Source organism: Panicum virgatum, chromosome 5K, assembly GCF_016808335.1.
Source record: "Panicum virgatum strain AP13 chromosome 5K, P.virgatum_v5, whole genome shotgun sequence".
Lineage (NCBI taxonomy): Eukaryota > Viridiplantae > Streptophyta > Magnoliopsida > Poales > Poaceae > Panicum > Panicum virgatum.
The window spans coordinates 39,785,513-39,854,469 of NC_053140.1; the positions used below are offsets into that span (position 1 = coordinate 39,785,513).

Here is a 68,957-nt window from a genome sequence, read left to right on the forward strand (position 1 = left end):
CATAGTTCTGCACTACTGCTCTAGTTAAAGCATGACAGGTTAAAATATTGGTACCAGTCCAGAACTCCAGATCAGGATCCCTGGGTTACTTGCCTAAAATATTTTTTAGAGGAAAAATATGATGCCCATTTACGTTAAAAAAAATATGATGCCCATTGACAAGGAAATTACAGAAATCGCAGGATCTACACTGACTGATTCTACTGGAGTATAATAATTGATAAGAGTCGCTGGAGGCTTTGAAAGAGGAACGGACAACTCCCTGCTTTCCTTCTACAACCCGGTTGCACCTGCACCATTGTTTATTGGCCAGATGACTAACTGAAACTGGCAGGCATATATCTGGTGAAAACTACAACTTTCGTGAAAATTTGTGCAAATCACGGTAAAAAAGTCATCTAAATTCACAAAAAAAATCACACATGTAAACAATATGATGATACACAATCTTGTAAAATATTCTGTCTAAAATCAACTTGAAATTTGTTATTTTTATATATCACAAATGAAATCGAGTTTAGACAAGATATTTTACAAGATTGTGTATCATCATATTGTCTACATGTGTGATTTTTTTCGTGAATTTAGATGACTTTTTAGTCATGGTTTGCACGGGTTTTCACAAAAGTTTAGTTTCCACCAGATATGTATAAATTGCGTCGATTTGCTGTCAAATGACAATATCCCAAAACGCATGGCTCCTGCAATTACAAGGCCGAAGGTACTGAACTAGACAACACTAGGAATCTAGGATAATACACAATAGATCTGTTGTCGACGCATTTGTTGGCAAGCACTACCACCGGCGCAACAAGCGGCAACAGGCGCAACAGCAAGGTGGCTAGCGCAGGCTTCGGGTGCTGTTTTCACAGGAGAAGCTAGGAGTTTGTTTCCGCATTAGTAGGAGGTTGTTAGCAGGTTGTTGGTAGCTAGCTTGATCGGGACCTAATCTATAAAGGTCACCGCCTAGCTTGTAATCAGGATCATCGAAGAATAAAGCTCTCCCGCATTGGGTGCGAGCTGGCTTCGGTCACGGCCGAGGAACCTGTCCTCGCCGGTGACGAAGACAGCCCGGCGCCCGTCCACTCCTCGCGTTACGTCCTGCGCTCTCTTCCCCAATCCCAGCTACTCCTATGTTCCCCTCTGCGCACTCCACGCCGGCCACGTTATACCAAATTGGTATCAGAGACCAGTCGTGGGGCATCGCCTACCATGGTCGGCCCCGTCGATCCTGACGGCGATCGCTTGGCTTCCGTGGATGACAAACTAGATCGCCTCCTCGCCCAGATGGCAACGGTGAACACCCGCCTTGACGCCCACGACCGTCGCATCGCCCGCACCGAGAAGTTCAAGCAAGGCGATCCAGACGACGAGAAGGATGACGGCCTCCGCTCGCCCAAACGTTACCACGATCGGCGCCGCGGCAGCGGCGGTGGCGGCGGTGGCGACGGTGGCAGCAGCGGCAACGACTCGGACGCCGGCGGCGGCTTCCGTCGGGGTCGTCGCGGTCGCCGTGATGACGATTGGCGGCGCCCGCGCCAACCCAAGCTCACCTTTCCCCATTTCGACGGCGAGACGGATCCGTTGCCGTGGATCAACAAGTGCGAGCACTTCTTCCAGGGGTACCGCACCATGGAGGAGGAGAAGGTCTGGACTGCGTCCCTGCACCTCGACGGCGCGGCGGCAGAGTGGTACTTCCAGCTCGAGCGCGACGTCGGCGTGCCATCCTGGGCACGGTTCGTGGAGTACATCAACCTCTGGTTCGGGCCGCCCATCCGCTCCAACTCCCTCGGCGAACTGACCAATCTCCGTCGCTCCGGCTCGGTTGAGGAGTACCAGCGCCGCTTCCTTGCCCTCCTGTGCCGCTGTACTGATCTGACCATGCAACACCAGATTGATCTGTTCACTGCAGGCCTAGGGCAACCGCTCTCCTCCGACGTCGAGTTACAGCGCCCCAGCAATCTCCAGATGGCCATGAGCCTGGCGCGCGCATACGAGCGTCGGGGCCTCGAGGCGGCCGCGGTCGGAGTCGCTCGCACGCCGGCCCGGACGCGGACGCCATCTGGGCCGGGCCACCACGTTCTGGCGCTTCCCGCGCCCGGGGGCGCGACCAAGCCCGACGATCCGCCGCGTCCGCGGTTCCGACGCCTCTCGCCGGAGGAGATCGCCGAGAAGCGGGCGAGCGGGCAGTGCTACTTCTGCCCCGAGAAGTTCACCAAGGACCACAAATGCGCCGCAAAAGGCGTGTTCCTCTTGGAGATCTCTGACGAGGAGTCGCCTACTGACGCTGATGCCGACCTGGGCGTCTCGCTCGCGGCGCTCACGGGCATCGCGACGCCACCCGACGCCCAGTTCACCATGAAGCTCCGGGTTCGCGTCCGCGACGTCGATCTGGTCGCTCTCGTCGACACCGGCTCTACACACACATTCATCAACGATGAGGTGGCCCAACGCCTGGGGCTCGCCGTCACCCGGCGACCGGGGTTGACGGTCAAGGTCGCTAACGGCGACCGTGTGCCAAGCCAGGGTGTCTGTCGCGCGACACCGGTGGTCATCGACGGAGTCCCCTTCGACGTCGACTGCTACACACTCGCGCTGGATAGCTTCGACGTTATCTTGGGCGTCCAGTGGCTCCGCACCCTCGGCCCGATCACGTGGGACCTTAACAAGCTCACCATGGCCATCTGGCGGGACGGCCGCAGCATCGTGTGGCGTGGCGTGGGCAGCCCCGGCCCCTGCGTCAACGCCCTGGAGAACCCGCGCGACGTCCTCGACAGCCTGCTTGGCCAGTACGCCGACGTGTTCGCCGTGCCGCGGGGCCTTCCGCCGCAACGCCGCCACGACCACCGGATACATCTTCTTCCGGGCACGGCGCCGATCGCCGTCCGGCCGTACCGCTACCCCCAGCTCCTCAAGGATGAGCTGGAACGCCAGTGCGAGGACATGCTCGCCCAAGGGATCATCCGGGAGTCCACGTCGCCATTCTCCTCCCCGGTGCTCCTCGTCAAGAAGCCGGACGAGACGTGGCGTTTCTGTGTCGATTACCGCGCTCTCAACGAGCACACGGTAAAAGACAAGTTTCCCATCCCGGTCAGTGACGAGCTCTTCGACGAGCTCAAAGGGGCGTGCTTCTTCAGCAAGATCGACTTGCGCAGTGGCTACTTCCAGGTGCGCATGCACCCCGCCGACGTCGAGAAGACGGCCTTCCGCACCCACCATGGCCACTTCGAGTTCTTGGTCATGGCGTTCGGCCTGACGAACGCACCGTCCACCTTCCAAGCAATGATGAATGATGTCCTCAAGCCCTTTCTCCGCCGCTTTGTACTCGTGTTTTTTGATGACATATTGATTTATAGTGCATCATGGGCAGAACATTTGCAGCATGTCAAGGCGGTGCTCCAACAGCTCCGAGCGCACAGCTGTTCGCGAAGCAATCCAAGTGCTCCTTCGGTGCAGAGTCGGTGGCATACCTAGGCCATATTGTCACGGCTCAAGGTGTGGCCATGGACCCCAGCAAGATTGAAGCAGTCGAGGCCTGGCCGCGTCCCCGCACCGTGCGGGCACTCCGGGGCTTCCTCGGGCTGACCGGCTACTACCGCAAGTTCATCGCGAACTACGGCGCCGTGGCGGAGCCGCTCACGGCACTCCTCAAGCGGGAGGCGTTCCGGTGGTCCGACGATGCCGAACGCGCCTTCCTCGACCTCAAGCGGGCGCTCTCGTCGGCGCCGCTGCTCCAGCTGCCCGATTTCTCCAAGCGCTTCACCGTCGACTGCGACGCGTCCGGGGCGGGATTTGGTGCGGTGCTGCACCAGGGCGACGGTGCGCTGGCGTTCTTCAGCCGGGCGGTGGCACCACAGCACGCCAAGCTGCCGGCGTATGAGCGCGAGCTCATCGGCTTGGTGAAGGCCGTCCGACACTGGCGGCCATACTTGTGGGGTCGCCCGTTCACGGTCCGCACCGACCACTGGAGTCTCAAGTACATCCTCGACCAGCGCCTCACCACCATACCACAACACACCTGGGTCTCCAAGCTATTCGGCCATGACATCACCGTGGAGTACAGGCCGGGCAAGCAAAATGCGGCAGCTGATGCGCTGTCCCGCCGCGATGAAGAGGCCTTGGCGGTTCACGCTATGTCCATGCCGGCGTTCTCGGCATACGATGAGCTGAAGGCGGAGGTGGCTGCCAGCCCGTTCGCCCAGGGCCTCTTGGCGCAGGTCGCGGCCGGCTCGGCGCCGGACGGGTGGTCCACGGCAGATGACCTGTTGCTGTTCCGGGGGAAGATCTTTGTGCCGGATGACTCCTCCTTGTGGCAGCGTCTCCTGGCCGAGGCGCACGAGATGGGGCACGAGGGAGTCGAAAAGACAGCACACCGCTTGCGAGCCTCCTTCTACAACGCGCATCTGCTGCGGCGCGTGCGCGACTTCGTTCGCGGCTGTGCGGTGTGTCAGCGCAACAAGTCGGAGCACCTGCACCCAGCTGGGCTCCTTCAACCTCTCCCGGTGCCGCACGAGGTCTGGAGCGACATTGCCATGGATTTCGTGGAAGGTTTTCCTAAGGTGGGCGGGAAGTCGGTGGTCCTCACGGTGGTGGACCGCTTCTCCAAGTTCGCCCATTTCATTGCGCTCGGCCACCCCTACACCGCGGCGTCGGTGGCGCGGGCGTTCTTCACCGACATCGTGCGCCTCCACGGCTTCCCGACGTCCATCGTCAGCGACCGCGACCCGGTCTTCACCAGCAACTTCTGGGCGGAACTGTTCCGTCTCGCCGGCGTCAAGCTGCTCATGAGCTCTGCGTTCCACCCACAGACGGATGGGCAGTCCGAGGTGACTAATCGCACGATCGGCATGTATTTGCGGTGTTTGGCAGGAGATCGGCCGCGCTCATGGCTCCAGTGGCTTCCCTGGGCGGAGTTCTGCTTCAACTCTTCGTACCAAACGGCCCTGCGCGCCACTCCATTCCAGGTCGTTTACGGCCGCCCCCCACCGGCTCTACTTCGCTACTCGCCGGGGTTGGCTCGGGTGGCCGCCGTCGATCGCCAGCTCCGGGATCGCGACGAGTTCTTGCAGGAGATACGGGAACGTCTCCTCCTCGCACAGGATGTCATGAAGGCGCGGCATGACAAGCACCGGCGCGACGTTGAGTTCGCTGTGGGTGAGTGGGCGTGGCTGCGCCTGCATCACAGGGCGGCGTCCGGCATCACGACCAGTCGCCCAACAAAACTGGCCCAACGCTTCTACGGGCCGTTCCAAGTGGTGGAGCGCGTCGGGACCGTGGCCTATCGGTTGCAGCTGCCGGCCAATGCCAAGATACACGATGTCTTCCACGTCGGCCTCCTCAAGAAATTCGAAGGCACGCCACCGACGTCAGTTCCGCCGCTGCCACCGTTGGTGCATGGCCGGTGGGAGCCGTTAAAGGATTTCGTCAAGCTCTACCCTCAGTGGCAGCTCGAGGACGAGCTGTTCCGTGGGGAGGGAGGAAGTGTTGTCGACGCATTTGTTGGCAAGCACTACCACCGGCGCAACAAGCGGCAACAGGCGCAACAGCAAGGTGGCTAGCGCAGGCTTCGGGTGCTGTTTTCACGGGAGAAGCTAGGAGTTTGTTTCCGCATTAGTAGGAGGTTGTTAGCAGGTTGTTGGTAGCTAGCTTGATCGGGACCTAATCTATAAAGGTCACCGCCTAGCTTGTAATCAGGATCATCGAAGAATAAAGCTCTCCCGCATTGGGTGCGAGCTGGCTTCGGTCACGGCCGAGGAACCTGTCCTCGCCGGTGACGAAGACAGCCCGGCGCCCGTCCACTCCTCGCGTTACGTCCTGCGCTCTCTTCCCCAATCCCAGCTACTCCTACGTTCCCCTCTGCGCACTCCACGCCGGCCACGTTATACCAAGATCGAATAGACATTTGATGAAAATGAGAATGGCATTGCTGTTGTCATGCAACAGCCTGCAATTCTCCAGCAACTGAACCTTGGAAAAGGGTGTCATATCTCAAGCTCCTAGTGACATCAAAGAAATGTGCTACAGCTTCTTCAGGTGTTTTCTGTAGCACCCCGTGGCCCAAGTTAAGAATATGACCTTTTGGACCAGCTGATTTCACAACCCTGCAGAGCAGATAATGAAAAAACAATTATAATCAGTTTGTAGTGACTGCCTGGAAAGGTATTTCAACTATAACGACTGGATGTTGCAGCCCACTTAGAAGCTAACGCATCAAACGATACAATCCCCATGCAACATAAAACAAACATGAAGGGCTTAATACTGCTTCACTTTTACATGTTCCGTGTGATCACCGACGACATGCAAAAGATAATGCAACACTCTAAGATAGCGTGAGGTGATCAACTATTTCTTATTCTTCGAACAAGAATTCAATAGATCTAAGGAGTAAGATGGATACCCATTTGTATACAACTGATGGATATCCATTTGTACACAACCCGCACTTGTGTCAGAAATGAAACAAGTTAAAGCTCTAGCAAGAAGATCAACACTATGATGGTGTAGCAGACATGACAGGAAGACATATACTTCTGAGAGAGCAGTTTTGGAGGTCTCGTTAATTAATTGTACACAGCAAAAAACTAACATAAATGGAAAGCATGAAACCTTTACTGACCTATGAATTTCATCAGTCAATACTGGTAATGGTGAAAATAGAAATGCTGGATCCACATTCCCTTGTACACCAATTCCATTACCAAGGCGCCTCCTTCCATCAGCCATGTCCACTGTCCAGTCAAGCCCAATAACATCAACTCCTGTATCCTTCATTCGCTCAAGTAAACCTCCATTCCCATTTATATACAACACAAGGGGTACATGAGGGCACTCTTTCTTAATCCTACTCACAATCTGTCAAAGAAATGGAAAAGGTTAATGAACAGAATAGACCAGATATTCATGAAATCTTTTATTCTAAATCACAGTCCTAAACAAGCTTAGAATTTATGCACATTTACAAGCTCAAGATGAAAATTGGGATTTGTTTTTCCTTCTAAACACATTGAGCCTGCAGAAATGACCATTTATGACCAAGTCAGTCAATTACATGTATTGTGCTAGTTGTGGTCTTGCAGATCAGCAGATATTTAAACCAAACTAAAGCAACATATAGTGTCTAAATGCATGATAACATATCATATAATATATAAATCCAAAATTTCTTCAAAAAATATATAAATCCAAATTACTGAGAACATGTTGCTGACATAAACATCAGTTAATGACTATGGGTAAAAGGTTGACTCTTTCCGTATTCACTTTCTTCGCAGGTTATGAAGAGCTTGTAGCGGTATGCCGGTAACATAACAAGTCATGTAACATGTGCTAGCAGAAATTGCATAAGATTAAAGCAACTAATCATATGATAAGTATTTCAGTATAAGCATAAAGAGATTAATTCTCAGAAGATAATGAACTTTAGAACATTCAGTGCTGGTAGACATTACTGAGCTATTATACAGTACAGATATATAGTGACGCCACGATGTTATACGATCGTCTAATCAAACCTAGTCGCCATGGTAGTTTCTGATCGGACAATTAGTCGTGATTAATCAGGTGATAAGTCCGACTAATCGGGATTTTACCTAATCACCTCAGTACCGACTAGGACAACTAATCGCGGTTAGTCGGATGACTGTATAATAACCGAGCATGCCACATGTGAAGTTGGGAACACATGAGAGCATAAAAAGTAAGGAACAGTTACCTGTTTGATATATGGTTTTGACCACTGCTCCCACACATGAGGTGGAAGTTGTCCACCCCATGAATCAAATATCTGTACACATTGAGCCCCAGAGTTTACTTGGTAAATGATATAGTCAGATATTGCTTGTGCAAGGTGTGAGAGAAGGCCCCTCAAAACATTTGGAGCAGTATGGCACATGCTCTTTATATTTGTGTATGTGTTGGTCATCCCCCCTTCAACAACATAAGTTGCAATTGTCCATGGGGCCCCCACAAATCCTAGCAAAGCAGCTTTTCCATCAATCTAGAGGATAAAGAAGCAAACAGGTGTGTAAGCATCATAAGAGTGTAGTGCAGAATGCATTGCTGAACTATACCCAATCCAGTTCGTATCGATAAAAGCGAATCATACATAAACTGTTGATCATCATGCGAATGTATTGCGGATTTGCGGTGGTAGTTTTTTGTCGGTACCCTGTAGCAGGGATACCCACTCCTACTGCAGCAAGGCAGGACTCGCGTAGTCATTCATAACTACGCCCTAAGGGGCGGAGCAGCCGGGCCCCAGGGGTCCGGCTCTTACCTCACCAGGCCAACGGCCCCGGACCTGTTCCCCGCTCTGGGAACGGGTCCGGTGACGCCACGTGTCCCTGAGGAAGGGAAGCTCCGCGCCAACAGCCGAGGGCTCGGACCCCCCATATGGGTCCGGGACCTCCCCGCGTCCGTCCGGACCTCCCACGCACGTAGAACCAATATACCGCCGGGGCGGGGTCCGGGGGCACCACGTGTCCCGCAGGCGCAGGCGCGGGCGCGAGTCTTCCGCTAGAAGACTCGCCCACCCACCGCATTCAATGCGGGTGGTTGAGGCGTGCTCTGCCGCCGCGGCACGCGGGGCAGCTTTTGTCAGGCCTCACTGTAGACCGCATATTATCGAGATACACAGTGCAGCCGCATGCGCCGCATCCGCGCAGAGCCCGTCTGCCGCATTAAATGGATACGACGGCACGGCACCCTTTCATCATACCGCCTACGCCGCAAGCTACACGGCCCGTTCAGCTACGCGGCAGGCTACGGCAAGCTACGCCGCAAGCTACACCCTGGCGCCGTTTCGACAAGACAGGGCATGGCTATGCCGGACGGAAGATTCCCACGGGCAAAGCAAGGAAATCCAGGAATAAGGTCTCTGTCGCCTGCAACGCCATAATGTCTGTACAGTATGTTATTTTATACTACATCGCTGGGCCCATCTATCGGGGACCCAACGGCTATGTACACTCCTCCCTTGAGATATAAAAGGGAGGAGTACATAAAGCGAAGCCAAGCCAGGCGAAGCTAGGCCAAAGCGAAGCCAGACACAACACAAACTCGGATTCACTCCAACCAACCCCGTTCTCAACCTCTTGAGAGCACAAGCAATACAACACTTAGTGGACGTAGGGTATTACGATCCGGCGGCCCGAACCACTCTAAACCTGTTGTGTTCATCGTGTTCTTGCATCTAGATCGAACTAATCCTAGCTACCCCCGAGTACTCACCCTCTGGGTTTTGGCGAGTGCACTACACCACCCGGCTGTGGGTTTGCACACCACGACATTTTTTTTGAAGAAACTTTGCGGTGGTAGTTTCCCCAGCAGAATATTCAACAATGAGAGCAACAACAATATAGCTTTGGGTTGACATTGTACTGATGTTTGGCCAGGTTTGCAGTTCATTAATTACTAGAAATTTTAGATTGAAATGCCTAATCGATACCACCAGAGATTTCGGACAATCACCGTCATAAACATTTAATTCAGATAATAACAAATATGCATCTCACGTAATCAACACCTGGAACTAAACAAAGCAAAGCATAGCATATTCACTAAGTTGCAAATATTCGAAAACCTGTTTCACAAGATACGTCAAAAAATGTCACCATGCATCAAAACCTGTTTTCCTGACATTTATTTTCAGTTGGAGGCTTTCATAGCAACCAAAAATAGTCTTGAAGCCACCACAGTATACCAAAATAACCACTAGTGCGTCGCTTTTCAAATGCTACACTAATGCTTTGATGTTAAATGGTTAACAATGAACCATCTGCCAACATTAGTTTTCAAAAGGAATCGCAAGAAGATGAACGATATTTGCAGCACAATGCAGACCAACTTTCATAAATGGTAAGTGTATGACTGAAAAGTACAACTGCATTGCCTTAGCAGTAATAACCAAGTTTTCCTGCGTGATGCTAACAAATTAGTAATCATTAACAATTTCTATAAGGGTCCGTTTGGATGTCAGTATTGGAGCTCGGTATTGGGAATTGGAATTTGATCTAGTGAATACAAGTTGTTTGGATGTCTACAAAATTTGGAATTGGTATTGGGGACCAATACCGAAGAATTGAACCTGAACTAAAATAGCCCTTCGTGAATGCGGAGCCTCACCCCTCCGTATTGGGATGAATTGGATCATCGCTTCTCTTCTTCCATCGCAGAACTCCGCCCCGACCACCGCCACCGGAACTCCGCCCCTGACCACTCCCCTGCCTCCTCTCCGGCGAGTCGTGCTCACCTTTCCCTATCTGCCTCTCCGACCAGCGGGCCGTCCCGCCTCTTCCCATTCCCTCTTCGACACAGCAAGCTGCGCCACCCCTTCCTTGCCTCTTCTCCGGCTAGTGGGCTGCCGCCCTTCCCCTGCCCTATCTGCGCTGTGAGCAGCCACGCCCTACCCGTGCCTCCTCTCCGACCAGCGAGCCAAGCCGCCTCTCCCCTGCCCTTTCCGCACGGCGAGCTGTTCCGCCCCTCCCATGCCCACCTCCGCAAGACGAGCGAGGTGCGGAGGGGGACAGCGAGCCGCAGGCGCACGGCGGAGGATGACAAGGTCCGCCCCAGCCACTTGAGATCTGCCATTGCCATGCTAGAGGAGGAGGATGACGGGGTGAGGGCTGCGCAGAGGAGGATGCCGAGGCCATGGCCATGCTGGGGGTGGAGGAGGATGCCAATTTCAATTTCTGGAGATGCACATCCAAACGAGAATTGATATTAGCTGACTCATTCAATTCCATCTAAAAATTCTATCTAAATCCAAACAATAGCTTTGGTATTGAGTCTATTTCAATACCTAGCCTGATTTTGTATTGAAACCGATACGATGCCAAGCTCTCCAATATCAACATCCAAACAGAGACTAATTTATCGCCTGGTGTCATTTTCATAGCTTGCAGCAGTGAACCTAACATTACTTGAATCTATTACACATCAATGCATTTTATAGGTCAAATTGCAGCATGAGCGTTGACTTTGAACGGTACATTGTATAACACTTAACTAGTAATCTAGTATCATTCAGTCCTAAACCACTACAATAAGGAAATCCAATAGGACCAAGCTTTCCGTAGCAGTGGAGCACCAAAATGTATACGGGCATCACCTCATTTCGCAGAATCCTGAGCGACTCCCCAACGAAATGGAGCTTATCGAGGTCGATGGGTACGAGCTGCCTGACCTGGTCCTCGGACCGCACGGGCGATTGGATCACCGGGCCCTTGGAATCGGAGATATCGAACGGCACCCCGATTGCCGGCAGCGGCGTGAGTATGTCCGAGAACAGGATGACGCCGTCGGGCGCGAAGGCGCGCCAGGGCTGCAGAGTGATCTCGACGATGAGGTCCGTCTTCTCGGACCGCTCCCGGAACGAGGGGTGGCGCTTGGCCAGCGCCTGGTACTCCGCCATGTACCGCCCCGCCTGCCGCATCATCCAGGCCGGCGGGCGCGGCAGGCCATCCTCGCCCCGCGCCGCGCGCACCAGCAACGGCTCCTCTGCGCGGGAACGCAGCGGGTAGGTCAAATTGGGGCGGAATGGGATCTGTGTGGGGAGGGGGGTACGGGGGAAGGGGAGTTGGGTTTACCGGAGGAGGAGGAGGACGGCGAGAGGGATGCGGAGATGGCGGCGAGCCGGCTGCGGCGCCGACGGGTGGAGGAGGAGGAGGGCGCCGCGGAGAGGAAGACGGCCGTTGCGGTGACCGTCGGAGACATCATGACGGTGGCGATTTGGCGATGACGGTTACCGTGGGTTTGGCTTTCGGTTATCTGAGCCGTGTTTAGTTTGAGCGTAAAAATTTTTGTATTGGAATTTTGTTAATTTGAAGTATTAAATGAAGTCTATTTATAAAACTTTTTGGACAGATGGGTTGTAAATCGCGAGACGAATCTAATGATGCTAATTAATCCATTATTAATCAATAATTAGAGGATGGTTACTGTAGCATTAATGTTGCAAAACATGGATTAAGTAGGTTCATTAGATTCGTCTCGCGATTTACAGCCCATTTATATAAAAAATTTTGTAAATAGACTTCATTTAGTACTTCATATATGTGTCGAAATATTTGATGTGACGTTTTTTTACAGAGTTTACGGGTAAAGATCAGGGCCCTAATCTTGTTTCGGGGGAGGACGAAGAGGTCAGGTTTGGGTGGCGATGAAGCAAGCGTAGACACTGGACGGGGGGCCCAACTGGCCGGTGCATCGAGGCCTGGATTGGATCAGGGTGCAAGTGCAAGGGTGAAAATGGTCAGCTCTTTTTTCCTGTGCTGCAACGGAGAGTAGTGGGCGGCCTCGGTACTCACCCAATAGCAACGCACGCAGTCTCTTCTAGCCAGCTTGAACGGGCGACTAGTTTGCCCACTCTTCTTCACTCTCTTCATTTCTCTCTTTTTCACGTAGATATCAGCCTGCTTACGAGACACTAGTTTGCCCACTTCAACACCCGAATTTTAAGAATTTAAGATCTTTATTTATCGGCATTTTATAGTGTTCCCATCATTTCTTCTTCCGTCAACACTTTTGGTACAGTGATGGCGCCCGAAACGAGCTTTAGCGGCCCCTAAACTGTTCTCTCCTCCATCCATTTTCTGGTTGTTCCTGACGCTTGTTGTTTTTTCTACAATTCCATTGCTATGCTAACCTAAAAGAGTGAGTTTCTCCTGCACCTAGGCCTGACGGTGGGCTGTGAAAATCCGAGGGCCTCGTGGGCCTCCAAACTCATGGGCAAAGATTTTAGGACTCCTTATGGACTTTTTAGATAAAGGGTAGGATTGGACTGGGCCGTGCTTCAAAAGGATCGGCGCAGTCCGGATTTTGGACTTGGCCCATGGTAGTCCATGGATAGGAATTAAGGGCCTGGCCCGTGGATAATAGGAAAGGGCTGCTCCTCCTCGTCGTGATACGGTTGGGCGACAGGGCGAGGGCGAAGGCGCCGCCGCCGCCGCCCACGCTCCGCGCCTCCACCTTGTCGACGGCCTTGCTGTCATCCGGCGCACCGGCGGTGTCGACCCATCCAACATCCGGCGGTGTCGTCCCCAAGCAGGCCGGCACGACGTCTCCCTCCTGGACCGCTGGACTCCATGGCTCCGGACCTCGCCGCCTGGTGTTCTTGGGTGCCACGACCGGTGAGGAAAAGGCTGAGACGATCCTCCCTTAAATCTTTTGATTTCATGCTACTGCTCTTGATCCCCACACGCATTCACCCGCCCCTAATTCTTTTGATCTGGATCTGCAGGCTGCAGGCGGCGGTTGTTTTGCTTGACGACCTGAGGGAGCTCACTGGCTAGCCAGCAACTCCGATCCCCTCTCAGCTCTGCTGGTCATCGCTGGCGCCGCTCGTGCGCGAAGCAAGAATTCCGCCCCCCCCCCCCCCCCTTCTGAAACTTGCGGCCGCTGGTATGTTTCCTGAATTGCTTGTGCCGCAACTTAGCAGAATAGCTGGTCGATTTATTGTTATGGCTACTTGCGAACAGGTGGATGGATAACCATAAACATGCTAGTCGATTTTTTGATCCGCTGATATAGATGCTAGTCACTTGTGTGTTTCCCTTTCATTTGTTGACCAACCAAAATTTAATAGGAACTATGCTTGTAACACAGATTTAACAGCATGGCCAAAACAATTGATCTAGTACTAACTTACAATGATGTGCTGCAAAACAATTGATATGGTACTGGTTTAGAATTAACAGCATGGCTAAAATAATTGTTGTTTAAGAAGGTTGTTTGTAGAGCCAAATTTAACTTTGGAATATTAGATGTGATTGGGCCCAATGCAGCTATCACGATTTCCTTGTGAGGTCAGATGAGAACTTCAATGTTCTAGCATGGTGGAAGAAGAATTCAGATGCATATCCAGTCTTGTCTTTGATGGCTAGAGATTTCCTCTCTATCCCTGTGAGCACAGTGTCCTCAGAGTCTGCATTTAGTGCTGCTGGAAGAATCCTTGGTAAAGATTGGACTTCACTCTCCCCTGAAACTCTTGAAGCCCAAATTTGTACTATAGATTGGTTGATTGGATTCAATGATGAAGAGGAAGGCGAACCAATGAGTGGAAAAAGGATGTTCGGTTCAGATGATGAGTGAAGGCCCTTTGCATAAGGCTCCTTATTTTTCAGGTACACTGAAAAGGCCCTTTTATTGCTGACTATTTTCTCGCTTTGTTGTGATTTTGTTTCTTGACTTCCAAACATCTCATTAACTAGTTAGCACTGTGTTGATTATTTGCTTATGCCGCAAAGAAGTCATCATTTACATTTGCAAAGTTCTTATTCTGAATTCAGAACAGGAGAAACTTTTATTACAGATTGAGAATTTAAGAAAGAACAGAGTTAAGTAGATGCTTATGTTGAACTAGGCACAAGATTCATTGGTCGAGTCAGAAATTTGATGAAGCTTGTCAGCATGAACGTCAATGTAAATCAGCAGGGTTGTCTTATATGTTGCGCTTACAATAGATATGAGGCATGCTGTCATACACCAAAGTTTAGCATGGAAGATGTCACTGTTCTTTTTCTTGATGTATTGTGATGTACAGCCATGTGAACATTTGTCATGCAGTTTTTTTTTATCATAACCCTCGTCCTCATGTCTGACAGGCTCTATGTTGCGTATTCTACTTCTGGCTAAGATACATGCTTACTGGATGGTACAAATGATGACTTGCAGAAGACATCTGTCGCTCTACTTATCACAAAAATCAGCGGCGTCTGATAACTGCCAGTTCCATCGACATATTTGTAGACTAACTGTTGACAGTTTATTTGGTTACTCATTGTTGACAGTTATTTTGTTTGCTATTTATTTGTGACGTGTGGTGGCTGGTAATAACCTGATATGTATATTTGTTTTGTTGAGCCACGCTGGCTTGTACTGTTGGTGGCAGAATGGCAGCTCACGGGCTGCGAGGTCATCCATTGCTCTGCTCACGGCATATGCCAATCCATTGTACTGTTGTTTTGACAACCCACGAGCTGTGCTCTTTTAGTGAAAATGGATTGGCCCATGAGCATATATAGGATTAGGGCTGGACTAGGATGATATTACTTAAAGGATGGGATTGGATACAATAAAACTAATTATTTGAAGGGCTGGATAAGGATAGGGCCAATTATTTAATTAGCTAGGGTTGGATCAGGATTGGGGCAGGATTATGGCCCATTCCCAGGCTAACCTGCACCACACTCCAGCCCTACCATATTCTACCATAATGACCGCGATACACCATCGCCGTTTGCTCACCAACGGCCTTCATCGTGGGATCAGCCTCCTTCCTCTAGCATATGTTTTATTTGGGGACTAATTGGAAAGAGCTAGATCCATTCTTAATTTTTAGGGACCCATCTCATGTTTGGTTGAGGATGATAGATTCAACTCTTGCAAAAAAAAAAGATGATAGATTCAACTCTATTTTTTGTTTGGTACAAGGGATGGGGTGAGATAGGATGGACGGCGTTATCATCATAATTAACACTGCTAGCTTGCGATCTACTACATGTTATCCGTCGTACTTTTCTTCTTCTCAAATGCGCTTCGCGAATGTAGATCGAGCTCCTTCGACTGCATGGTCACAGGAGACATTAGTCTCCTATGACGAGTTTCGACTCGATCGTTTGGAATCGACGAATCCATTTGAGCACTCAACTTCACAAATCCATATAAAAAAAAGGGAAAAATCCAATTTACATCCTCCAACTATTTCAAAAGTCCGATTTTCAACCTTCAACTGTGAAATCGGACAACATAAGCCATCTAACTATCAAAATCGGGCAAATTTGGCACCTAGGGTGATTTTAAAGGTGGTTTTCCATTTTGTGAGAAATAAAAATATTCAATTTTACCCTAAAAAATTTATAAGTAATTCATTTTAAGTCAAAAAATTATGAAATTGGTATCAAAAGTTTTCTAAAAATATAACCTATCTATTGTCACGTGATTTGTGACCTATTCAGATCTAATTTTTTTATGTTCATAATATTTGGTTGCTTGCAGTTATGCCTATTATTTTTAATAACTAAGATTCAAATGGAGCAATAATAGATAGGTTACATTTTTAGAAAAATTGTGGTACTAGTTTCATATTTTTGTGATTTAAAGTGAATTAGTTTAGTTTTTTTAGATCAAATTAGATTTATTTAATTTTTTGTAGAAAACGCAAAACCACCCCAAAGGCCAAATTTGTCCGGTTTTGACAGTTGGATGGACTATATTATCCGATTTTGTAGTTGAAGGTTGAAAATCAGACTTTTGCGATAATACAAAGGGTGAAAATTAGACTTTTGCCTGTAAAAAAGTGGCAGAAATCGAAGTTCTGCCCATCAGAAAAAAAAATCCGACCCCCCGCCCTGTGCCTGGCTGCTCGTGCACTTGCTCTGGCTCTTAGGATGAACCCGTCTCACCTTATGTTTAAATCAAACACCTCCGAAAATGAGATGAGGTCGGCCCAACTTAGGGGTTGTTTGAAAATGAGATGAGGTCGGCCCAACTTAGGGGTTGTTTGGTTTCAGCGCTAAATTTTAGTCTATATCACATCAAAAAATTTAATATTTAAATATATTAAATAACTATTAATTATAAAACTAACTATAGAACTCTGGGGCTAAACAACGAGACAAAATTAATAAAGTATATTAATTCATGATTAGCGGATGGTACTGTAGTATCACTGCAGCAAATTATGAATTAATTAGACTCATTAGATTCGTCTCGCGAATTAGCACTTAGCTGTCAAAAAATTATAAACAAATTTTATTTGATAGTCCAAAATAATAAGATTTCTTTTGATGTGACAGGGACTTAAGAAAAATCTCTAGAAATAAACAAGGTTGAAAGAGGGTGAAGACTACAGAGAGGAAAAAAAGAGATAAATTAATTATCGGAGGAGAAACACCGAACATGAAAGAGGGTTCATATGTTTGAGGGAAGTTTGTACAATATCCGTCACATCGAATTTTCGAATACATGCATAAAAAAAGGGTTCGTACGCATGATCTAGCTAGACCAATTTCTTTTACACTCAAAATGAGTTGATTTCTAGTTTTCTACAGCTTACTAGACGGGTAATAAGTTTAGGAAAAAAAACACAAAATATGCACGAAATTCATCTCCGAGGCTCCGAATTGAGTTAGGTTCCGCGATCGGCACAAGCACTGTGCAAAACAGGTTCCACCGCACTGCACATGGCCATGGTCATGGGCATGAACGCTCGGGCATCCAACATGTCCTGAGCAACCGGCCAGATCCGGGCCGGCTGGGCGTTATTACGGCCGAGGCAGCCGCACCCGAGTACCCCGGCCACTCTGTCGCTACCCAGAAATATCCCAAGCGCCGCGGACAAAGGAAGCCCCGGCGAAATCTCGGCGACCTCCAGCTGACCCAGCATCACGGCGAAAGCACAGGTCCTCCCACTGACCCCGCGGCCCCGCCGCGCTCGCGTCCCCACCACGCATCCACTCGCCGCGCCTACCTGCCCCGCGGTTCTCTTCTCCCCCACGGCCTCGCGTGCCTGTCGCGCTCGCACGCCGGCGGACCTGCTCCTCTACTGCCTTCGCCCGCCGCGCCCAACCCAACCCACCACCACCCCCACGCGCCCCCACGCGGTTGTGCTCCGCGCCGCGCTGAACCCTCCTCCCCCTCTGTCCTCGCCTGCTGCTTCAAACACCAGACCCGCAAACCGGGAGCCCCCCGTCACTCCCTCCCCCCCTCTTCCTCCGTCAGCCCCCCAGCCCGGCACTCCGCCATGGGCAACCGCGGGTCGCGCTACCACCGCCACGCAGCCGACCAACAGAAGCCGGCGGCGGCGCCCAAGCCCCAGCCCCATGCGCCGCCGCCGCCGCCGCCGCCGCAGCAGCAGCAGCAGCCGCAGGCGAGGCCCAAGCCGGCGGCCGCGCAGGCGGCGGCGGCGGCGGACGCGGGGGCGGTGGGGCGCGTGCTGGGGCGGCCGATGGAGGACGTGCGCGCGGCCTACACCTTCGGGCGCGAGCTCGGCCGGGGCCAGTTCGGGGTCACCTACCTCGTCACGCACCGGGAGACCGGCCAGCGCTTCGCCTGCAAGTCCATCGCCACGCGGAAGCTCGTCCACCGCGACGACATCGAGGACGTGCGCCGGGAGGTGCAGATCATGCACCACCTCACGGGCCACCGCAACATCGTCGAGCTCCGGGGCGCCTACGAGGACCGCCACTCGGTCAACCTCGTCATGGAGCTCTGCGAGGGAGGGGAGCTCTTCGACCGCATCATCGCCAGGGGACACTACACCGAGCGCGCCGCCGCCGCGCTCTGCCGCGAGATAGTCACCGTCGTCCTCAGCTGCCACTCCATGGGGGTCTTCCACCGGGATCTCAAGCCCGAGAACTTCCTCTTCCTCAACGACAAGGAGGACTCGCCGCTCAAGGCCACGGACTTCGGCCTCTCCGTCTTCTTCAAGCCCGGTGAGCGCTTCATTTTGATTTCATCCCTTCTTCCTTATGGATCCTGCAGTGCCCTTTTGCGATGTTTGACACTTTGACTAGATGTGGATGTGGCTTTGACTTGACTGATTCGCTCCTTTTGACGGTTTCGGATTCGGACCCAGCATCGCTAAACTTTTTATAGTATCGATATGGAGGTGGCGTTATTCATATCTGTCCGTTCTTGTTGAGAGATGCTATGTTAGTATTAGGGATCCAGCTTAACTTCAAAGTAATTGAGCTTTAAGCTTGTTCCAGAGGTGACATTGCGATTGCGTTGTTTACTCCTTTGATTTTTTAGATAAAGGAATATTAAGAAAATATCCCAGCCTCTACATCAGAGCGATAGAGCGATATATCCGGCCTTTATTACAAACTTTGAGAGATAAACAGGAAGCAAATTACAAGCCACAAAGCCTATTGCTAAATTGCCACCCATTCCGCGCAAAGATGTCCATGGCCGTCACTTCCAAAGCGCGGCATGCATCTGCAATCAAGTCTCTGTCCTCCTCCTTTTGCAAAATCGCCCATGTCCTGGTGAGATAGGTGGCCCTGAAAAGTATCTGGAGAGCAGTTTGTTTTTGATTATTATGAAAAACTACATCATTTCTGGATAACCAGATTGACCAAAGAAGAGCACATAAGCCTGTGAAAATAATATTTTTCTTCTCCCACCTAAAACCATGCAGCCAAGACCTGAATAACTGCACAATATTATTAGGTTTTGTAAGACCGAAGGTGATAAAAATTATCCTCCAAAGTAACCTAGCCAAATGGCACCCGAAGAGATGCGCAATTGTTTCGACATTCGTGCAAAAACAACATTGTTTGCTCCCCTTCCAATTACGCTTGGCTAAGTTATCCTTTGTCAGGATAACCCCACGGTGGAGTAGCCAAATAAATATTTTTACCTTCAATGGAATTTTCTGTTTGGGAAAAAAGGCTATGTTGTTGTTGTTGTTGAATGGAATTTTCTGTTTCCATACTGGCTTGTTTAAGGGTAGAACTCGAACATCTAGAAGAGCTGAGTACATAGAACGCACTGAAAACTGGCCACTTTTGTGAAGTTGCCAGATTCCGACATCCTTATTATCTACCAGCTGGATGTTAGCAACGCGATGTCCCAAATCTATCCAGTCCCTCAAATTATTACCCGTAAGGTGTCTCCTAAACGAGACATTCAAAGGGTCTCCGTTGAGCACTGTATGGGCTGTAACATGTTTGCGGTGAACCAGATTTAACAAATTGGGATATTGTTCTTTAAGGGCCGAGTTCCCCAACCACTTATCTTCCCAAAATCTGGTTTGTTTCCCATTCTGTACTTTAAACGTCATCCAATTAAGAAAATCTTGTTTTACTGACATAAGCCCCGACCAAAACTGTGAATCACCAGGTTTTTTCTCAACCTGAGTGAGGGTTTTGGATCCAAGGTATTTATTCCTGAGTATCTGTTGCCAAATGTCATCCTCATTAATAAGTTTGAACAACCATTTACTTAAAAGGCATTTGTTTTGAACTTCTAAATTCATAATTCCCAGACCACCTTGGTCTTTTGGTCTACATAATATATCCCATTTGGATAATCTATATTTTCTTTTGTGACTATCCCCTTGCCAGAAGAATCTAGATCTATAAAAGTTTAGTTTTTTGAGAACTTCTTTTGGGATTTCAAAAAAAGAAAGCATATAGACAGATAGGTTACTTAAAACTGAGTTTATGAGAGTAAGCCTGCCTCCATAGGAAAGCATCTTGCCTTTCCATGTACTCAGTTTACGTTCAAACCTGTCTTCTATGACTTTCCAGTCTTTATTACTTATTCTCTTAAAGTGTAACGGTATTCCTAAGTATGTGAGAGGAGTTTCCGCTACCTGACATCCAAAAATGTTCATGTAGTCAGATTCTACCTCCTTTGATATGTGCTACATCATTGCTTTCCACCATTGTTCTTTAATGGAGTAAGCATATAGTATCAAACTTGTTGAATGCTCACACATAATTATAAATGATATTCTTAAGTCTGTTGCATAAAAGCGCGATTGTTCATTTTGCAAATCATTGTGATGGTGGAGGATTTATTGTGGGGCTTAGTCTATTTTTGTATTTATTCCCTCTCTTTGTTTTGTCTCTTAGGAAGTGAAATGGCTTATTTTGTTGTATCTGCGGCATGATCAAATGTAATGAGATGTATAATGGATGATGCAGGGGAGACTTTCAAGGATCTTGTGGGAAGCGCATATTATGTTGCTCCTGAGGTACTCAAACGGCACTATGGGGCAGAGGCTGATATTTGGAGTGCTGGAGTTATTCTTTACATCCTTCTTTCCGGTGTTCCTCCCTTTTGGGCAGGTACTCATTTTAATTTTTGAGAATCTCGTTTCAGCCAGTTTTTTTTTTTTTTGGCTACTATCGCTCTAACACAATTGTTTGTTTTTCTTCACATTGTCCTTTGATTTTGCCAGATAATGAGGATGGCATATTTGATGCCGTCTTGCGTGGTCACATTGATTTCTCTTCTGATCCTTGGCCTTCCATATCTAATGGTGCCAAGGATTTGGTTAAGAAGATGCTGCAGCAAGACCCAAAAGAGCGCCTGACTGCTGCTGAAATTTTGAGTAAGTCAACTGCTCTTTCACTATCTTTCTATGTCTAGCTGTCGAATCACGTTCCATAACATGCCATTTTGATTTGTAGAGAATAAACAATCATGTAGTAAGTTATAGTAGCGAAATGGGAGTAGTCTCCTAGTTTTTTCCCCACATTTTTGTGCTTTTTGGTACAAGAGTGCTAAAACGCTGAAAGTGGTTATAGCATTCCCTATAGAAACTGTTGGTTTTCTCTCTTCGTTAAGGACCTGTCTGCTTTCTCTGTAAAAAAAGAGAAAGAAAGAAGACAACCTGTGTTCTTCCAATATGAACTGAATATTTATTTGCAAGTATAATTTATCGGTCTAATATTGTGAACATACAGATCATCCATGGATTAGAGAGGATGGAGAGGCCCCAGATAAGCCACTTGACATTACAGTCATCAGTAGAATGAAACAGTTCAGGGCAATGAACAAGCTCAAGAAAGTTGCTTTGAAGGTGATTCATTGCTTGTACTGTGGCATTTATTCCAGTAAAATACTTGGTTTTAAGGAGCAGATAATTCTGATATCTTTCATTATAACCAGGTTGTTGCTGAGAACTTATCAGATGAAGAGATTATGGGCCTTAAAGAAATGTTTAGATCTCTTGATACAGATAACAGTGGGACAATTACTCTTGAAGAGCTAAGATCTGGTTTACCAAAACTTGGCACTAAAATTTCTGAATCAGAAATCAGACAGTTGATGGAGGCGGTATGTTCATCCTCCAGACCTGTATGCTTCATTTTTTGGTTGACTGCATAATTTACTTTCAGTATATTTTTTTGTTCTTAAGTATCTATCAGTATCCCAATTCCCAAGTCACATATCTCCAATTTGGAAAACTGAAAGCAACTGTCTGGTGCTGGCGTGCTGCCATGCCCTCCACAGCCTTTTTTTTTTACTTCATACAGGTTTCTGGTGTTTCCTATTGAATGGAAACACAGTATCACAATAATTTGAAAGAGAAGACGGGATGGAACATGTGAAACCATTATTGATGGAGTTGTTGAAATAGTTCAGCGCATACTATTTTGTTTCCTTATTCTTGTTTTTAATTCCCCAAACAGGCTGATGTTGATGGAAATGGTACCATTGATTATGCGGAGTTCATATCAGCCACTATGCACTTGAATAGATTGGAGAAGGAAGACCACATACTCAAAGCTTTTGAATATTTTGATAAGGACCACAGCGGGTAACTTCACTTCAAATTTTGCCTGAACTTGTTCTGCAAATCTACTGTTTTCATTTGATTTCCTCACTGTTTAAATCTTTCTATGCAGATACATAACAGTAGATGAGTTGGAAGAAGCTCTGAAGAAGTATGATATGGGAGATGATAAAACAATAAAAGAGATCATTGCTGAAGTAGATACAGATCACGTGAGTATATATTTTGCAGAGTTTAAGTAACAACTTAGCTCTTCAAATATTTAAATTGATCCGCTGAAGAAAACTCCCTCACTGACGTCAGTTATGTGGCATGTTACTTGCTGTTGACTTCAGCCACTTGACATGTTCCTAGAATATGGAAATGAATTCTTATTGAAAATGTTGGAGAGAATAATTGTCTTGTATTCCTCCAACCCTAGAAGGGTGGGTATATATAATGTCTATACATGGGCCTCTAGATGGGCCTCTATACACACGGGCTCAATATACTCCAACACCCCCCGCAGTCTGAACTACCGGCACAGCGGTGTTCAAGACTGGACAACAAGAAAGCCAACACCCCCCGCAGTCTGAACAACCGGCGCAGCGGTGTTCAAGACTGGACAAGAAGAGAGTACAAGTAGAGTACAAAGGGCTAATACCCCCCGCAGCCACAACTAGCCACCGGCTACGTTGAGGCTGGATTGAAACTCCGAGAAGGTCGAGGAGGGCAGCCCCTTGGTGAAGATGTCAGCAAACTGGGAGGTAGTCGGGACATGGAGTACCCGAACATCGCTGATTGCGACTCTGTCGCGCACGAAGTGTAGGTCGATCTCCACGTGCTTCGTCCGTTGATGCTGGACGGGGTTGGTGGAGAGATACACGGCGCTGACGTTGTCGCAGTAGACGAGCGTGCTCTTGGCGAGCGGGCTGTGGAGCTCCGCCAAGAGCTGTCGTAGCCAGGACGCCTCCGCCATGCCGTTAGCGACAGCACGGTACTCCGCCTCGGCACTGGAGCGGGAGACAACCGGCTGCCGCTTGGACGACTAGGAGACTAGGTTGCCGCCCAGGAAGACGGCGTAGCCGGAAGTGGAGCGACGAGTGTCCGGACAGCCAGCCCAGTCTGCGTCGGTGTAGACCACCAGCTCTGCTGAGGAGGAGCGGTGAAGCACTAGGCCAAGGTCCACAGTGCCTCGGACGTAGCGGAGGAGACGCTTCAGCGCAGCAAGGTGTGACTCCCGGGGATCATGCATATGGAGACAGACCTGCTGTACAGCGTAGGTGAGGTCCGGCCTGGTAAAGGTGAGGTACTGCAAAGCACCGGCCAGACTCCGGTAGGCAGTAGGATCAGTCACTGGATCACCCAGATCTGCAGACAGCTTCGCCTGAGTGTCGACAGGAGTGGAGCAGGGCTTGCAATCAGTCATCCCAGCCCGCTCCAGAATATCGAGGGCGTACTGCCGCTGGTGAAGGAGAAGACCAGACGGGCAAGGCTCAACATTGACGCCCAAGAAGTGGTGGAGCTAACCGAGATCCTTCATAGCGAACTCCTACTGCAGAGAGGAAATGACACTCTGAAGCAACTGCTGACTGGAGGCTGTGAGCACAATGTCGTCGACATATAGCAGCAGATATGCAGTCTCATCCCCACGGCGGTAGATGAAGAGAGACGTGTCAGACTTGCCTCGGTGAACCCCAGTGTCAGCAAGAACGTGGCGAACCGAGAGTACCAAGCCCGTGGAGCCTGCTTCAGTACATAGAGAGACTTGTTGAGCCGGCAGACTATATCCGGACGACTCGAGTCCACAAATCCCGCAGGCTGAGAGCAGTAGACAGTCTCTGACAAGGTGCCGTGAAGAAACGCATTCTTCACGTCTAGCTGGTGCACAGGCCAAGCGCGCGAGAGCGCAAGTGAGAGGACCGTGCGCACTGTAGCGGGCTTCACGACCGGGCTGAAGGTCTCATCATAGTCCACACCAGGCCGCTGAGTGAACCCCCGGAGAACCCAGCGAGCCTTGTAGCGCTCCAGTGTGCCGTCAGCCCGATGCTTGTGCGTCCAGATCCACTTGTCAGTCACCACATTGCAACCAGACGGACGTGGCACGAGGTCCCACGTCTGGTTGGCAAGAAGAGCCGCGTACTCCTCTTCCATCGCGCGACGCTAGTGAGGATCCGCCAAGGTGTCGCGGACAGAGGAGGGTACCGGAGAGACCCGCGGCTCTCCCTCGGTGGCGGAGAGAGTTGCGGCCTGGGACGCCATCCGCCGAGTCACCATTTGATGGATATGCCGAGGATCTCGATGGATGACCGGCGGGTGGTACACCTCCGGCCCGGCTCAAGAGGGAGCCGGAGGAGGCGGCGGCGACGGCGACGGCTCCGGTGTCGGCGTCGCAGGAGCCTTCGAAGCAGGAGGCGGCGCCGGTGTCGATGTCGAATAATGCCGGTACACCTGCACCGGCTCAGCGTACCGCTGCGGCGCTGGGGTCGGCGCCGAGCGGCGCCGGTACACCTGCACCGGCTGAGCGTACCGCTCAGGGGAAGGCACCGGGGCCGCGCGTGGCGCAGTGGGAGACACCGGGTCCGCGCGCGGCACGACCGGAGGTCTGGGTGCCGCGCGTGGCGCGACCGCCGGTACCGGGGTCGCGCTCGGCGCAGCAGGGATCACCGGAAGTGGTGTCGGTGCGCCGGGAAAACCTGCAGGAAAAGGACAGACAGGTAACGGTGGCGGAACCACCGGGTCATTCGGAAACAGAGACGCCAGCTCGGGATCAGACGAAGGTGTGGAGGAGGGGAAATCCGACTCGTCGAAGACGACGTGTCGGGAGATCAGAACGCGGCGAGTGGTGAGGTCAAAACATCGGCACCCCTTGTGGTCAGGGGAGTACCCGAGGAACACACAACGAGTCGAGCGGGGCGCCAGCTTGTGAGAAGCGGTGGCGGAGGTGTTAGGATAACACGCACACCCGAAGACCCGAAGGTGGTCGTAGCGAGGAGAGGTACCGAAAAGAGCGTGGTGTGGAGTGGGAGCAGGAGAAACAGTGGACGGAAGGCGGTTGAGCAGGTAGGTGGCGGTGTGGAGGCTCTCGGCCCGGAAGCGCGGGGGAGAGAAGCCTGGATCAGCAGCTAAGCATATTCCTTGCACCTATCTAATCCGTTGAGCCTGAGCCTGGAGTCCCGTTCGTGGTCGAGTCCGAAGCTAACTGAGGCAAGCAGCTAAGCATATTTCTTGCACCTATCTAATGTGGCATGTTACTTGCTGTTGACTTCAGCCACTTGACATGTTCCTAGAATATGGAAATGAATTCTTATTGAAAGTGTTGGAGAGAATAATTGTCTTGTATTCCTCCAACCCTAGAAGTGTGGGTATATATAATGCCTATACATGGGCCTCTAGATGGGCCTCTATACACACGGACTCAATATACTCCAACAGAAAGAGAAGATCCAAAGATTTGACTGGTGGGGGATTATATGTTAAAAAATACCAATCACATTATTTTTTTTGGATGCACACGAATAGTAATGATTTCACATTGAATTGAAATTCATGGAGACTACCAATTTACTGTATTTGAATTTGGGAATAAGTGAGCAAATGTCTATAATCTCAAGCTTCTCATGACTAACCTCATAGCGAATGCCAAAGATCAGAATCCTTTTACTTATAACTAAAAAGTTCAATAGAAGCTGCCTATGTGCTAATATCCCATTTGTTATTTGTTGGCAGGATGGAAGAATTAATTACCAGGAGTTTGTTGCCATGATGAGGAACAACAGCCCTGAGATTGTTCCGAACCGGAGGCGCATGTTCTAACTGCCGTGTACAATTTGAGTGGACACTTTTGGGGATATTTTGCCTTAGACATCTTCTCCTGGAGCCATTTTCTTTTGGGGAAAGCCATTAAGAGAACTACATTTGAGATCCATATCTCTGCAGCCAGGACCAGTTTGTACCAGAATGGGACGCATGATATTGGGACTCAGACACCGTTTAGTTCCCAAAATAAAAGTTTTTGGTTGTCAAATCGATTGTTTGACCAGATGTCGGAAGGATTTTTTTACACTAATTTAAAAACTAATTTCAGAACCTGCTTGGAAACCGCGAGACGAATCTTTTGATGTCTTTGACCGCACCATTAGCACATGTGGGTTACTGTAGCACTTATGTATAATCATGCACTAATTAGGCTCAAAAGATTCGTCTCGTCGTGTACATTCAAACTGTGCAATTAGTTTTGTCGTTTACCTATATTTAATACTTCATTCATATGTCTAAAAAAGGAGGCAAAATTTTTTGGCAAAAAACCTAGATGCTATGGAGTCTGGGTGCAGTGTTTCAACTCACTGTACGCATAATGCCTTTGAGATTGTTTTGCGGCTTTATCTGTATCTTTCCCCACCTTCAATTTAGTGTGCCCCAATGAGGTGATCAGTTAAATTGCACAATTGAGAGTGTTGTGACTTGTGATCCATGTGCTGTTATCCTCTTAGCCTTTATATTAGAACCGGCATTGTAAGAGGGTGTTTAGTGATCTTATCTGGCAATGTTGTATCATTGTTAATAAACACAGCACACAAATTTGGTCCTGGATTGGCCTTAGGTTAAGTGCTGATCCATCTGCGTTCTTCAGGAAACAAGGTTGCAGGTCACGATGCAAGCGGGGCGGGTGTGGGCTGCCCGCCCCACGTCCGCATGCGCCGCAAGCTATCATGCGGGCAATTGCGGCAGCCCACATCAAGCCACAAGTTTTTGCGGGCATTGCGGCGGCCCGCATAGCGCCGCCAATTGCTGCCGTGACCACCCAGGCTAGCAGGCAAGCAGAGAAGACCGCTCAGGGCCCATGCTAGAAAGCTTAAGCTCTAAGTATGACAAGCCTATGATCCAGATTTTGCAACACCATACATGTATAAGAAGCTTATAACAACTATATTCTCCAGATTTTTCAACACCAAACATCAAAATCCAAATATACTCCAGGATCGGATGATGACATCGGTGTCTGAAAATATTAAAATGGATTATACATTACAGAACCACACTAGTCCATCACTTCTCTATGTGGCTTAGCAATCCTGCTGCTGCAGCTTCTTCGATTCCAGTCTAACAAACTACTAAAATGTCAAAAGCAACAGAAAATTGTAGCCAGGTTAAAACAGAGCAGGCAATTCAATGCTACCATCAATCTTGTCACTAGAATGGCATTGGAGCAGGCAATTCCACAGCAAAAGCATTTCTGTGATGTAATAGTGGGATCAGGCAACCCAGAATCATCGCAGGTAGAACCCAGAAACATCTACCTGCATTCTAAAAAAAAGAACACATCATTAGTCATTAGTGAATTAAAGGATCCTGATTCCTAAATATGCAACAGTGATCAGGATCCAGATTCCTGAATATGCAATAGTTTGCTGGGTTTCATTAAACATAAAAGTTAGCATCCTAAACATATTTCAGGTCACATATTTATGCACATGATATCATTAATGCTCACATATTTCAGGTCTTTTAGCCCAACATATTTGGCTGCACCAAATATTTGCACAAAAAAGGAGTTCCTTTTATCCCAAAAATGTTGCAGAAATAGTAATTAGCTGGATCCCTTGGCAAATTTCCTTATATACCGAAAGAACCACTAAATTAGCTGTCCAAGTTTCCAAAAAAACTAAATCAAAAGCAATCAGAATATTTGCACTCTATCAGCCAAACAATGACAAAATTAGCTGTCCAAGTTTCCAAAAAACTAAATCAAAAGCAATCAGAATATTGGCCCATATGCAATGAACTTTTAAAGAATAGAACTGCAAGAATCTCAGTTAGTAATACTTACAGCAATATGCATTAGATGCAATCAAGCTCATCTCCAGCTATGTTTCCGGCTATATGATCATGTGTACTATCTTCTGATCTCAACCAGTCTTGAAAGCAAATAAGAGCTTCTATTGTTTCACTTTTCAACCTACTTCTGTAGTCACTCACAGTTCTTTCTGCAGAAGAAAATGCAGATTCTGAGGCCACTGTTGATGCAGGCACTGCTAGAATATCGCGTGCCATTCGTGCAAGTGTTGGATAAGTGCCTGAGTGCATCTTCCAATACTGCAAGATATCAAGCTCAACTCCTACTGACATTGTTTCTTCTTCTAAGTACTTGTCTAACTCATTTGTTTTACTCATTTGCTGTGCACTTTGATGCTGCCCCCAATCTGCCCATGGATTGTTCTCATCAACTTTCTCATCAATCATATGGGCCTTCTCAAGAAATGGGTCACTGATTTCTACGGAATATTCAGCAAATAGCTTTCGAAATGTCTTCTCCACTTTAGAACTATATCTAAATGCTTCTTCCTCAAACCATTGGTTCAAGCGGAACTCAAGAAAGCGCATCTTAAATCGAGGATCGAGAATAACTGGAATGCAGATTTTCAAATAGGACAGATCCCAATATGTGTTCATTTTTTCTCTCATCCCATGCACCATAGTTGTAATCACAGGGTCACCAATTGAAGACTGTTTGTCCAGCTCTCTCTTCACTTCCCACAACATATGAAAGTAACGACTTGAAGTAGGATATTTTGATCCCGAGACTATCTTGGTTGCTTCATAGAAAGGCTGTAACATGTTACACAGCTTCTTTGCCACCTTCCAGTCCTTGGTTGAAGGCTCATGTAAGTATTGCAGGTCCCCCTGCTTTAAAGCTTCATATACCTTCCTGTACTTCAGAGCTGTCTCGAGCATTAGGAATGTTGAATTCCATCGAGTTACAACATCAAGAGGAGGTCGTTTCCCAGGAGAAATACCAACTTGCTCTACGATTTCTTCAAACCTTTGCTTCCGAGCTTGTGAGCTCTTAACATACTTTACACTGTCTCTAATGTTCTTGGTAGCACTACTGATTGATTTGAAACCCTCTTGAACAATCAGATTTAAGACATGTGCAGCACAACGACAATGAAACAATTTTCCTTTGCGAGATAATTGACCCTTATCAACAAGGTTCTGTTGCAAAGTTTTTGAAAAGTTATCATTTACAAATGCATTGTCCAATGTAATTGCAAATACATTGCTTTCAATGTTCCAATCCTGAAGTGTTCTCAACAAGGCATTGAACATAGTTCTACCATCATGGGGTGACTCAACAAGAGTGAACTTTATGATCCGTTTATAAAGTTCCCACTCATCATCAATATAGTGAGCAGTCACACACAAGTAGCCTAGAGTCTGGTTTGAGGTCCACATGTCTGCAGTGAGGGAAATTCTAGATTTCGACTTGTTCAGCAACTTTCTTAAGTTTGCTCTTGCTTCCTCATAGGAGTCAATGCAATAAGACCTTATGGTGGTTCTGGACACATGCTTGAACCATGGGTTTATGGTATCCACAAATGATCTGAATTTTGGATATTCAACTAGGCTAAATGGTAATTCATGCATGGCAATAAATTTAACTAGCTCTAGGTAGGCTACTTCTTGATTAAACCTCCAATCTTTCAAAGACACATCAGCCTTGGACATACCAGAACTCATTTGGGAGACCATTTCATCCAATCTAGCTTTTCCCTTGCAAGTCTTCAAGTGTCTGCCACAAGCACTTGTACCAATGTCTCTGGTTGTTTTGAATAATTGATTGCAATGCATACATTGAGCCTCTACTAGAATCCCATTATCATATATTGGATCAAATTCTTTCCATATATGTGAAGTAAGTCTGCGTCGTTTATTCCTATGTGAAGATCCTAGTGGTTGGCATGGAAAGTATATTTTCAGACAAGACTATAGTACAGAACAATTTAAAATCACTAATTGGAGCATAAATCCAAGGCATTAACATGATAGCAGGTAATTAAATCTAATGCAGTAACTATCAGTTCATAGCCCTGAATGGTTTGAACTTACCGTGACCAAGCATACTTCTTTTTTTGATAAAAGGAGATATTGGTGATTCTTGTGAAGACCTAGCCAATGTTGTAGACGGGGAAATGACCCTCGGGGATAGCATCATCCTGACTCCAGTTGACTTCGATGCTAGTGGTGACTTGAACCGCTTTGCAGGTGTTGCCCTTGGTCTGGGGACCTTATGCTTCACTGATGATGAAATCCCTTCTCCCTCGTTAGCCTGCATAGATAATATTTATTTCTTTAGGCATTAGTACTAGCAGGTAACACATGTACCAACAGCAAACAAAATCCATGGGGAATTCTTGACAAGAATCCTTACATGTGCTTGCTTTTTCTTCTCCCTTTTCCTAATTGCGTCCAGATGTGCAGTTGCGGTGGCAATAGTTGAGCTCTTGTCCATAAGCCCTTTCCCTGCACCTACCTCCTCCTCTCCCCTTCCCTAAACACAAATCGATATATAGCTAATTGCCTCTCCACCTCGATGGCAGCAAATCAAATCGATGGGGGATTTTTGGCAAGAAATCAAACCTGTGCTTGCTTTCTCTTTTCTCCTTCCCTAATTGCCTCCCGATGCGCAGTTGCCATGTCGACCGCAGCTTTTACTGAAGATGAACTCCTCTCCATGAGCCCAGATCTCAGCGGTGGGGGACAACCGGCCGGCGATGGTGGTGGCGATGTCCTCGTCGCGAGCGCGGGCACAAGGACACGCACCGGTGCGGGCGATGAACCACTGGAACCACTCCTTTTTGATGCAGAACGAGGTGCTGCAACTGAGGGAGGGTCAGGAGGCAGCGCCGGCGGGGCAGGGGGCGGGGCGGAGCGGAGCTAGGTCTCTCCATGGAGGCGGCGGCGCAACTACGAGACATCGCGAGGCGGAGCAGACTCGAGGGGAGAAGATGTGGGTGCATATGTGGGCCTTGTGGGCTAATTGGGTTTACCCGCTTTGACCCTCTTACGTTATGTGGGCTGATATGTGGGTTTGTGGGAGCCAGCGGCGCAAGTTGGCCCAGCAGGCTGGCGGCGTGACCCGCGCCGCTTGCATCCCTAGTTGCAGGTTCTTATTTTGGTGAAGATGCACCACCCAAAGAATCATATGTTCACCCAATCACCCGTGTCATATGGTCCCAGAAAAGATTCATGTGTAATTTGACTCAGTTTGCTGACGCATTGTCACATTTCCCTTCGGTAAACACAGGACGGGTACACTTTTTACTTGCGTCAGACTTGCACAGTGGGAACGTATGTTCTTCGATCTGTACTGGTTGTCATAGATTCGGATATTTAGCTAGCTTGTTACTAGTACCTTGAATACTTAATTGGTAACTTGTAAGGAAAGAAAATAGCGTATAGAAGTTCCCTGTAGCATAATGTATACAGCCAGAACTTCACTTAGAAAAAGGGGGTGAATTTTTAGAAATCTCAATGATTTGCGCACTTTGTATTACGTTATTTGTACCTTATTATTCACTACCAAGCGTGCATTTTACACTTGAACCAACTCCGGGATATAACATACTGGATTCAACTAATCAGATGAGCCATGCACCTTTTATTTCTCGCAAAAAAGAATCTCCTTATAAATTCCAATTACACTGTAAATTTCTGGACCGTAAGATGACACTAGGGTATAGAACTATTACTGTATATCCATATAAATCATTACATTTAGGTCATTAGCAAGATGACATTAAGCGAGAAGACTGATAGGGTATCAGAAAAGGTCTTGAGCACTAATATACAAGATTCAAATACAATCTACAAGTATACATAGTTTCTTCCATGTCCCAAACTGCAGCTTGTCGTTGATCAACGAACAGAGACATTTTTCATTTTTGCTGATCTGTGCTTAACAAAGAAAGCAGCTAACATACTTCTTGTGCGAAGCGGAGCCTTCTGGATTTGACGCCCTCTTGGGTTGTCAAAAGAACTGAAAGATGACAAATGCCTTGGGTTGTCAAAAGAACTGAATGATGACAAAGGCCTTGTCTTGAGCTGATCCTGAAAATGCAAATTGGACGTTTCAATGTATAAGTACAATAGAAGAGAAACTTTCATTATGTGGGAAATAGACTGATTTAACATGGGAGTACATAAAGATAGTATATCCTCTATGATAACCATTTGCAACTATTGGGTCATCAAATACAATATAAGTTCAGCAGAAACGAAATTTTCATTATGAGGGAAATAAACTGATTTAACCTGGGAGTACATAAAAATAGTATATCCTCTATGATGACAATTTGCAACTAGTGCATCATCAAATAAAATGTAAGCTTTAATCTTGAACCACATGTTTCCATCATATTTTTTATATTATTATATAATCGAAAATCAGTCTGGATGTTCTATCACATTGTGGTTTAGGTTTACCTTCACGCCGACACTAACAATATCCAAGCTGGTCATGTTGGACTGCACATGTTTGGACAAGGGAGATGCAGATGGTTCCTTGCCTGAAACATAAGCAGTTTCAGATTGCATATAGGCTCAATGTGTCCCAAATGACGATAAACTAACACCAGTATAAGTAATTAAATACCTAGTTTGCCAAAGCCACTTGATGAAGGCTTAGTGGTTTTTGTTTCTCCTAGGCTGCAGAAAGCAGATGACAACAATGCCACACAGGATGAAGTTAGCAGAGCAAATGCCCCATTTGGCAAAACTGAACCAGAGACATGAATGGCTTACGTGAATTCAGACTGATCTGGTCTATTGGTCTTGGAGTTCTTCTCCGAAACCAAATGCCACTGAAGGGTCTTTGCTGCAGGGGGGATCATTTTCAGTACACAAAGTTCTTAATACCAAAATTTCAAATGTTTGCACAGAAGCAAGAAGTTGAACCTGATGAATAAGGTCTTGGTGTTCTGTCAAAATCAGCATTGCCTTGCATCTCGGAAAAAGCTTGCATTCTTTTATTTCCCGCATCTAGCTCGGAGAGAAAGTCAAAAGGTTAGCTAGGCATTTATCATTTCCTTGACTCCAGAATTGCATGTTTATTCTACAAAAGCTTACATGGTACGATGTAATGTTTGTGGAGTCTTCTGGCAGCCCCCGTCATCTTCTGTTGCCTAAGGCCTTCTTTATCCGTGTAAGTTTGGCAAGTAAGGACTTGCTAGAATTGGACCATGAAAAATGTCAGCTTTACTCATATATTGCACTATAAGAACAAAATCCCTGCATTATGGCAGCAGCGCATTAGGGCAGCAGCAGTACCTGGTTCAAGCATGCTACTTTCAACTCGAGGGTTGAGATTTCTGAAGCCTGCTGCTCGTACAGGTCTGTCAATTTGTAAGCAACTGTGCCAAGGTGGTCGACAGCATTGACAAGGGCCCTGACAGCGTAATCTTTTAAGTTGTCCAGCACCCTGATATCAAGAAGCACGGGAAAGTGGATGAGAGAGTTCCTAACTCGACATGTTCTACTGCAGCACACTCATTACTCCGCAGAAAAGTTCTTAGTTTAATCAACACTGAACTGGACCAGGAGGACCCCGGTGACAGCACCAAAGACTAGCAGAAACTTGCAGTGCCCTTGTGTTCTTCAAAAAACCACTTTTGCAGGGAAGTCAGGTACTCATACTTACACATCCATTACGCTGCAATTCCATGGAATATGTAGAAGTATGTGTAGTGCAGAATTCAGAATCTCCAAAGGAGACTGAAATAACCAATCCCTCACTAGAAAACTACAAATTTTACCTCCTGCACAACCAATCAGCCCGATACAATAATTTTTTTCTCCTATTGATGTCTCAATAAATCTCCACAACTGACAGAACTCCCCCCTGAGGCAATTGCCGCACTCTGAGCAGATGTCCTGAATTCCCGCACTAATGCTTCATTAAAACCTATACTGTCGGTAGACTTGTAACACCAAATGAGAAGATTAAAAAAAATAGCTAGAAGGATCAGGAGACCATTGTGGGCTAGAAGAGCAAAATTGTTATCCGGTACTACTAGCCATTGACATATCTTTCAAAAAAAAAACACTACTAGTCATATGCCATTGATATGAATTTATTGCGGAGAAAACTTGAGGTGCTTTCAAAAATTGCACGGAGGTGTTAATTCCGGGACGACGGGACAAGAGAAATCTAGCCTTACATTTGCTTCTGTTCGCTGTGGAGGTAGGACTTCTCGCAGTACTCCGAGGCCGAGTAGAGCTGCGGCCGCAGGTTCTTGAGCTCCTGCAACCATGTCACGGGCAGCGATCGTAAGCACCAAACCAAGCAAGGACCGAGGGGCAGCAGCCAGGGCTCCCGGGAAAACCCGGATCTTTGACAAACCAATTCGAACGAGAGAGAGAAATGGATTCCTGCAAAATCAGGATCGGGTCGGATCAGGGCGGGGTACCTGGAGCGCCTTGACGAAGCTCTTGCTCCGCTCCATGGACGCCTCGTCGACGGTGGTGGGCGCAGGGCCCACCCCCGCCCCCGCCCCGGCGGGCTCAGCGCCGGGCCGCCACGCTTCGTGCTGCATCGCTAGCTCCCCCGACCGACACGCCGGCGGCTCGCTCGGTGGGGGGGACAGGAACAGGTACGGCCGGGCGAGGAGGAAGCGGAGGGGCCACGGCACGTGAGGACGAAGCAAGGAACACGCGACGCGATGCGCTCGCTCGGCTCCCCTCGCTTTGCCTTGCCGGGGTGCCGAGTGGTGACGTCCCGGTGCAGGGGCGGCGGGAGTGGAGGCGGGGGGCAGGTAGTGGCGTGGGGTGAGGTGGTGACGAGGACACGAGGACGAGGTGGTGGTGGACTGGTGGTTGCCGGCTAGCTTTTTGTTTGGCCCGGGCCAGTCAATGGGGCCGAGGGGTGGCGGCAAGATTTGATTGGCGGCGAGAGGCTTGGGGGGATCGAGTGGAGGCTTCACTCGCAGCCCATCTACTGCTACTGGATCTTGATTCTTGCGGCCGGAACGGAGGAAAGCTTCCTTGCTCCGTCCCGTCATTGGATCCCGTCCGATTTCGTCCGTAGCTTTTGCCGCTTGGCCTTTCGCTGTTAGTTACCACTCGTCCTCCTGTCTGTCTGTCCTGCTCTTTCTGTCCTCTGCTGTTCATTCTTTATGGTTGGTACACTAACTTGTTTGAGTAAGCAACAAATCTCGCGGGCACACGGAGCAGGTTTTTTGTTAATGAGGTGCAGCCACGGGGGTGGTTAGCGACAGCCGGCAGTGGTCACTGGTTATGCTCTGGCTTGGTGGTAAGGTATCGATTCGAAGCTGTGCTGAAGTGAAGAACCGAGGAATCCTCTGACCCCCGTGGATTGACAGCACAGCGGTAGTTCTAGAGGAACGGCTCCGTTTTCTATGCCAGACAAGGCAAAGTTGTCGTGCCGTGCTACTCCTGCTAATGGGGCGGGGCTTGATGGGTTTTTTTGGGTGGGTTTTAATACGAGTACTATTGGATGGGTGGAAACGGGTGACACTATGAAATGGGTTGGGGCGGGTTGGGTTGACGACATAGACGGGTTGGGACGGGTCGGGGCGCTATGGTAGTAGATCGGCACGTAAGTCGCATATCATCTTCCATCGCGACTTCGGGTTGGAGCGGGTTGGGGCATTAGGCCGATGGGGTGGGTCGGGGTGGGTGGTAGTTAGGGCTCTTGAAATATGGGTAGGGGTGGATTTGGGATGGGTTCAACCCCATTAGCAGGCGTATGCCGTGCTCGTCCTCTAAACCCTTTTACTATGTGAGATCGCGAATTGATGGATCATGGCAAGTCAAACGATGTCGAAGCATCAAGCCTGCGCAATGATGGCAACGGTGATTGCATCCGGATGACGGGATCACCCACCGGATCCCCATCCCCATGTGCAACGCTGCGGTAGGAAGCAGACTTCGGTTCAGAACGCCAGTTGATCAAGCAAGCGCGAAGACAAGTCTACAAAAGGCAAAAGGTCCTCGCCGTGCGGCAATCCGGGTTGTTTGGGCGCATATGTGAGCCCATGAATGCTTCTGGTCTTTGGCTCCAGAACCCTAATTGCGAGGTTGTGCTACTCCTGGATCAAATATTCAAATGTACCTTCTTCTATGCTCAAAATAAATACAGGACCTAATGACAACAGGGGGGAATTAGCGATCGCTAGTGTTAAAAAAAAAGTGCATCCCCTACATACCCAACAGGGCACCAGTGCACTGCCTTCGGTTCTGCCTGTTTTCATCATGGATTAACATTTATATTTTCCTCTTAGAGTTTGAATCCAATTGGCAAGTTTGCTATCAAGTAGACAACATGGACAAGTATTTGACACTTGAATCTCGACTTCCAACTATTGATAGCAGTTTTGGTAATCAGCTGGAAAGATATTGTTCATAATATTCACAACCCTTTATGCTTGAATCAGGTAATGCATCAGTTCTTTTTCTTCAGTTCCAAACTTCAGTTTCATGTCATTGGAAATGTCAGATTTCAAAAGGATGTGAGCTTCCTGAATTTCTCATAATTTGGCTGGCCCAAAATACCTCATAATTTAACAATTGTAGTTTTGATTATTATTGTTCGATTTCATGTTTACAGTTTTTATTTTCTTCCAGGCACGACACTGAAATTCTGAAATGGTTTCTGTCAGGTCGGATCCAAAGCGTTTAGCTGAAGCTTAACCACCGAGACCTAGGAGTCCTACACAACTTACAACATGCTCAAGGTGGTCCACCTGTTCATGTTCACCAAACTTCTACTGCATTTTTCATGGTCAGGGAGGCAGGGACAAGTTACAATTTGTGCAAAGATTTCAGGCCATCTATTCAGGTGGATGAAGGAGATTGCATACACATAGCACTACGAGTGAGCGTTGATCACGACGTGCTGAGCATCCAGAGAGGAAGATATCCTGGAGTGATGATCTACATGTTGCCCCAGGCCCTAGGAGATCAAAGGCAAGGACCAAGGAGCCAGCATAGGTTGGTGAGCTCCATATGATTCTTTCTGGTGTTGCTATGACAGTGATAAGTGAGAATTCAAACTTTTCAGACCCTGCAATGGGGATGTAAGGTTCTGAACTGTGTGCTTTATGCTGCAGGACTAGAATCATTCTCCAAGCTGGGGGATTTAATTTACTTGGAGAAGAAAGGTGAATGGCCCGCACTATATATTATTCAGTTCATATCGAGCACGTTTAATTGGAGAACTACATGAGTCATGACTATCACACAGCATCTAGCTTATCAGACAATTATCGTCATGTCTCATTCTCCATATCTGCAAAGGTAAATGTGCATGAGGTCATTATTACAAGCTACTATATAATGGTTCTAGATGGAATCAACAATTCAAACATTCACTCAGTTTGTTCACTGTCATGTAGACAAATGTTTGGCATATTTGAATGGTGCAAATCTTAAGTTTGCCACATTGAACGTGAGATACCATCATTGGCATCTTTGAATGGTGCAAAGACAACTTTAAATTACAAGGATCTGGAATTAGTATCTCCAGCAGAAGAAGAAAATTAAAAGGAAAAGATAAATCCACAAAATGTCCAATGAATTACAGCGATGACATTGTTCTGACACGATCTCTGTCATAATGTTCGGGCCATTGGACATGACAGGGATGATGGTCACTAACAAGCTTGCTAGATGTAAACCCAACCATAATGCTTTGTAAGCTGAACTTCTTAATAGAGATTCAATGCTAATCTCTCTATTGTGACAAATTATCTGATGCTTGTAAAACTAACTGTACTGTTCTATTAAGCTGAAATATTAAGTAGAGATTTAGCGCTAATACCGTGTTAAGTTATCTGAATCTTATAATGTCCTTTGTGTGTAGTCAGTGTTAATAGTCATGTGCTAAATTTGGTTGGTGAACTCTCCGAGTACATGTTTTCCTTGAGTGCAACCCTCGGTGAGGTTATTTAAAAAGCATCAATCTTTCTTTGACATCATTGCATATGCCCTACTCTTCATTGTTCCACTTTCTGCCCTTCATTTCTGTATAAAAAAGGATTAGTGCAGCGATTAGTTGTTCAAACCTGGAAGTCTAAACTTTCAAATGACGATGTCGGGATGGGGAATATAGGGGACTGTCTATTTAACCTTTTCACCATGAGAAGTCATTTTTCATGCTCATTCTTTTCTTGTGCTACCGTCCAATGAAAATAAATACTAAGTGCATTAATCTATTTTTATTGGGTGCAACCAATCATAAATCTCTTAGTAGTTCAGGTACTTAAACCTTCCAAACAAAAACTAAGTGCACCAATTTGCATAAATTTGGTGGAATATTTTTTGCCCGCGGCACCGCACGAGCACAAACGAATTTGCTGTCTTTTAGTTGGTATTGAATTATTCTGATGTCTTTACAAAAAAAACACTTCAGTTATTACAAAAATTTCTCATGAAAATTTTTGCCACTTGTAGCAATGTACAAGCATTCAACTAGCTGAAGATAAAAGCCCCTGCAAATTGCAAAAGGTATATGTTTTCAGGGCACTATCATATATAATTTGTTAATCATTGGCTTCTCCTTGTTCATAATCAAAGAGAAAATGAGAAAATGAAAACAAAAATATCACGATTCTTAGTGAGGTCATTATTATTAAATGTCAATATGCATATGTATCATCAACTTCCTCAAAGGTCAACTTTTTTAATTATTTCAGCAGTCGCATCAAGCCGGCTGAACTAAGTAGCTAAGACAGTCGAATTAACATACTTATTTCTACCAAACATCAGAGGTGTAAATCAGATTGGTAGAACTAAGTAGCTAAGGCAGTAAATGTTGATATACCATGCCGTTAGAAAATTTATAATCTACTAATAGCTCTACGGGAGTAAGAGGGGCAATCTTACATACTCGATCGACTTTATGTGGCCTTGGATAGTTGGATTGTTGAAACCAATAGCCACTAGAACCGCGAGCAAAATCAAACAAAAAATATTTAAAGAAAATTTATTGAAACATTTATATAAATTAGTTTTCTGAATGAGTTAATTTAACTAGTTTTATGAAAATAACTAAATTAATTTATGAATAACTTTTTGAAATTATTATTTCCAAAAACATTTAAATTTATTTTTAAGAAAAAATAATTTGCGTAACTTCATTATAAAATTTATCCAAACAACATTTCTAAAATTATCTAGATAAAAAAGTTTAGGAATGCAGAAACATGCATAAAGGGAAAGATTTTGGACAAAAAAAAGGAAAAAGGAGTTATTTAAATAAATTTTAAGATAAAAAATATAATTTTGTAAACCAAGCATCTACATTAAATTAGATTACCCCCTTATACTCTTACATAGGTGTAGATTACCCCCCATGAGCTTTTAGACGGTGTACTTTTAACCTTAAACTCTCTAAATTGTGGAGAGCTTACCCCCTGCTCGCCTTAAGATTGCTTCAGTGCTGATTAATTTTGGTTTTTCCTCATAATATCCATGCCTGCTAGATAACTAAATAGACTTCTTTCCATATCAACCAACTATACGCAATTACGCATGGTATTTGCTTCCCTCTCCCGATCAAGACGAAATGAAGGACCCAAATCGATTTCTTCCTGTTTTAACTAATCGTGCTCCCTCTCACTCTGGAACAACTGCACAAATCGTAGTTCTTGGAGGTGACAAGGGAGACGATCAATCATGGGTTATGGAGAATGTTGCAGCTGGGATTTAAACGGACAACCAGAGCTCATCTACATGTTAATTCTTCTCGCATTTTTTTTTCGCTCGTCAATTGTAATATACAAATAAACATTTGCCGCAGGGATAATTCTTCTCAGATTTGAGCATCTTTAATTTTTGTTTGTGTAGGGTAGTAATGTTCCAGATGGGCAGGAATACTTGTATAGGCCAGCAGGGGGTATTCTCCACGGTTTAGAGAATTTAAGGTTAAAAGTACACTAGAGAATGGAGGTTTGAGTGTCGTATGATCTAACTCCAATGTGCGGAAACTAACTTATTAAAAAGTAGATAATTTTCAACCAATTGGAATATAAACAGTGTCGTAAGATCTAACTCCAACGCTCGCTCCTGATCAAAACTGCCTACTCCCTTTACACCAAAACCCGTAGTTCCTCCGATCAGCACAACCCGCCTACCTACAGCAGGAAGGCTGCGGACCATGCAAGGTGCAGCGACACGAACACGAGCCGACTCCCAACCCGAGCCGCAACGGGGTCACGGCTGCCGGAAGTCGCCGACGATGTGGCCACGCCATCCACGGCGCCGGGGTGGCCACCGGCGGTGCCATTGATCCAGACCAGGTGCTGCGTCGTGCGGCTCCTAACGCTGTCACAGTCCGCGACGCCGGCAAGCGAAACAACGCCCTCGAGGCCTTCCCGCTTGGTGTCGTAGCACAGCCCTTCGTTGCCGCCGACGCGAAGCTTCTTGCCCAGCCGCCACATCATCTCCTTGCCGAACGGTATCGGCCCCACCAGCCTGTTGCCGTCGACGCGGAGCTCGCTCGCCCTCTCCAGCCGCCGGAAGGTCGCCGGTATCACGCCGGTGAACTGGTTGCCGTCCAGCCGCAGCACCCGGAGCTCGCTCAGCTCCCCGATGGACTCCGGGATCGTGCCGGCCAGGCCCATTCCGGAGAGCACCAGCGTGGTCAACGCCGTGAGGCCGGAGAAGAAGCCGCCGGGCACCGTCGTGAACTGCATCTGGTTGTCGCTCAGGATCAGCGACCGCAGCGACGACAGCCGGCTGAGCGCAACCGGGATCGGGCCGGACAGCGCGTTGTGGCTGAGGTCCAGCAGCATGAGTTCGGGCAGGTCGCCGAGCGTGTCGGGTATCGTGCCCGCGAGGCCGTTCTGGCTGAGGTCAATCTTGAGCAGAGACCGGCACTGCCCGAGGCTCGCCGGCACCGGGCCCTGGAGCGCGTTGTGGCTGAGGTCCAGGATGCTGAGGCGCTGGAACTTGAACTGCGGCACCGGGCCGGCGAGGCGGTTGTAGCTGAGGTCGAGCATCTGGAGGTGGCTCAGGGACTGGAGGGTGGCCGGGATGGTGGAGGTGAGGTGGTTGCCGTGGAGGTCGAGCACGCGCAGCGCCCTGAGGTTGCCGAGCTCGGCGGGGATCGGGCCGACGTGGCCGTTCTGGCGGAGCACGAGGGAACGGAACGCGGGGCCGAGGCGGCCGAGCAAGGCCGCGATGGGCTGCGGGTTGCCCGTGAAGCAGCGGTAGAAGAAGAGCGAGCGGAGGTGCGGGAGCGCGAGCACGGCGGGCGAGAGCGTGGCGGCCGCCGCGTCGCAGGCCGGGAACGCCGTGTCGTCGGAGAGCGCGCCGAAGGCGAGGGAGACGACGTGGTAGACGTCGTGGCGGTCGGGCACGCACTCGATGCCGTGCCAGCGGCCGCGGCACACGTCCGGGATGCCCCACGCCCAGCCGTTGCCCGTGGCCGCCATCACCTCCTGCACGGCGCGCTGCTCGCCCGGGTCGGTGCGCGCCCGGTCCGAGAACCCCGTCTGCGGCGCGTTCACCAGCGCCGCGGCCGACGTGTCCGGCACCACCACCGTGAACTCGGCGCGGCAGCGCGGCGGCAGCAGGGCGCCGACGGCCAACGCCGCCGCCACCAGCAGCACCATGATCGGAGACCACGCAGGAAGCGCCGCCGAAGCCATCGGCAACGTGCTAAATTGCAACTAGCTCGATCGCCGGCGCCGCACGGGCGGAGAATGGCGCGCGTGGGAGTCGTGTCGTGTCATGGCCGTTGGAGGCTGGAGCTGGACGGGAAGAGTGGCAGAGGGCGCAGGTTTTATAGTGTCAGAGGGGGCGGAGAGACGCGACGCAGAGCGCGCATTGAATTCAGAACCGGGAGAGTAAATGCTGGTCACGGGAAGGCGGAGAAGGGGAGTGAATGAACTGAGGATTTGCCTGCATTCAATTGGTTTCACGGGAAATCGGACCGAAGCGATAGTGCTCGCGTTCATCAATGGCATGGGGGCAGGGGCACCTCGCCTCGCCATCGAGCGTTCCGGGCGTCGCCGTCGCGGGCGATACCAACCGCTCGATCGTGTATCGTCTGATTTAGCTCAAGAGAACAAGCTGTTTAGCGTCATTGTTTGCCCTCTCAAGGCTTTTACGATCTGAATTTATGCGCAGGAAATGGAGATGACGCTGAGCCCTGAGCACTTCATCTTGTTTCTTGATCAAGCTGGCAATTTATGCGCAGCATTATGTGCATACTGAGACGGCTCTGCACCGTTCAGGATATAGTAACCATTGAAGCATTTGCATGGTACTGATGCCGCCGTGTCAATGCAGTGCTAACAGTGTCATACTGTCTCCTCTGTCACTGCTTATGCTTTGATGCTGTCAGGTCGACAGTCTACATTTTTTTCTAAAGACGTGGATCCATATACTTATTTCAGTTTACCTGGTCCGTTGTAGAACTCAAAAACAGTACAGGATGGAAAATGAGTGGAGGTTAAAAAAGAACTGCACAATGCAGATTGCTTTTACCTTGCTTTCGTCCAACCTCTGCAAACCCATATCAGAAACCCACCAGTAGTTTGGACTCTGCTTCTGTTGCATGCAGTTGCAGGCTCTGTCTCCGACTGCACTTCCTCTGTTACTTTGCAGTAGCAGGGCCGAATTGCTGCGCAGGCTTAGGGCGCGTTTAGTTGCAAAACCAAAAATTTTTGGTTGTCACATCATCTCTTTGACCAGATGTTGGGAGGATTTTTCGGACACTAATTAAAAAACTAATTTCAGAACTCACTTGGAAACCGCGAGACGATTTTTTTGAGGCCTTTGACCAAATCATTAGCACATGTTGGTTACTGTAGCACTTATGGCTAATCATACACTAATTAGGCTTAAAAGATTCGTCTCGTCATGTACATCCAAACTGTGTAATTAGTTTTGTTATTTAATTACATTTAGTGCTTCATACATATGTTTAAAGGGGAGGTGAAAATTTTTGGGTGAAAATTTTTGGGAACTAAACGCGCCCTCAAATAACACAGAGAATGGGAGAGCAGGAGTAGAAAAAAAAAATTCCGGCCCATTACAAGGCCCGGGGGCCGAGGCCTCCTTACGTCGCAGTAAGCCCACAAAGCCAGGCTCGATCAAATTCAGACCCAATACAAGCTAGGCCCCTCCTGATGTCGTAAATAAAATCACCAATTCCAGAATAATTCTAGCAACCTGTGGCATGTCTCATTTGTCATTTCGAAAGTACTTCAAGTCATACGCGCACCTCTTTCGTTTCAAATCTGGCATGCTGCCGAGGGACCAGTCAGCCTTCTGATGACCAGCTAGCAATCCACACAGTCACAGCCTAACCTTTGCGCTGGGGCTCTGCACCTGACCTCCTGAAGCGCCGAAGCTTGTCGCGTTCAGCTTATCCGAAACGGGCTGGACTCCATGGCGTGGATTACGCCGGAGTTGAGTGTGGTCACGGGCACGCTAGAGCTGACAGGAACACCCACCAAGTAAGCTCCCCCCATCAGGCGAGTCAGAGCTCTGCTGGGTTACAGTAAGAAAACGTGCCAGAACATGCGCAGGAGGGATCGAACTGCAGTCGCCGCCGGGCGGCGGCGGCGGCGGCGGCGGCGGCGCACGCTGCCTGCAAGTTGGCGGAGAGCCGGAGCGCGTTGAACGGATAACCACAGCTACGGCGTCGGCGGATGTCCTCGGACCTGTACCGCGCCGACAGGAGGTCACCATCGTGGACCCGCCGCGACGCCGGAATCCGGCTGGGAGGCCGGCCGGTGTCGCGGCGCATGAAAGGCAAGCCACTTCTCTACCGCGTGCCGCGGCTAGTGACCTCTGGAGAGGCATTGGCATGCAATGCATGGAGCGTGCCGCTGCGAGCTGTTGAATGATACTGTTGTGTGTTAGTGTGGCTGTCGGCCTCTGCCCCTTTCTTGTCAGAAGGAATTCGGCAAGTCAGGAGCACATGATCTCCAGTGATCCGCGCGTGGACCAAGCAGGCGTCGCCAAGAGCCCGAGACGATGCGCGGAATGGCAACAGTATTTCCCCAATACGTCCATGAAGGGTTTAGCTGTAAGCTGATTCAACCAGTACTGTAAACTTCAACCCCAAATCTTCAAGACCAGAAAATTTATTTAATTAATTAATGTTCATGGTTTATTCTTACTCAAGTCCACACAACTTACATATATGTCATACATATATATACCGTAGATTTACAAATTAACCAATCTATTTTTCCTCGCACTTATCCTCATCATCACAAAAATGCTCCAAGGATAACCGGTGTGTGCCGTCGTATGTCCGACCATTGCATCCACGCCGACCAGCTGCTCTTAGGGCGATCGATGCGTGCGTGCTTCCACTTGTTCTCCGGCGACCCCTCTCCTTCCTTCGCACTGAAGAGTACGGAAACACCCCCGCTATGTGCAGCTAGCTAAGCATCTAGCAGCTATACGACGTGAGACCGCGGCGAGCTAGCTAGAGGCGGTCACGACTCGCCCCAGGATTTAGTGGTGGTCACGGACTGGTCGGTCTCGGTGGTGTCGCCGGCGTCGGACGGCGCCGGCTTGGAGAGCGAGAGCACGAGGTCCTTCATGTCGGAGCTGGAGGAGCGCAGGTGCGCCAGGATCTTGCTGAACTTGGGCTTCTTCCGGGTGATGGCGATGGACACGTCGTTGGGGAAGAGGTCCCGGAGGACGAAGGCGTGGAACACCGTGGTCACCAGCAGCCCCGCCACAGTGACGGTGGCGATGCCGGAGAGCCCGATGGAGAGCGCCTGCGTCAGCACGTTGGTCACCTCCGTCGCGTAGGTGATGGTGGCCACCGACGCGCCGGTCATCGGGAACGTGTACGCCCACCACGCCAGCGAGAAGCGGAAGCCCCGGAAGAAGTTGATCCGCACCGCCTGATGAACAACGCATCATCAACGGTCAGAAAATCATCGATACCATGACCGGCATTTGTGCTGATGAATTCAATTGGTATACCGCCGTATACGTACCAGTGACATGTAGAGGAAGAGCGCGATGAAGTAGGCGATCCGTGCGCCGGCGTCGAAGTGGCCGTTGATCCTGGCCCAGGCCATGGACGCGACGCTGGGCGCGGCGACGAAGAGGAAGAAGACCGGGTGGAGCTCCTTGGGGAGCGTCACGTTGGTGGGGAGGCGCTGGTAGAGCGTGACGAAGAGCACCACGTAGTGCGCGAGCCCGACGGCGAAGAAGAAGATGGGGCCCTCGCGGAGGCCCATCTTGGCGCCCAGCAGCGCGCCGACGAAGTTGCCGACGATGGACAGGTGGTTGGACGGGTTGGCCACCTTGGACAGCCGGCGCTGCCCGCCGAACATCCACTGCCCGTAGATCTTGATCTCCAGGCAGAAGATGGGCGCCATGAGGCAGTACCAGACGCCGTGGTGCATCTCCGCCACCAGCCGCGGCGCGCCCAGCACCAGGAACAGGCACGCGATCCACGGCGCGAAGAAGAAGTTGGCGCGCACCGGGTGGTGGAACTCGCGCCGCACCGCCTCGAAGTAGAAGACCACCTTGAGCAGGTAGATGGCGGACACCAGCGCCGTCAGCGCCACCGCGGCGTACCACAGCACGTGGTTCGCCACGGGGCTCACGCGCAGGAACGCCGTCGGCGCCGCCGACGCCAGCGTCTTCCACAGGATCGACTGGCTGCTCACTCCCAGGCACATCCCGAACGCGCTGATCGGGAACCGCAGCAGGAACGGCCACTTCTCGTCTTTCGGGAGCACCGGCACCTCCGTCGCCTGCACCGGCACGCCAAGTCTCAGAATTTTTTTCCCGGCCCGAGCAGAAAACGAAACCGACACGTCCCTGTCACGCCAAGCGTGTGGTGGTGCTTGCTGCTTACCCTGAGGGTGTCGAGCTCGGGGCCTTCCAGGGCGTCGAAGTAGCGGTCGGCGGCGGGGACCTGGTCGGTCTCCTCCTCGGAGATCTTCGAGTCCGGGGACGCGCCGCTGTCGACGGGCTCCTGCGGGCGCCCGCGCAGGTTGGACAGCTGCTGCTCGAGGCGCCCGGAGAAGGTCTTGAAAGGGTCGAACCGCTTGTCGCGGGCGCCGTCGCCCCGCCGCGCGCCGCCGTCGTCGGCGTTCTTGGACGGGTGCAGGTTCAGGATGGGCTGCGAGTGGAACCGCGTCTGCTTGAGCTGCCTCGGGGGGTGCAAGCCCTGCTGCTGCTCCTCCTCCACGGGGTGGACGTCGAGTCCTCCGGCGGCCGGCGCCACGCGCGCCTCCACTCGGCGCGCCGACGCCGTCCGGAACTGCGACAGGTGGAACCCCGACGGCGACGCGGGCATGCTGAGCGACACGGAGTACGGGACGTGCGCGTCGTCGTCGTACGACCGCGCGGCGGCCGCGGGGATGCTGATGACGACGTCCCCGGCGCCCCCCGAGCCCTGCAGCTCCTCCACCCTGCCCTCCACCTCGTTCAGGGAGACGCCGGCGGCGGCGACGCAGTCGAAGCCGGCGATGGCCTGCGAGGGCACTCGGATCAGGAGCGCCGGGAGCGTCTCCTCCCTCGACGCCAGCTCGGCGTTCGGCCCGGCCGTCTCGACGTCCTTGCCGCCGAACTCCATCGTACGGGCACCCAACGCCGGCACGCCTGCCTGCGGCACAAAGAGTACGGCTCCGGAGTTAATAAGCGGCTGCTGCTGCTGCTGACGCGACAAAGCGCATGTGAAACTCGCCGCGAAACAGAAATAACCAGAGGAGGAAGGAAGAAAAGGTCATCAAGCACTATCGCAGTACCAGATCCACCAATTCGGCCGGAGCACGGCTCGGCAATCCCGTACGGCGATGCTTGCCATATCGATCGATTTTTCGAGTCCTATAAACTCCTACTACCAGTACTCACCTTCGGCGGCTGGACTAGGTAAAGTTAGATTATCAGCAGGTCTGTACGGCACTCTCTTCTCTAACCAACGAGCTCTCTAGACGCGCAGCACCAGGCGGGAGAAGTTGCAGCGCGGCGGGGGCGCGAACGGCGGCCGATTTATAGAGCGCAGCGCGCGCAGGGGGGGGGGGGGGGGGGGGGGGCTCTTTCGGCGCGAAGGGGGAGACCGGGACGGAGGGCGACGCCTTTTTTTTTCCCAATTTCCCGCACGCGACGCGAGTGGGTGGCCGCCAGCTAGCGGGAGCGGCGGCGGGGCAGGCCGCCGGCTGGCCGGGCGGCCGGTGACGGCGACGGGGCCGGGCGCCGGCCGCGAAGGGCGGCGCCATGCACAGCGCGAAGGTTCAGTGCACCGGCAGCCGGAGGCGTCGCCATCCGCCGTAGAAAACAAGCTGATTTCTCCACGCTTTCCTTTTTCTTTCTTGTCAAATTTCGACACTCCCTCTTCCACACTCTCTCGCGCACACAAAAAAGATCAAGTAGGAGTATTCAAGTTGGTCTCCGATAGCACAGTTCAGTGCCAGTAAAAGGATCAGGGGGACGACAGGCAGAACCACAGGTTCGCTCGCCGGCCGTGCTCTGCTTGGCCGAGCCGAAACAGAGGCGCGCATGCAGCACGGGCATGCCATGCACGTCCGGTCCGGCGAAAGCCGCGAATCCGTTTGCTTGTGCCGGCGAGGAAAAGGGCCCGAAGGGACGGGGCGCGCTAGAATCCGGTGCAGGGGGTTGACATGGCAGGTCCTTTCATTCCCGAAAGGTGGACAGGAGCAAAAGGGGCGGCCCCGGACGGACGCGTGCAGAACCCGAACAAGTACGAGCCGCGACAGCAATTTTCCTCTGACCTGACCTGCGTCTCCGACCCTTGCCAGCCTACCGCGCGCGCGCGACGTGACCATCGAGCTGGGTTTTTTGTAAGCTTCTGCTCCTCCGATTCAGGAGTCGCCGTCTCCACGGATCGCTGAGCGCTGGCTGGCTGCACGCAGACCAGTAAACTTTAAACTGGATGGGGGCACGCACGTCGCGGTCCGGCACGGCTCCCGTCCACTGCCAGATCGGACCGCCCCTAGATGTGACCCGGCCGCGCGCACGCGACCTATACACTGACTCGGTGCCTTGGGTGGTGCTAGCTAAGCTATCCCGTCCGTGTCCGTGACGTATTTGCTCCTGTACACTACAGCCATGAGCCATGCAAACACGCAAGGACGCAGCCGAGCAAAGGTGTGCTAGATTCCTTTTTTTTAGATAAAGAGGCGTGCTAGATGCCTAACTCGATCCCCTCTAAAATCAAGACCACGCTAAAACTAAGAACATGCGAAACCCAAAACTTTTCACTCCAAGATAAGAAGATGCATGCGTGCCACAAGCAGCAAGAACACCCAGGCTTTACCTCCGGTTCCAGAACAAGTTCAGCGTGGCTCCGCGGCGGCCTCGATCGAGGTTTCAAGCTGGATGTGGTTGGCAGGGGAGGTTGGAGTAGGAGAGGTGAGCGACGGCAAAGAAGCTAGAGCACTAGCACTCTAGCAGAGGACAGTATCAGGTTAGCAGCCCCAGCAATTAACCAGCTAGCACCTGATGAAGGGACGAGTGGAAGGAAGCTAGGAAGAAAGAAAGAGCTAGGAGCTGCGAACGGAGGGAGGGAGGGAGGTGGTAAGCTGCCAGGCTCGCCGAGCCTGGGGCGTATATATAGACGGCGCACGAAGCTGTCGAGAGCTGAATTCTTCATTTCCTCACTCCCCCAGGAAAAGAAAAAGAAAAAGTAGAGAAAAAAATTGTAATTAACGGAAATGGCGCCAGCCGCATGGACGGGGAGGACAGGGTGGAAATTGTAAGAAATACAATACCCCGGCAGAAAGGTGGCAGAGGCGGTTGACGAGTCAAACCGCGGGGCCTGCCTGGGAGCGGGGCCCGCTTCCAGCCACCCACACCCCTCCGTGGGCCGTGGCCTTGACCAACGGCGCGGGAGCTGTCGGGCCCGCGCGAAAAGCCACGTGCTTTCTGCTTCGTGCTCCCGAGTTTTGCGGGCATGTTGGGCAGGGCGGCGGTACGGGGCACGGTACGGAGTGCTCGGGCCGGCGGACTATGGAACGCGAGCGTTGAAAAACCCGCGCGACGAGATCGTAGGGGGGATCTTGGCTGCTGTACGAGCCTACAGTATACGGGCCAAGTGTTTTTCTCTACAAACTCGTGGGGCTCTACTTCTTCTTTTTCTTTTTCTTTTTCCTGCTCTTTTATTGAATAAGGTGGCAATGGCACGGAGCGATATCTTATCGCGAGGAAAAATAGCGGTCGTATCAGAGGGTGATGCGTGGCTAGACACAAGCACCGCTTCCTCATAATTTCTTGAGAATCAAGGACAATTTGATTTGATAAGCGTACTACGGCACTAGTTTCTAGTTTATTTCCAAACCATAGTGTCAAGAAAAAACAACTTTGTGTATGGTTACTTACTCGTGAAATTCTGGCTGAACTTGATTTTCTCGATTTTTTATTTTAGAAATATCTTTTTTATGGCTGGTTTCTTAATATTGCCGGTAGTGTCGACATAAAACAGAAGTGCAATGATTACGAAGCGAAAAAATTCGAGGTAATGAGATTTTTTTTCCTTAGATACTATGTAAACTCGATTCTTGTTCGACATCCATAGTTTCTATTTCTTGACGGTAGTGTCAGAAGAAAGCAAGTTATGTCCCTATTATGAATCGAAAATAATCATGTTTTGACATTTTTCTACGTCGTCATGGAACAATAGTATGTAAAGGAAATCATAGTCTTAATATAATTGGCCTCTGATGTTGGGAAAATGTAATTCTCATGTTTGCTGACGTACTTACTAATTTTTGGCAGTGGCTGAGGACATAGTTTTCTAATTTCCTGCAGTAGTGCCAGCAGAAAGCACTACTATGATCTCTGTGTTTTTTTTTAAGTTGTTATGGTACAGTATCTACTAGAAGCAGAATCTTAGTCGTCTTCCTATGTTTGGAAAACATAAACCTCGTGTTTGCGTGACTTGTTCATAATTCCTGGCTGTCGCTGATGTTGAGAGCATATATAATTCTAATTTTCGACGGTAATGTCAACAAAAGCACGGGTCTATGGAGTTAGATTCAAAAGTAGTGGTCGGTTAAGCATACGTACGTTCCATGACATTTTGTTGCACGGTCACCTATATATCGCTTTAGAAATGACAGCATCGGAGCTAGCGGTGCCCGCGGGTGTAAAAATTTACGTGTTGGGGGAGGTAGTAAAAAGTGTAGATTGACAGTGCGACGACAGTGATCAACCCTGTACGTCTTGCTTAATTGTTAAGAAACAAGTTTCAAAACACTCCGAAATCTTTTTTGGTGCACTTACTAGATATATGGATAATATCTAATCACGTTAACTTTTGCTACACAAAAGCATTTTACTTTTAAAGAAATAGAGGCCTCTACTAGAGTAGAGCTTTCTAGCTATGTAGTATCCACACTTTATATTCCTCTTGGGTACGGAGAGCACGGACCTGATTAGTCTTTGAGTTACCTTAGCACTAGATGTGTTTTGGATGTGACCAATGGCTTATATATGTTGCCATGCACATGTACGCGCACGCACTGAAGCCATGTCAAATTGGCCATGAACACCGCTCAAGGACACTTTTTGAAAAAAAAATGCTTGCGCTACCTATATACCGTCATGATGAAATCACACTCATGCATATACATGTTGTTCTAATTCCACAAGCTAGTCACGAGGACGAATAGCGTCGAGTACTGGCTAGCAAGATGGACTGTTGAACTCAGTGTTTCTAGCATTATTGCTTGCTAACAAGAATCATCGATCCGGAATTTCCATCTCAATTATGCAGGCTTTTTATTTCCACCAGCTGTGCGCGTTCTCGAACGAATTTCGAGCGGTTTTAATTTCTTCAGTACCTACGAATTCGAATCTTGAATTGTGCCGAACGAAGAAGGAATAATTCCATCGTGCACGCATGGTGGTCTAGAAACCATAGTTGGGCTTGTGCACAGTCGATTCCAGCATCTGAACCAGTTATGTGACCAGATAAATTAAATGCTGTACCAGAGATCTCCGAATCGATGCTAAATGCCTTAATATAATGCAGTGACAAGGAATAACTAAACTGAATAAAATCAGCAGACACTGCCCAAGTGGTCAGAATATGTAACCTATCAGGAGCGAGAATGAATTAGGATACTGACATACTGTAGATGTCCTGGTCAGCATCCATCGTCTGAAGAAAAAGACAGTGGATTTGTAGTACTTGCTTCCGGCCAACATTAAAAAAAGCCTAAAAATATTTGGAGCGTGAAAGCTACCGGCGCCTGTTTGGAAACTAGCCGTGGTGGAATATCTCACCAACATCGAACTATTAGTGAACAGTGATTCCAACAGACAGCGAAACAGGGTCGATCTAATACTATATGAACGGTGGGCCGCTTGATGTGTTTGGATTTCGATGAGCGAAAATAGCTCCCCGACCAACCACACGCAAACAATTTTGTTGACCAGAACGTGATGCTCGCCTATACAAACGGACCGTATCCTACTCCTAGTTGTGTATAGTAGTATAATATTCAAGTGAAAACAAACGGACCGTACAGAAAGACAACAGGGGTGCCGTGCGCTAGACTGCTAGCTGTGCGTGCATGAACTAGTCAAACCCCCAAAAAATTTTAGTTTACAATAATTCCAGTCTTGGACCAAGTGGTGAACACTTGTATAGGTTACTGGTGGAAAGCAATAAAGGAACATGCGTGCATGCGTTTTTTAGCAAGATTAAACATTGTTTTCTGGATTAAATATTTTTGTTGCCTGGTTGCTAATTTAACCAACAATAAAGAGCTCTGAGCTCACATGGGACCGAATGAATAGCCTACTGGCTACTGGCTCTTCACTTACCCTTTCTTTCTAGCAGCTTTTTAACTTGGGGGTTTAATCAAGTAATTAAAAGTACATGCGAATATCTAATACCAATACTGGAACCGTAGTATATACTTATATACCATAATGCGCATAGAGCATCTTTGGTATGTTCCATTTGGACAATCTTTACTAGTTCCATCCAAAATTAGCCAGGCAAATCCAATTTAAATTTTTCCAGGTAAATCTACTGGTTACAATTAGGTGTTAGTATTGATCTCCACCGGGCCAGTCCAACGACTGGGCCAACCTTGACTCGCGTCCTGATCGGGGACGCCCAGCCCAATAGACGGCTGGTGGGCCCCTGTCGCGCAGTGCCATATATAGAGGAGGTGGGGACTGCGGCACGGTATAGGAGGTTCACCCCGCCGCTACAGTTCCCACCATCCTAAACCCTAACCCGATCTAGAGAGGGGGCTGCTGCTGCGGCGGGAAGCCTACCGAAGCCACCGTCCTCGACACAGCGAGGACGTCACTGCCCCTGCGCCACGCCGCCAACGCCCGCGACTTCGAACCTCGTCCACGACTCCGTCGCCGGCGTTCTGGACATCGGCGTCGGGTTCGTATTCAACCATTGATGGTATGTTCTTCAAGAATCAGTGAGTAACCCGCCGATCTACTACCTAGTCGATCTAAAGAGTTTAACAATGGCATCAGAGCCGGTCTAGAGAGTAGATCGAATTGGGACAGAAAGGATTCGGTCATGAATCGAAAGAGGGAGAAAGAAATTTCGATCTCGGATCGAAAGAGGAAAAGAATATAGCTCAAATCCTAACCCTAAGAGAAAGGATGAGAGGAGCAGGGACGCACCTGGCTCCATGCCGCCGCCGGCCAACGACGTGCGCAATAGAACTCCCGAGACGCCGGCTTGCCGGTGCTCCACCGCCTCTGTGCGGGAAAGAACGGGCCGACGCCGCGCATGCCGCCCTGAGCGCACGCGCACGGCCCCAAAGGGCACCACCGAGGTGCCGCTCGACAGCGCCGCGCGCGGCTCAGGCCACACGCGTGCACCGGCGAGGGGTGCCACGGCGGCGCCGCCATCTCTGCGTGCCCGCCGGCGAGGCTTCAACGACCAGAACGGCGCGGCGCGGGAGGAGAAGAAAGAAAGGCCCCAGCTTGTGCCCGGCCATGGCGCGGTCGGATAGGCGCGGCGTGGCGGCGTGAAGGCCAGCGGCGGCGCCAGCCGTTCCCCTCCGGCGAGCCGAACTGGCCGCCGCCACTCGGGTCCGGAAAAGAAGGGGAGGAAAGGAGGAATGGAGCTAGGGTTACGGGAAGGAGCCGGCGACGGGTTTTGCTTCCGCGAGGATGACGGGCGGCCGTCCGATGCCCATCCGACGGCCAGGGGCGCTCGGACCCAGACGAGCTGGGCTGCCGCCGAGCTGGGCCGAGCCAGGCTAAGAGCGGGCGGACTGGGCCGCGCGATCGCGTGTCTGGGCCGCACGAGGAAGCGCAGCGCGCGCATGGGCCGCGGGCCGTATTTGCTGCTGGGCCTCGTTTTTTTTTGCGTACACAGTAAAGTTTGTCAATTGTTTTACTCATTTCAGAAGCATTTCCTATAGTTTTGATTCTCTATTCAAATTTGAACCAACGAAATAATTTGTCTTAGAGAATGGCAAAGTTTTAAAGTGTTTTTGCTTCTGAATATGAGTATGTTTATTTGTTTCCGCTGCAAAGTAAAAGTCTCATTCTCTATTTAAATTCGAACCAACGGGAAAATTTAAATAGAGGAATTAGAAAGGTATTGATTTAAAGTTAAATTATGATATTGTTATTTTCTGACCAACGTTGATGATAACAATATCATAATTTCATTGTGATTTTAAGTTCAATGTTAATTCTCTGACATTTTTAGCATCAATTTTCAGAGAATAGAGAAAAAAAAACAAAGATAAACTTAATGAAAGAAAGAAAAAGTTTTCCACTGCAATAAAGAAAGATAAACTCAGATGAGTTTTTCCCTGTGGGAAAAAGGAGCCTTTAAGTTTAAGGTTAAGAAAAGCTTCCGCTGTTGTGTGTCAAAGAAAGGATGTTTTGGCACCATTTTGCCATTATAAGTGTTAAGTTGAGCATTACTTTGCTCTTAAAAGAAAAGAAAATTAAAGCTTATTATGATGTTATCATTTTCTGGCCAAAGTTGATGATGTCAATATTATAATTTTTATTCTACTCATGTGTTCTATTTCTGCCCAACGGTGATATAGAATTGAAAGTAAAGGAAAGTTGTATGTTTTAATTTTGACCAACGTTAAATTAAGACATACAATTCTTCCCAAGTAGAGAGAAATTAATAGACAAAAGTTGATTCCGATCGATGCTACAGATAAAGTTTTGATGTTACTCAGCTGTATAGTTGAGGTTAAGAAAGAAAAGTGCTTGTTCCATTCTGACTTTTAGTTGATATGGAAAAGAGATGCAACTGTTTTCGAAAAGTTTTTGGTTTCTCTCACTAAAGTTTTGCGAATATTTTAATTCGTTAAATTTTCTGATTAAATTGGAACCAACGGGAAGATTTAATCAGAAAAGAAAGTATATGTGCATATTTTAGTCATTGTGACTAAAATTTTATTACTATAAAGTGTTTTCCTTTGTCCTTCAATAGTAAAGATAATGGTTGAAATGAGTTTGACGCATGTTCAATTTGACCAACGTAGAATTAAATATGTGTTACCATTGCCTTTAAAGTTTTATACCGCATGTCAGAAAAGTTTTTGGCACTTGTACCATTCATATCCTGCATGGCAGGGGAAAGTTTTGTGATAACTCACGTGCTACTTGAGTATCACATAAAAGTAAAGAAGGCTGGGGGAGTTTTTAAAGTTATTCCAACAATTCCCATGCACTACTATAGTGGCATGTTGGATAATGACTTGAAAAGAATCGAAGGACAAAAGAAAGTTGTATGCTAACCAATATTGCAAGAATGACTTGCAAAAGTATAGCAAAATAAAGAACTTGATGAGTTCTTGAAAGTGCAACAAATCAAGAACTCCGAGGAGCTCTTGAAAAGAAACGAGGAAATAGTACTCTCATTATTTTGTATGACTTGGTCATATGAATAAAGTTCTAGTAATGAAATGCTCCTCGTTCACAAGTGTTAAAAATAGTTTCGAAATTATGGCAGCAAAGTTTGTGCCATATTTCGAGGGGGAGAAAGATTAGAAAGACAAGAAAGATTAAAATTTAGAGAGAATTTCCCCGCAAAGTTAAATGCGATGCATTTTAAAAAGCAAAGATGATCTATTAAAGTGAATATGACCGACCGAAAAGGGAGTACAACGGTCATAATATTAATACCCAACAATAAAGTAAGTGAAATTTCTGGAGTTTTCAGCTCGAAATAGGGAGAAAATATAGTTAAGCCTCAAATCAACCGAAAAAGAAAAGGTGGTGCTCGAAGCACCTTACGAGGGGTGGTGCTCAAATCACCTTACGAGGCTTATAAAAACTGAACCGAGGCTTGTAAAGAACAAACCCAAACAAAAGTTTGAAGATATTCCATCTTTGCAATAGATGGGATTATCTGGGGGAGTAAAGTATGTCAAGAACTAAGGCTTGAAGAGAAGTGAGACTGTATGTTCACTCCTATGATTCAAGCACTGAAATTGTCTCAACATATGTTTTCACGTTGTATGAATGTCATAAATTGAGTCGTCTCATTCATCGACGTGGCGAGAAGCAATGGAAGATATAATGAGACCTAAATGTTCCAAATTTATTTTGGAACATCGAATGAGTTTCTAATGGAGCCAAGACAGTAGGCTATAATGGGTCTACAAGATTGAAACGTGACTCCGGAGGGAACATGAAAAGTTGCTAAGCACGACTTATGGCAAAAAGTTTTGTGCAAAGAAAAGAATAAATTATAATGAGACATTTTATTCAGTCTCATAAAAGTATTCTTTTAGAATCATAATGCAATTAATGGCATACTAATTTTAGAATTACATCAGATGGATGTTGGTGAAATATCTTCAAATGAAGATTTGTACGAGAAAGTGTATATACATGACATAACCAAATGGTTTTGTTGTAGAAAGAAAAGAACATCCGAATACCATCTGATGAAATCAGAATAGTGGTATCTAAAGTTTTATGAGAACAAAGAAAGTTTTGGGTTTTAATTAAAGGTCAAGACGACAAATTGCAAATATGCAAAGTTTGAAGATGGGAAATTATTTTTCTACAAAGTTCAAAGAAGGTTATTATGACCTCTAGTTTTGATAAAATAATCTCGGTGAAAAATCATTCGCTCTAGAAATGAAAATTCCCTGGGAGTAAAAGGGGTATTAAGGATTATCGCAGAGAGCATACTAAGAAATGAATTCTAAAGATATATAATATGCATGCGAGTAAGCCTACGCCTGTCCTATTGTCAAGGGTAATAGTTTTGGAATTTTCAGAATTCCAGGAACTGTTATATGATCGATCAAAAGAAAAAGGTTCCATGTGCTTCAGCTGTTGAAAGCAAAATTAGTGCTCAAAAGAATTTACACTGACATAGTGCAAGTATCCGGGACATTTTGGCAAAAGTCCAGTCCAGCAATAGATCACTGGAATGGAGTTAAAGAATGTTTTGCAATTTTGCAAAATATTGTCAGCCTCATGCTAAGTAAGAAAGGAACATGTACTCTCAAAAGGATGTAAGTAAAAGGAATTAAGTTTTGGCGAGATGTTTAGTGAAGCCCACAGTAGTAGCTAACACTCGCGCTTGGAGTTTTATTGTGGAAAAGCTCCAAAGCAAAATTGTTGTGATTCATGGGTTGTGTACCCAAAGTTTGGCATTATATGAGGCTACATGACAGGCAAAATGGTTAAGAAAACCATTACCCGGAATTGATAATGGTAGACAACAGCAATATACCATTCGAATGTTTTCACTCCTATGGCAACATGTTAAGTGTGCTGCCAAACACATTGACAATGGCTTATATGTTGCAAAGGAGAAAATCCAGAATCATATGAAATCATGGAGCACCAAAGTATCAAACAAATGTTTGCGGATCCGCTTACTTAAAGGCTTACCGCCCAAGTCGACATGGGTTTTACGGGAGGCCTATGATTTCTGGATTACTAAAGGGCCCAAAGAAAGGTTAAGGTCTTGTTTCAATACAGAAATGTGCATTGTGGCTGTTAAGTCTGACGGTAACTAATAACTATCATGATGAGGCACGCCCTACATACTGATATGCAATGAGATGAGACCAATAGCAAAGCGACTAAAGAGAAAGTAAAGAGTTAAGTTCAAATTGAGAAATTTTAAAGTACAAAGGTGAGATCAAGGGGGAGAATGTTAGTATTGATCTCCACCGGGCCAGTCCAACGACTGGGCCAACCTTGACTCGCGTCCTGATCGGGGACGCCCAGCCCAATAGACGGCTGGTGGGCCCCCGTCGCGCAGTGCCATATATAGAGGAGGTGGGGACTGCGGCACGGTATAGGAGGTTCACCCCGCCGCTACAGTTCCCACCATCCTAAACCCTAACCCGATCTAGAGAGGGGGCTGCTGCTGCGGCGGGAAGCCTACCGAAGCCACCGTCCTCGACACAGCGAGGACGTCACTGCCCCTGCGCCACGCCGCCAACGCCCGCGACTTCGAACCTCGTCCACGACTCCGTCGCCGGCGTTCTGGACATCGGCATCGGGTTCGTATTCAACCATTGATGGTATGTTCTTCAAGAATCAGTGAGTAACCCGCCGATCTACTACCTAGTCGATCTAAAGAGTTTAACATTAGGCGTTCGGGTGACAACTAGCTAGCTACCCTCTGCCTTGTCGCAAGCAGCGTGAGACCAGCTAGCAGGCAATCCTGCGGCGTCAGCATAGGGCGCACAGCCGCAGGCAATAGACGATGCAGACCATACAGTCTACAGAGACATACAGTGTGCAACTGTGCATCATCTGGCCTAGCCTGCTGCACTACTATACTGGTTCGAACAGTAATGCGGAGTACTGGAAATTAGATAACCGTGTCAGATGAGTTTTATGATCATTTATGAAATTCTATCATTCTCTCCGTGCCACGTCAACAAAATTAATAATATTTAATGTCATTAAAATCTCCATGAAATCTCACTCAGACTGGGCTGATGTATCCATCAGCTGCGGCGCTAACTCGTGATGAGTTGCGGACAACTAATAAACACAAACACGCTATTGACCAGTAACTTAATTAATACCAGTCATACCTGCCGTACGGCACACTTAACTACAGCGTCGTCAGGCAGGTCAGCTGGGGAGGCAAATCGGACAAACAGACTGGACGTTGTCATGCTACACACTCCATACGGGTCCACCGCTGGATCGACCAAACCGGCCCTTGTTATCGTCGGGTCAGGAACAAATAAAACTCTACACGGGCACGTCACTTGTTTTCGATCTGATGTCAACGAGCAACCACATACATTAGGGGACGTCCACGTCCACGTCCACGTCCACGTCGCCTTATCGCGGGCGGCGTAGCGTACTACTAGTGTATATGCGCATATATATATTTATCACCACAGGATCGGGGCCAATATAAACAACGCAGTTCGAATCGCGGCAAAATCTGGGGGAGGAATTAATTGAAACGGGTTGCAGCGAGCGACGAGTGCGTGCACGTACCTGGTCAGCAGCAGCCTGGTTGCGGTAGGAGTAGTCGTAGCAGCAGTAGTGCCTGCCTCGCTAGCCTCCAAAGCTCGCCGCTGACTTTGGCGTAGCAGCAGTAGGCTCCAGCTGCTTCTGTTGGGTTCCGATCGAGCCCCGGCACCCGGGGAGAATCTGCGGGCGGCGCGGCCCCGGGATGCGAAAACGACGCCGACGCGGGTGCAACAATGTGATCGGCCGCGCCGGCGCGACGGGCGGCGGAGCGAGCACACCAAATATTCCTCGAGCGAGCGAGGAAGCCGCGGCCGGCGGACAGGGGCCACAGCCGCCGGCGCCGCCGGGCTGGTTGGCGATGGTGGGGAGTGGAAGTGGGTGTCGAGAGCAATGCAACGCAAGTTGCCGCGCCTGCTCGCTCGCTCGCTCGTTTGCTACCGGCTGGCTAGTGCTGTTCGCACTGATCGATCTGCCACGCCTCGGCGGCCACGGCACCCGGGCGCCTTTTATAGCCGGAGAGGCCGGCCGGCGGGGTCGATCGGGGCTCATGTGCGCGCACGTAGACGGGCAATGACGACGGCCGAACGAACTCTCGGTACGGTAGCGCGCGCGGGGGACTTTTAGGTCACGCACGATGGATGGGCCGGGGGCGACGACGACCTGTGCGATGGCCGAGTGGTGTGCTACGGGTTCGCGACGTCAGTCGTCAGCGCGCGGGGGCGAGCCGCCCGCCCGCCCGGCTGGGCCGGGTAGTGGTGGCCGCCACATGCGTGTTTCTTTGTCAGAGGCCAGTGACCCGCCGGGCGGGGGTCCTCGTGATGAGTGCCATGTAGGAAAGGATCTACTAGCTAGAGCTATAGCCCCCGCGCCGGCAAGGTAGGTCGTCGTCGCGCGCCGGGGGATAAAATAAACGAGGAGAGGGCTAGCTGCTTGTCTTTGGACGTTCAATTTTCCCCCCATCTTTGTTCTTCTAGGCAAGGTTCACCAAACCGGTGGGAACCGGTCCGGTTTGACCGGTTACCGGTCAAACCGGTCCGTCCCGGTTCCGGTTTGGGCCGGTATGAAACCGGCACAAATTCAAAATTCAAATTTGAATTCAAAAAAAGAAAAATTCTCAAAATTTTTTTAAAAATACTTCAAGGTGCGACGAATTTAATGGTGTCAAATTTTCTCAAAAATTTGTTCATTTAGTATGGTTTGCAGAATTTAGAAGTTAAATCAAAAAAGAAAAAGAAAAAAAAGCGACGGCCCATTAAGGCCCATCGCGCGGCAGCGCGCATTTAACCTCGCCCCCAGACACCCGCAGCCTCAGTTGCGCCTTCCTCATCCGCTCCCCCCTCATTCACTCCTGTCCGCCGCCAGAAAGCGTCGTCCACCGCCCGACCCCGGCCAGCCGCCCGCGGAGCTCGGCTAACCGGTCTTCTCCACCGGTAAGCCGGACCGGTAGCAGATCTACCGGTCCCGACCGGTTAGCCACCTGGGGAGGTCGGTTTACCGGCCCGGATAGGCGGTAAACCGCCAACGAGCGGCGGTAAGCCGCGGCCAGATAAGGTTTTTTTTTTGCCTTATGATTTAGGTGTATTTAGATGATTTGTTTTATGATTTAGGTGTATGACTTAGGTATATTTAGAATGTAGGTAAGATTTATTTGTATTACATGATTTTTTGCACTATGTAGTAGGTTTTAGGTAGATTTGATTTAGGTGTATTAGATGATTTTTGACACTATGACTTAGGAGTTAGAATATTAGATGATATGTTTTTATTGTCCATGTATGCAGATAGACAATGGCAGGCAGAGATGTTGTATGGGAACACGGTGAAAATCTTTATCCCGGATGGCGATGCAACTATTGTCGTACGCAGAAAGGAGGAGGTGGTGCGACTAGATTGAAACAACATTTGGCTGGGCGCGGGGCAGAGGTGGTCCATTGCAGGAATGTGCCACCTGATGTGCGGGACTTCTTTCAGCGTGAGTTGGATAGGGCAAACAAGGCAACTGCTGACCAGGCCCGAGAGAGGTTGAGACGGGAGAAGGCTGCAGCGGAGGGAAACTATCCCGGTGATGAAGAAGATGAGGAGGCTCAGGTGCAGCGTGCCATGGATCTATCGAGAGCGGAAGCAGAGTTCCGATGGGGGGTGGAACAGAGAGGAGGTGCATATGAGCGTGGAGGGGGTAGTGGTTCGACGAGGGGGAATGTTATGCAAAGGTTGTTTCGAAGGTCCACTTCGCAGATGGAGAGTCCTGTGGTGGAGGACTATAACTTGGCAGCTGGTGGGAGAAGAGGAATGACGCAACCAAGGATTGATACAGGCTCCTGGACGCAGAAGGGTAAGAATGCAAAGGAAGCTATTGGTAAAGTTTGGTCAAAGTTTTTCCATATTGCAGGAGTACCTGGAAGACAGGCTGACAGTCCATACTTTGTCAGCGGGGTCAGGGAGACACAGAAGTGGGGTAAGTCTCCTTTCATTGGAATGATACCTATGAGCTTACATTCTTGTATCTTATGATTTTCATATGGTTGCAGGTGAAGGTATCGCATCACCCACTGGACGGGATATTGATGGCAAGTACCTTGATCAGAACGAGCAAGACTTGAAGACGATGTACGTAAAGTTTCAGAAAGACTGGCCTTTATTTGGCGTCACGTTGATGTGTGATTCATGTACTGGCCCGACGAGAATGAGTGTCATCAACTTTTTGATATATTGCAATGGGGTCACGTGGTTCTATAAATCTATTGATGCGAGTGGAAGAACTCAAGATGCTGTATATTTGTTCAAGGTAGTCCCTAAACATGTTCCATTCACATTGACTATTTGTTCAAGGTAGATTCGAAAGGTGGTGGAAGAGATTGGACCGGAGAATGTCGTGCACGTAGTCACCGACAACGGCTTGAACTACAAGAAAGCATGCAAGGAACTTCTAATTGAGGTGTATGAACACATAGCTTGGACACCTTGTCTAGCACACACCGTCAATTTGATGTTGAAGGATATAGCTCGAAGGCCTGGACATGGTGTTATGATCAAGCAGTGCAAGTGAATTTCAAATTGGTTACACAATCATGGTCAGTTGAATACAATGATGAGAGACGCAATCGGTGGTGAGTTGGTCAAGTGGAATGCCACTCGATTTGGAACCAACTACATGTTCCTAGAGAGCATCTATCGGAAACGTGATCGTTTCATGCAGTGGATGGCATCTACTGAGTTCAACACAGCAAATGGGCGAATACCGAAGATGGTAGATTTACTCATGCAAGTTTTGCAAGTATGGAGTGGTGGGATGCATTGAAATATATCATCGACACGGTTCAACCAATATACAAGTTCCTTCGCTTCGCTGATCAGGACAAGAAGCCGAACATTTGCGAAGTCGTGATGGCCTACCAGACTATGAAACAGGAGCTACGGTCTTTCTTTGGAACAAATGTTTCCACACTGAAGGAGTATATTCAGGTGGTGGATGACAGGTTAGGTGACGTGTTCATAGGCACGTATGTGGGTCCAGGTAAGCACACACGAGTAATCTATTTTTAAACTCTATTGACCTGATGCTTATATGAAGTGATTTAAATTTTGCAGCTGCTGTCCTAAATCCGAGGTATGCATATACGATGGATCCAACTCAACAAATGTTTCATGGACTCAAGGATACATTTAAGCGCATGATGGATATCCAGAGCGCCATGCAGGCATTGCAGGAGTTTGACGTGTTTCGGCAGAAGGTTGGCGAGTATGGCAGTGAAATAGCAATGCGGATGGCGATGGACCCAAAGACATCCCCATGTAAGAGTTACTCCGTACGACATTGTTGTTTTATCTATTCAAATATATTACTTACATATTCGGTTGCACATGCAGCGTCCTGGTGGATGATGTTCGGATCAAGCACTCCAAAGCTGCAGTACCTTGCCATGAGGCTTGTTTCACAATGTTGTTCGTCCAGTGGATGCGAGCGGAATTGGAGTACTTTTGCCTTGCTGCATACAAAGGTTCGCAATCGGTTGTCGCACAAGAAACTTAACAAGCTTGTCTATGTCAACGATAACCTTCATCTCCGACTTGAGGAGGTCTCCGGCCCACCGATGCGTGAAGAAGGTGATTTCATTGACCAGCTGGCCCATCTTTCTTTCTATGATGAGAATAATTCGGTGCGGGAATGGATGGAATATGGTAGATCTAACCGGGCTCCAGTTCTGGACGAGGATGATGATGACGGCGACATCCCTCTCCCGTCCCATATTGTCAGGGATCAGATAAACGTGTCAGATCTACGTGAGGCTACGGGGGATGATTCCATCAGTGATTGGGCACGTAAAAATGTGGGTGACACTCACCTAGGGAAGAGGAAGTTGCAGAAGGGGCCTACGAAGGGTCACCCGAAGCGTCTAAAAGGCAAAGGAACAGCAAAACCAGTGAGCAGCGACACCGAGACTGATGATGGCGAAGGTGAGCGTAGTCCTCCGTATCAAGAGTCCTAGGATAGCAGCTCGGCCGATGATGATAATGATAGTGACGGTGCTGATGCTGGTGGTGGTGCTGGTGGTACTGGTACTGGTGCTGGTGGTGCTGCTAGTGGTAGTGGTGGTGCTCGTGGTGTTCATTTTACAGGTATACATTGTATATATAATTGCACACATATTTCTGATTATGAGTATTGATTACTAATTATGATATATGGTTGATTGCAGGGGAGACTCAGTTCACACATGCTACTCAGGACATCGACCATGGAGCACCGCAATCGCAGAGGAGAACAGGTGGACCGACGGACAACGACACTCCACATTACTCTTCTTCCTCCTATAGCGATTCCAGGAACTCTTTTCACTACCCCATTCCTGACATCAGCATGCAGCCACCGACGAGATGGGTGTACGAATGGGAAGACCCCCATTTTTACACTATGTTAGTTCAGGAATGGCAGACAACATCGACGGGGACGGGCCAAACTTGGCAACACTATAAGGCTGACCTGATTAGAGAGCGATGTCCACCGCCGAATACCAAACCGCGTCACAAATGGGGTCTTCCCATACCTACGTTGAACTTTTATTTCATATGTATAAGTGTATGACTCCGTATTTGTATGCACGCATATTACTATTGTATTTGTATGCATAATTATAAATTGTTGCTTTGGTGCGGTCATTTATATTAATATTTGCATAGCTCATGCCGAAATTTCTTTTTATTTCACACCGGGGATCTATTTTGTAACCGTCGGAAAATTTCTTTAATTCACCGGTATACCGGCCAAACCGGCCGGTATACCGGTCTAACCGGCCGGTATATCAGTATTCTCAAATCACCGGTATACTGGCCAAACCGGCCGGTATACCTGCCAAACCGGCATACCGGTACGAACCGGTTGAACGGCGAAATTTGAATTCGAAATTGAATTCCACCGGTACCGACCGGTTTCCGGCCAAACCGGACCGGTATACCGGTACCGGAGCCCGGCGATTTGGCCGGTCCGGTTGGAAATTAAAACCCTGCTTCTGGGTCGTTCGTGGCAGTATAAAGTTTGAGAGTGGTTCCACGCCAAAAAAAAAAAGTTTGAGAGTGGATCCAGGCCAGCCAGAGAGTTTCTGCGTGACGCGCAATGTCGTACGACGTCGAGGAACGTGAAAGAAAGACAGACAAAAAAAAGAAGGCTACGGCTATAGGATGGCGCGGCACGTACGGGCACGGCTGGGCGGGCTGTGCCTGTGCATGGTCTGTGGCTGCCATGGATCCACTGACTGGGGTCTGGGGGGTGGTACGTAGTTTCCGGGACGAGAGGAAGCAACGAGCGCATGCACCAAAAAGCGCCAGCCACTAGGCGCTTACTCGCATTGCACTGTGTGTTTTGGATGGTGCGGCGCGTCCGCCACGGCGCACCCAACCCTGCAACCCGTTAGCTAGTAGCTAGCTACAGGCCGGGCACACGGTGGCTGTGGCTCTGCTGATCCGACGAGGCGGCACAGCATTTTGTTCTCTTTCCCCGACCTGGGGCATGTCGGCTGTAGATGCTTCCAGAGGGTAAAAAATTAGTAATGGTGGATCCGGATTTTGTTCTTCTCCCGACCTCTGGGCCTCTCCCGGCCGGGACCTAATACTTGACATGTAGGTGGCCGGCCATCTCCATTTTTTTCCTGAAAGGAAAATATGTAGGCGCCGGCCGCCGGGTACTCGAGAGCGTCTGCACTTTCTACCTGACAGTCTCGCCGAATGATCTGACTGAGATTATATATACCAGTGCAACGCTCCTCATTCTTTCGTTCTACGCCCTTTAAACAGTGTGAAAATGCGCTCTTCTGCTTTATTATCTGTCGGCTGCTGGTGCACGCTCGGCCTTTCCAACAGACCACTAGCATGCTGTGCCTGGTCGCCATTCTTGGACCAAGGCCTGAGCCGCCTCGCGCATGCCGCACTCGACTCGACTCCGACCGATCGATCTGCCAGGCTCGCGACCGACGCACCCACTACCAGTCGGGTCGTCGTACTGCTCACCTCGCCAACCCGACCCGGCCGACCCGTGGAGTCCCAGGTAGGCGGCAGCTCGTGCCGGCGGTATCTGCGTCGTCCCCGGCCGGCCTACGCACGCATGCGAATGCCTGCCACTGTATGTGTACTAGGAGCCCAGAAAAAGATCCAGTCACCGTAGCACGGAGCCGCGCAGGCCCCGGTCGGACGATTGGGTGGTGTCGCGTTGCGCAACAACTGGTTCGCTGCAGAGCACTCTGGCTCGCTGCTGAGCCGTCATCGTCGAAAGCCGGTAAAGCTAGCGGCGATCTCACCCGAGTGGGCGACCCAATATCAATGTACTCACTTCACTTCACCGGGCCAGATGAGTACTGGAACTGACTGACCGAATTAAAGGCCAGCGACGAGGTTTGGGTTACTAATAAGTGATTAACCGTGCCGTAACCTTTTTAGGACTTTGTTTAGCAGAAACCTTTTTGAGAGGAATTGCTAATAATATGCTAGTGCTGCAGCTTCCTTCCGTCGACATAAGAGTACTGTCCTCCTTTTTAGGACCTCTTTAAACCTTTTTCAATTGTTGTGCTACCATAGCTTCTTCCCCGTTTCCCATGGCCATGGGCCAGAGCATTGTCCACCGCCTCGGTTGCCTGCCTCTGCCTGTTAATGGTTAAAGTGTTAAACCCCCACCAAGATAGCTCGTTGGTGGAATGGTGGCTCGCAAGCTCGGAGGGGATAGCTAAAGAGTTCCGCCATGGTTACGGCACCCTTGGCGTCCAGACCACTTGGCGCATGAGGAAGGAGCAGAATCGAATGATGACGAGGATATCGGATTGAGGGAGAAATGATGTTGCATACTTTGAGTATCAAGATATAATTAAAGAGTCGTGTAGATTAATAACATAAGACTGTTGATACTTGATCAATAATCATGATTTTTTTTGTATTGATAATGATTTCATTTTTATTCAAATGTCATCTTTTAGTTGAAATTGTTGGAAGCGCTGCCTTTTGTAAGAAACATGTTGGTCTTGTCAATGACATATTATGAATCGGGAGGAGCATTCACAAGTCTACTAACATTTATTTCTCGATAGTTTCTTTACAGGCGGCCCACTGTTTCTAGTAGTATATTGTTGGTGATTTGACAACATTATTGTTGGGAAATGTACGAATTATATACTAGGAAAATTGTCAGCCTCCTGACTCCTGAGACTGAGAGGAAAATATTTAAAAACCACTAAACTCCTTGACGACTCATCGAACACTCTAGGAAAAGTATACTAGCATTTTTGTATTGATTATATATAGTGACCAAAGTAGTAACGTATGTGCGAGTGTCTCAGAAAATTAGGATTCCTTTTTATAATTAACTAGAGAGATATACATGGGATCCCATCGACCTCTCAGCTGCGAGCGATCATTAGGTTATTAATTAGGTCCCTGCCTGGATCAGCATTGCGCGCTTTAACGGAGTAATCAATCATCAAGCTTAGGCCGCGCGCGGGGCTTTAAGCTTGCAGTGCGCCATGGAATCAGACGCGCACACTTTGGGTGGTTCAGAGAGCCTACATGGGTGGAGACCGATGATACATGTCGATCTATATATCGATCCCATATATAAACTTGTTGATTAGGAAGCTGTGGCAAAAAGCAACGGTACGTGTGCACATATCTCTTGCACTGCCTTCTTGCCTATGGGTCGATCGATTATCCATTGCGACCGGAAGAGCCACCAGAGGTTGGTCGCTGGTGATGATGGATGATGTATGTTAATAAGCCTTGATCCGCCCTTAGCTTTTCCGAGAGCCGGTAATGCGAATGTTCGGTACCACAAGCGGGTGGCCGTTGACGTCATGCATCATGGATTCTGCATATACTACTCTGTGTGTGCGCGCGCGCCGAAAAACCAAAACTATATACCTGATGACCGACCTATCTGATCTGATGATACGCCACCGCATCTTATTATCAGCTAGACTAGATGCAGCTACCGCTTTTCACCTTACACCGCAATCTGCCTGCGTTAGATAATTTAAGGGCCAGGTTAGGCTCTACTTATACAGTTTTGAGCTAAAAATATATAAGGATAAAAAATTTGATTGTGAATTAGATAGTATTAGGATGTCTCAATAGTCAATACCACTTTCACAGAGTATTGAAAGAGATGCTTTTACCAATACAACAACATAGGAAGAGCCAAAATTCTCCTTTCATTTTAGAGGAGTTGAGATGGAATATAGAGATAACCTAATAATAATCGAAAAAAGGAGAAATTTTGAAAAACTGCTGGAATATATCTTCTTTCGAACATTACCAGTTTATTAGAAAAATGGAGACCGCTATCTCCACTATCCCTATTACTATGCATGGATATGCCGCCCTGCCTACCGTGACGCCAGGTGGGCGGGAGATTAACAGGACACGCGTAGGCGCGTGCTTGGCCGCAAGAACGCAACGTTTTGCACGGACCCTGAGCGAGTTCTCGATCGGTCTCGTTTAGATAGTAGTAGTACTAGCAGTAAGTAGATGCATGCATTACAGCACGCACGCGCGCTTTATCTGGCAATGCAAAGCGCACGCGGTGGCTTTGTAATATATTGTACTTTTGCTGCGCAGGCAACGCATCAAGATAATGCAGGGGGACGGATAGATAGATGGTAGAGAGACCGGCCAATGGGCTGCAGGCTGCAGCGATGGAAGCTGCAGATTAATCGATCTCTTATCTGGCTCGTGCGTCGTGCCGACGATGGGGGCGGATCGAGTTGCGGACAGAATGCCCTGTTCATTGGTTCCTAAAAACCGGAGACCGGCCCGCACCATACCCAGAAGAAACCGACGTACCACACCTATCCGGGTTGGAGTTGGTCTGCGGGTTTATCCAGAAAAACCGGTGATAAAAAAAAAACGACTCCTCTTTTGATGCCAGGTCCGTGCCCCATCCACCGTCTGCAGCGTGGCCGTGTGGACGCGTGGTGCCTGGTTGGCTCGTGCATCGGCATCAGTGTCTTCGTAGCATGGCTGCTTGTGGGCTGCAACGCTATCATATTTTGCCGATATTAACCATGAAAATCATGAACCCGCTGGTTCCAAACCGCCGACGCAACAGCTTCTACGGCTTGGGCTGGATTTTACCCAGAATCCGGTTAACCCGGACCATGAACAGGCCGACAGATGGCTGGCACGACCCAGCACATCGAATCGAAGGCGGCAGCGCCGGCGCTGCTGTGGGTAGGAACTAGGAGAAGAGATGGCTACAGCGGCGGCGGCAGCCCGATCACGTCGCACTCGTTCCACTACTGTGCGTACTTCGCGCGCTGCCCATCCAATTTCGCCGGCGCGGCGGCCTCTTGTGGATCCATCGTGCGGTGCGCGTCATCATCAGTACGAAAAGCGTCAAAGCGAGTTCCCTCGCACGGTGGAAAGTGATGAGCTTCCATGGCACCGAGGAGATACACTGTACACGGATGGGCCGGGTCGACACGCACAAAGTGCACGGCGGGGAGAAAGCGACGGGCAGAGTTCACAGCGCCACCGGCCGGTTTATACAGCAAGGACAAACCGAAGAATTCTTGCTGGATCAGAGCAACAAGGAGCGCAGCCGCCACTCCTGCCAAGTATCCCCTCTATCCGATCGAGCTCAGAAAGGACGGTCGATTCCTCATCTTGCAGGCGCAGTCTTCAGCTAGCTGCTCAGCAGCTGAAATACGTATAATGCAGTAGTGCAATGCAAGCCGGCTGGTCCTCCTGTTTCTTCCCGTACTTGTCGTCGCGTCGGAGGAATAAGTGGATCGTCGATCAAACGACGGGACGGGACGGCAGGGCGACGCCCGGACGGAGCACAGCACAGGCAGGCGGCATCCATGGATTACGGCCCGGCATGCATAATTGCAGATGCTTCAGTCACGTAGTACAAAACCATTGCCAGCTTCAATTCGTGTACGCCTCATTCTTTTCGCTTCTTTCGCAACCTTCCTTTATTTCGGCATTTATTTCGCCTTTAATTTTTCTGACGAGCTCTGTTGAGAACTGAGAAGAGCAACGCATTTGCATTGCGCAGGAGCATCCTGCCGGG

At 48.9% G+C, this 68,957-nt stretch overlaps 6 protein-coding genes and 2 long non-coding RNA genes across 15 annotated transcripts; 3 read left to right on the plus strand and 5 right to left on the minus strand.

Annotated features, from left to right (window-relative positions):
* Positions 1–628: 628 nt before the first annotated feature.
* LOC120707461 (uroporphyrinogen decarboxylase 1, chloroplastic-like) lies at positions 629–11,753 on the minus strand. The gene is made up of 6 exons (XM_039992364.1): positions 11,589–11,753; positions 11,111–11,499; positions 7,715–7,999; positions 6,620–6,855; positions 5,892–6,101; positions 629–768 (listed from the first exon to the last, which is right to left on the minus strand). Exons 1-5 carry the CDS (start codon positions 11,716–11,718, stop codon positions 5,933–5,935), a joined length of 1,209 nt encoding a protein of 402 aa, XP_039848298.1. The 5' UTR covers positions 11,719–11,753; the 3' UTR covers positions 629–768; positions 5,892–5,932.
* Positions 11,754–12,678: 925 nt separating this feature from the next.
* On the plus strand, positions 12,679–13,291 carry LOC120707463. Its single transcript, XR_005689011.1, has 2 exons — positions 12,679–13,130; positions 13,241–13,291. It is a non-coding gene; the product is annotated as an uncharacterized LOC120707463 (long non-coding RNA).
* A 408-nt stretch (positions 13,292–13,699) lies between these two features.
* LOC120707462 lies at positions 13,700–14,948 on the plus strand. Of its 2 annotated transcripts, XR_005689010.1 has the most exons (3): positions 13,700–13,954; positions 14,039–14,123; positions 14,604–14,948. It is a non-coding gene; the product is annotated as an uncharacterized LOC120707462 (long non-coding RNA). The 2 variants fall into 2 exon arrangements; XR_005689009.1 differs by having other exon boundaries at positions 13,700–14,123.
* A 2,588-nt stretch (positions 14,949–17,536) lies between these two features.
* LOC120707464 (calcium-dependent protein kinase 1-like) lies at positions 17,537–31,229 on the plus strand. Of its 2 annotated transcripts, XR_005689012.1 has the most exons (10): positions 17,537–18,434; positions 20,655–20,798; positions 20,912–21,064; positions 21,420–21,535; positions 21,625–21,792; positions 22,149–22,276; positions 22,365–22,464; positions 25,961–26,215; positions 26,536–26,879; positions 31,179–31,229. XR_005689012.1 is itself a non-coding variant. In XM_039992365.1 (8 exons), the coding sequence occupies exons 1-8, from the start codon at positions 17,744–17,746 to the stop codon at positions 26,045–26,047; spliced, it is 1,587 nt and encodes a 528-aa protein (XP_039848299.1). In that variant the 3' UTR covers positions 26,048–26,538. The 2 variants fall into 2 exon arrangements, 1 of the variants encoding a protein (XP_039848299.1); XM_039992365.1 differs by lacking the exon at positions 31,179–31,229 and having other exon boundaries at positions 17,744–18,434; positions 25,961–26,538.
* Positions 27,219–30,748, minus strand: LOC120709928 (zinc finger BED domain-containing protein RICESLEEPER 2-like). Its single transcript, XM_039995547.1, has 5 exons — positions 30,653–30,748; positions 30,444–30,563; positions 30,122–30,341; positions 28,062–29,961; positions 27,219–27,538 (listed from the first exon to the last, which is right to left on the minus strand). The coding sequence occupies exons 1-4, from the start codon at positions 30,746–30,748 to the stop codon at positions 28,073–28,075; spliced, it is 2,325 nt and encodes a 774-aa protein (XP_039851481.1). The 3' UTR covers positions 27,219–27,538; positions 28,062–28,072.
* Positions 31,230–31,644: 415 nt separating the features above from the next.
* On the minus strand, positions 31,645–34,915 carry LOC120707465 (probable protein ABIL1). Its single transcript, XM_039992366.1, has 9 exons — positions 34,480–34,915; positions 34,231–34,313; positions 33,341–33,491; positions 33,140–33,239; positions 32,969–33,052; positions 32,816–32,888; positions 32,667–32,719; positions 32,498–32,580; positions 31,645–32,122 (listed from the first exon to the last, which is right to left on the minus strand). The coding sequence occupies exons 1-9, from the start codon at positions 34,603–34,605 to the stop codon at positions 31,931–31,933; spliced, it is 945 nt and encodes a 314-aa protein (XP_039848300.1). The 5' UTR covers positions 34,606–34,915; the 3' UTR covers positions 31,645–31,930.
* A 5,094-nt stretch (positions 34,916–40,009) lies between these two features.
* LOC120707468 (protein TOO MANY MOUTHS-like) lies at positions 40,010–41,776 on the minus strand. Its single transcript, XM_039992374.1, has one exon. It carries the CDS (start codon positions 41,680–41,682, stop codon positions 40,165–40,167), a length of 1,518 nt encoding a protein of 505 aa, XP_039848308.1. The 5' UTR covers positions 41,683–41,776; the 3' UTR covers positions 40,010–40,164.
* A 2,362-nt stretch (positions 41,777–44,138) lies between these two features.
* LOC120707466 (S-type anion channel SLAH2-like) lies at positions 44,139–58,868 on the minus strand. 6 transcript variants are annotated; one of them, XM_039992371.1, is made up of 4 exons: positions 58,436–58,868; positions 45,876–46,628; positions 45,004–45,771; positions 44,139–44,907 (listed from the first exon to the last, which is right to left on the minus strand). In XM_039992371.1, the coding sequence occupies exons 2-4, from the start codon at positions 46,596–46,598 to the stop codon at positions 44,491–44,493; spliced, it is 1,908 nt and encodes a 635-aa protein (XP_039848305.1). In that variant the 5' UTR covers positions 46,599–46,628; positions 58,436–58,868; the 3' UTR covers positions 44,139–44,490. The 6 variants fall into 6 exon arrangements, with proteins under 6 accessions (XP_039848305.1, XP_039848304.1, XP_039848306.1 ...); XM_039992370.1 differs by having other exon boundaries at positions 45,876–46,624; positions 58,432–58,868; XM_039992372.1 differs by lacking the exon at positions 58,436–58,868 and adding an exon at positions 48,300–48,564.
* Between the last annotated feature and the right edge of the window lie 10,089 nt (positions 58,869–68,957).

Coding starts and splice junctions, on each gene's coding strand:
- LOC120707461 (XM_039992364.1), bottom strand. CDS start 11,718: ATGATGTCTCCGACGGTCACCGCAACGGCCGTCTTCCTCTCCGCGGCG. Junction 11,500..11,588: donor GCCGTCCTCCTCCTCCTCCG/GTAAACCCAACT, acceptor GTTCCCGCGCAG/AGGAGCCGTTGCTGGTGCGC. Junction 6,102..6,619: donor TTGACTGATGAAATTCATAG/GTCAGTAAAGGT, acceptor TCTGCTCTGCAG/GGTTGTGAAATCAGCTGGTC.
- LOC120707464 (XM_039992365.1), top strand. CDS start 17,744: ATGGGCAACCGCGGGTCGCGCTACCACCGCCACGCAGCCGACCAACAG. Junction 18,435..20,654: donor CTCCGTCTTCTTCAAGCCCG/GTGAGCGCTTCA, acceptor TGGATGATGCAG/GGGAGACTTTCAAGGATCTT. Junction 20,799..20,911: donor TGTTCCTCCCTTTTGGGCAG/GTACTCATTTTA, acceptor TGATTTTGCCAG/ATAATGAGGATGGCATATTT.
- LOC120709928 (XM_039995547.1), bottom strand. CDS start 30,748: ATGGAGAGGAGTTCATCTTCAGTAAAAGCTGCGGTCGACATGGCAACT. Junction 30,564..30,652: donor AAAAGAGAAAGCAAGCACAG/GTTTGATTTCTT, acceptor ATTTGTGTTTAG/GGAAGGGGAGAGGAGGAGGT. Junction 30,342..30,443: donor AGAAGAAAAAGCAAGCACAT/GTAAGGATTCTT, acceptor TTATCTATGCAG/GCTAACGAGGGAGAAGGGAT.
- LOC120707465 (XM_039992366.1), bottom strand. CDS start 34,605: ATGCAGCACGAAGCGTGGCGGCCCGGCGCTGAGCCCGCCGGGGCGGGG. Junction 33,240..33,340: donor AAGTAGCATGCTTGAACCAG/GTACTGCTGCTG, acceptor GTCCAATTCTAG/CAAGTCCTTACTTGCCAAAC. Junction 33,053..33,139: donor CAAACATTACATCGTACCAT/GTAAGCTTTTGT, acceptor TCTCCGAGCTAG/ATGCGGGAAATAAAAGAATG.
- LOC120707468 (XM_039992374.1), bottom strand. CDS start 41,682: ATGGCTTCGGCGGCGCTTCCTGCGTGGTCTCCGATCATGGTGCTGCTG.
- LOC120707466 (XM_039992371.1), bottom strand. CDS start 46,598: ATGGAGTTCGGCGGCAAGGACGTCGAGACGGCCGGGCCGAACGCCGAG. Junction 45,772..45,875: donor CCGAGCTCGACACCCTCAGG/GTAAGCAGCAAG, acceptor GTGCCGGTGCAG/GCGACGGAGGTGCCGGTGCT. Junction 44,908..45,003: donor TCTTCCTCTACATGTCACTG/GTACGTATACGG, acceptor GTTGTTCATCAG/GCGGTGCGGATCAACTTCTT.